At 43.8% G+C, this 72089-nt stretch overlaps 1 long non-coding RNA gene across 1 annotated transcript; it reads right to left on the bottom strand.

The window, feature by feature from the left end:
• Positions 1–54017: 54017 nt before the first annotated feature.
• On the bottom strand, positions 54018–65607 carry LOC123460629. Its single transcript, XR_006637133.1, has 3 exons — positions 65508–65607; positions 54918–55016; positions 54018–54175 (listed from the first exon to the last, which is right to left on the bottom strand). It is a non-coding gene; the product is annotated as an uncharacterized LOC123460629 (long non-coding RNA).
• Positions 65608–72089: the final 6482 nt, after the last annotated feature.

The raw sequence follows: 72089 nt of genomic DNA, 5'->3' as shown, positions 1-72089 counted from the left end.
CCTTACAACGTGCTCCTCCAGACACAAAATGGCCTGGATATCCATGACCTCACAGTGCCTGACACTACCTACACAAGACCATCATAAGAGGAGGAAAAGATCATGACATCAAAATAAAAGAGACTGATTGAGAGGGGGAGGGGATATGATGGAGCATGGGCTTCAAAGGGGAAAGTAGGGGGAGGGAGGCAATTACCATGGGTTATTGTTTACAATTACAGAAGTTGTTAATTTAAAAAAATCAATTATAAAAAAAAAGGATTGCAGGTTGGAGATGGAGATCAGGGGTACTTACCCAAATCCTGCAAGGCCCAGGGTTTGGTTTGGTTCCTAGCACTGGGGGATGAGTAAAACTAGACTGCCAAGTAATGTATTGTACTAGTCAAGGGCTCTCTCTAGGGAAACAGAACCTATAGAATAAATGTATATCATAAAGGATATTGAATAGATTGCCTTACACAATGCAGTTTGCAGGCTAGAGTCTGAAAACCCAACTGCTGCTCAATTCCTGAGGCTGGCTGCCTCAGCGGTCTCTACCTGACTCTGAAGATCTGTAGGATTCCTGGATTGCCGCTGGTCTTCAGTTTGTGAGGAAAGCTGATGAAGTGGGTTCTGAAGTCAGTAAAGGACAGCGGCAGGGGAGGAAAAGGCCACTTTTTCCTGGAACATCTTTTTGTTTTGATTAAAAAAAAATTTAAATTGTATTATTATTATTATTATTTTGGTTTTTTCAAGGTAGGGTTTCACTCTAGCTCAGGCTGACCTGGAATTCACTAGGTAGTCTCAGGGTGGCCTCAAACTCACCGTGATCTTCCTACCTCTACCTCCCCTAGTGCTGGGATTAAAGGAGCGCCACCACACCCAGCTTCTTTTTTTTTTTTTTGACAGAGAGAGAGAGAGAGAGAGAGAGAGAGAGAGAATGGAGTGCCAGGGCCTCCAGCCACTGCAAACGAACTCCAGATGCATGCTCCCCTTTGTGCATCAGGCTAACGTGGGTCCTGGGGAATTGAACATAGATCCTTTGGCTTTGTAGGCAAGCGCCTTAACCACCAAACCATCCCTCCAGCTCTTGTTTTGATTTTTGGTGGTAAGGTTTCACTGTAGCCCAGGCAGACCTGGAATTCATTATGTAGTCTCAGGATGGCCTCAACTCATGGTGATCCTCCAATCTCTGCCTCCAGAGTGCTGGCATTCAAGGTGTGCGCTACCACGCCTGGCTTCTATTTTGAGTTTTTTAAATATCCTAATAATTTTTCTTGTATTTTCTTTCCTTGTTCTGGTCACTTCTGGAGTGTCTGGTTTTAGTAGTATTTATTTTCCTAGTCTGTATCCTAGGAAGTCAGATAATCTAAGTATAAGCATTGTTTGTAAAGTATGAGCAAATAGGTTTTGATTCCAAGGGTCTTTCGGTCACTAATGCCCTAGATTGTTGGATAAGATACCTTCTGTATAAACTGTGGAGACTTAGTCTCTTCTGGTAACACAGTTCAGCAGATAACCTGTTGGTTTGTTAACTTCTTTAAGTCAGAATCTCAGTCTAGCCCAGGATGAGCTGGAATTTACTCTGTAGCCCAAACTGATGTTGAATTCATGGTGATCCTCCATCTTCACCTCCCATGTGCTTGGATTAAAGAAGTGAGCCCCCACACCCATCTCAAAACTTTTCGTCTACTCAAAGTTCTCCTTTGAGCTGAGTGTGATGGCTTCAAGCCTAAGACTGAGGTAGGAGGAGTGCTGTGAGTTCCAGGCCAGTCTCTCTGTAGTCCAGGCTGACCTGGAATTCACTATGTAGTCTCAGGGTAGCCTGGAACTCACAGCAGTCCTCCTACCGCTGCCTCCTAAATCCTGGGATTAAAGGCATGTGCCACCACGCGTGGCAAATTAGTTGTTTTTAAACTATTCTTTTACTTTATTTTATTCAGTTCTTCCTGATTTCTTATTTCAAATCATTATTTCCAGGAAGGCATAGAGAAACCCTAAATATCTTAGAAACATAATAAACATTTTCTTACAGATTATAGCAAGCGTTCCAAATACAATTTTAGTTTTGTTTTCTGGTGGGAAATGTGTCGTTTGTGTTTTGTTTTGCTCTTTAAAGCAGGATCTCATGTAGCTCAGGTTGGCCTGAAACTCACTATGTAGTCTAGGATTCCATTGCTCCTAGCTAAATGGGCTCACTTTTTTGTGTTTTATTTTTTTTTAATTGGTAACTACCATAATTTCAGACAACAAACCATGATAATTCCCTCCCCTCCTCCATTTTCCCCTTCACAGATCCACTCTCCATCATATCTCCTCCCTCTCTCCATTACTGTCTCATTATAAGTATACTGGGACTACAGAAGTCTGCTACAGCTTCTAGCTTGTATGTGTGGATCTGGGGATCTGAACTCAGGTACTCACACTCTCATAGCAAACACTTTATCCACTGAGTCATCTCCTTAGCTCTGCTATTTGCTTTTATTTGTGTTGAGACAGGGTTATGGTTTTTTTTGTTTATTTGTTTTTGTTTTTTAGTTTTTACTTTGATTTATTTGAGAGACAGAGAGAGGGAGAGAGAGAATGGATGCACCAGGGCCTCCAGCCACTGCAAATGAACTCCAGACACATGCATCCCTTGTGTATGTGGCTTATGTGGGTCCTGGGGAATTGAACCGAGGTCCTTTGGCTTCACAGGCAAATGCCTTAACCACTAAGCCATCTTTCCAGCCCCAAGACAGGGTCTTAATGTATAGTCCAAGCTAGCCTCAAATTCAAAATCCTCAAGCCACAGCATTCAAATAGAACCTCCTTCATGGTGGTTTAATTTTTGTTTTATTTATTTGAGAGAGAGAGATAAAGAGGCAGATAGAGAGAAAACATAGTGTACCAGGGCCTTCAGCCACTGCAAATGTACTCCAGACTTGTGGTCATCAGATATTTTCTATAAAGAACCAAATGAGGCCAATTATGGTGGCACATGTCTTTAATCCCAGCACTGGCAGACTTAAGAGGATCACCATGAGTTTGAGGCCACCCTAAGACTACAGAGTACACTACCACACCTGGCCAGAAAGCCTTTTTTTGTTTGTTCGTTTTATTTTATTTTTGAGGTAGGGTCTTGCTTTAGTCAAGCCTGGCCTGGAATTCACTATGCAATTTCAGGGTAGCCTTGAACTCATGGCGATCTTCCTACCTCTGCTGTCCACCACCCCCTCCCCCCGAGTATTGGTATTAAAGGCGTGTGCCACCATGACTAGATCTGGCTCCATTTATTTTTATTTTTATTTTTTATTTGAGAGCAATAGACAGAGAAAGAGGGAGGGGGAGGGGGAAGAATTGGCATGCCAGGGCTTCCAGCCACTGCAAACGAACTCCATATGCATGCACCAACTTGTGCGTCTGGCTTACGTTGGTCCTGGGGAATCAAGCCTTGAACCAGGGTCCTTAGGCTTCACAGGCAAGCGCTTAACCTCTAAGCCATCTCTCCAGCCCTCTGGCTCCATTTTTTAAAGCTTCATACGTGGCTCAGTTGGTAGATGCTTGTCTAACATGTACAAAGCCCTAGGTTTCATCCTTAGCACCACATAAACCTGACATGGTACCTGTCATCTCAACACTTGGAAGGTAGAAGCAGAAGGATCAGGAGTTCAAAGTCATCCTCAGTTACAAGGAAAGTCTAAGGCCAGCTTGGGATTTAAGGACCCTGCCCCTTCTCCCCCCAGTGATTCTTACCTGTTTGTACACATCCTCCTCCCATACTAGGTAGGATATTGTGAAAATAAAGATGTATGACATCTGAGGCACATTATAAAAGACATGACTTTGGTCTTGCACTTTCTTGGATCACTCTGCTTTCCATAGGGGAAACTAGCTGCCATGTTACCAAAACAGATGTCAGGCAAGCCTATGTAGAGTCCATGGGAAACAAGTGAAGCCTCCTGTTCTGCCCTCATGAATGATATTCCTGGAATTAGATCTTCTTTCTTCAGCTAAGGCCCTGGATGAATGCAGCCCCATCAACAGTTTGCCTGGAACCTTATAGTTTGGGCATGAAATACATATCCCCCAAGACTTCTACATTAAAGGCTTGGGCCTCAATGCAGCAGTATTCACAGGCGGACTCTAGAGAGCTGATAGATTATTAGGGTTTGTTGCAGTTACTTTCTTATTGCTGGTACAAAGCACCCAGCTAAAAGCATCTTGTGGGAAGAAAGTTGTTTATTTTGGCTTATAGACTCTAGATGGCAGGGGTAAGGATGGTATGGGCAGAGGGTGAACATACCTCCTGACCAACATCAGCTGGACAGCAGCAGGACAGTGGGCCAAACACTGGCAATGGGAAGTTGGCTATAACACCCATGAGCCCGCCCCCAACAACACACCTCCAATAAGGCTCTAATTCCCAAATTGCCATCAGCTGGGGACCTAGCATTCAGCACATAGGAGTTTATGGGAGATACCAGAATCAAACCACTACCGGGTTCTAACTTCATCAGTGGGTGAGTCCATTAATGAACCCATAGCCTTATAGACTATTGATTAGGTGGTGATTGGAGGAAGTAGTTCAAGGTACATCTTTTTTTTTTTTTTTTTTTTTTTTTTTTGAGACAGAGTTTCACTCCAGCACAGGCTGACCTGGAATTCACTATGTAGTCTTAGGGTGGCCTCAAACTCATGGTGAGCCTCCTACCTCTGCCTCCCGAGTTCTGGGATAAAAGATATGCACCACTACGCCTGGCTCCTTGTTTTTTTATTTTATTTTAATTTTTTAAGCAGGTCCTCATTCAGTTTTCTTTCAGAACACCTTGTTTTCTGAGTCTTAGCATTTAAAATATCTAATTCTATGTTTTGGGGGCTTCTTTTTAAATAATACAACTAATTAACAGAAAAGGCCAATAGGGGGCCTGGGAAGATGACTCGGCTGTTAAGAGCACTTCCTCACAAATCCTGCCAGGCTGGGTTCAATTCCCAAGGCACCCACATAAGCTGGACCCAAAATGTGGCATAAGTGTCTGGTGTTCATTCACAGCAGCAAGACGCTTTGGTGTGTAAACCTTTGCTAACTGCATGCATAAATAAATAAAAACAAGAAAGTTGCTGGAGAGATAGCTTAGCAGTTAAGATGCTTGCCTGCAAAGCCAAAGAACCCAGGTTCGATTCCCCAATACAGTACCTACATAAGCCAGATGAACAAGGTGGCACATGCATCTAGAGGTCATTTGCAGTGGCTCATGGCCCTGGCACATTCTTTCTTTCTCTATACCTCTTTCTCTCTGAAATAAATACATAAATAAAATATTTTTTAAAAATGAGAGGCCTACAGAGTAATTTCTTCTTGGACATACCCATGGTATGGGTATTAAGGCCAGTGGTCTTGGAGTGCTGGCATCAAACAGGAAGGTCCCAGAAGCGGTGTAGCTCTGTGTGGGCTCGACTCTTCAGTCACCTCACCTCTTGTGGAGCTTGTTATCCAGACCACCGCCAGAGCCTGGCTTTCCTTCCCACCCCTCTGTCAGGTCTAGGAACCAGTCTGGGCTCTTATGTAGTGTGGATTTTGGATAATGGTGACCACATTTCAATTCATCCACAATGAGTTCTCCAATGCTCTTGATGAGGTCAATGTCTTCTTTCCTTAATGGCACATGAGCATATCTTTACACCACTTCTTTTCCTTTGTTTGAAACAAGACCTCATTCTATAGTCCAGGCTGGCCTAGAACTCCTTATATAGCTCTGGATAGCCTTGAACCCACAGCAATCCTCTTTCAACCTCCCAAGTGCTAGGATTACAGGATGAGCCACCTAGCCGCCCTATACCCTTATTGGCAATGATGGCAAAAGCTCTTCTCTACTACCCATTGATGATGTTGCTGACTCTTCACAGAGAGCTCTAGAATTTCTCAGGGATCATTAGAGATGTGGTGCTAGAACCAGAGGGGACAGACAAGGCCTCCTGTGGAAGAGTTTTTTGTTTTTTTAAATATTTTTTTATCAACAATTTCACATATGTACATATTTTTTTCCTGAGGAGGGGTCTCACTTTAGTTCAGGCTGACCTGGTACTCAGTCTATAGCCCCAGGCTTGCCTTGAACTCAAAGCAATCCTACCACAGTCTCCCTAGTGCTGGGACTAAAGACCATAATGTCTGGCCATATGTATTTTGATCAAAATCCCCTCCCATTACTTTCTTTTGTCCTCTCTTCCCTTTCACTGATCTCCTTCTTCTTTCTAACCAGTCCCTCTTCCACTTTGAAGTCTTCCACCACTTCTAGAAGAATGTTGATGGGCCAAGTATTGTGCTGGTCTTTGTAGGCGGTGACAGTTGCTTTGACATCACTCCCCCATCCTTCGGCTTCTTGCCCTCTTCCGCAGCGTTCCCTGAGCCTTTGAGTCTGTGATTGAGATGTCTCATTTAGCACTGAGCACTCAACAGTCACTTATTCTCAGCACTAAGAAATTTTGAGTCTCTAATTTCTACCAAAAGTCAGAGCAGGAATTGGAAACATGGCTCAGTGAAGCCTGATGGCTCAGGTTCAGTTCCCTTATACCCACATAGAACCACAGGCACAACGTGGCACATGTGTCTGGAGTTCATTTAATGGCAGGAGGCCCTGGTGTACCCATATTCTCATTTATTGTCCAACCCTTTCAAATAAATAATAAACATATTCTTTAAGCAGGGCATGGTGGCGCATGCCTTTAATCCCAGCACTCAGGAGGCAGAGGTACGAGGATCAGTGTGAGTTTAAGGACAGCCTTAGGCTACATAATAGTGAATTCCAGGTCAGCTTGGACTAGAGTGAAACCTTACCTCAAAAAAAAAAAAAAAAAAAAAAAAAAAAAAAACAAAGAAAAGAAAAGAAAAAGAAAAAGGGAGAAAGAAAGGGTTGGAGAAACGTCTTAGTAGTTAAGGCACTTGCCTGCAAAGCCAAAGACCCAGGTTCAATTCCCCAGGACCCACATAAGCCAGATGCACAACATGGAGCACACATCTGTTAATTTGAAGCAGCTGGAGGCCCTGGCAGGCCCATTCTCTCTCTCTCTTTCTCACTCCGTTTCTCCCTGCCTATTTTTCTCTCTTTCTTAAATAAATAAAGAAAAATAAAATATTTTTTTTAAAAAAACTTAAAACAGGCTGGAACCTGAGTATGGTGGGTCACGCCTGTAATCCTAGCACTCAGGAGGAAGAGGGAGGAGGATCACTGTGAGTATGAGGGCAGCCTGAGACTACAGAGCAAATTCCAGATCAGCATGTGCTAGACTGAGACCCTTCATCGAAAAGAAAATTAAGCTAGGGGTGGGGATGTAGTTCAGTTGGTAAAGTGCTTGTCTAACACGCCAGAATCCCTGGGCTCAACCCCCAGTATCACATAAACTAAGTATGGTGGCCTCAGCTACACAGCAAGTTCAAGGCCAGCCTGGACTACATGAGATCTTCTCTCACAAAAAAAAAAAAAAAAAAATCCCAAGGGCTGGAGAGATAGCTTAGTGGGTAAGGTGCTTGCCTGCAATGCCAAAGGACCTTGGTTTGATTCTCCAGAATCCACGTAAGCCAGATGCACAATGTGGTACGTGCATCTGAAGTTTGTTTGTAGTGGCTAGAAGCCCTGGTGTGCCCATTCTCTCTTTCTCTCTCTTTTTCCCTTTCTTTCGCAAATAAATAAATAAATAATTTTTAAAAATTAAAAAAAAAAAACATCCCAACTAAATAACAAACAAAGCCCTCTAATAATGCCTCTTGTTTTTCACCCAGAACTCACTCTATAGTCCAAGGGTGGCCTCAAATTCACAGCAATCCTTCTACCTCTGCCTCCTGAGTGCTGGAATTAAAGGCATGCACAATAGTATCTCTTTTTGGGCAGGAGAGATGGCTTAGCAGTTAAGGTGCTTAGCTGCAAAGCCAAAGGACCCAGGTTTGATTCTTCAGGACCCACATAAGCCAGATGCACAGGATGGTGCATGTGTCTGGAGTTCATTCACAGCAGCTGGAGGCCCTGGCATGCACATTCTCTCCCTCTTTCTCTCTCTGTTTCTCAAATAAATAAATAAAAATTAAATTTAAAAAAGATACTTTAGCAAGGTGTGGTGGCACACAGCTTTAATTCCAGCACTCAGGAGAAAGAGGTAAGTGGATCACTGTGGGTTCAAGGCCACCCTGTGACTACATAGTGAATTTCGGATCAGCCTGGGCTAGAGAGTGAGGCTCTACCTCGAAACCCCCCGCACCACCGCAAAAAAAAAAAAGTACAGGCTGGAGAGATGGCTCAGCAGTTAAAAGCGCTTCCTTTGCAAAGCCTGCTGGCCCATGTCTGGTTCCCCAGTACCCACAGAGTTCGTTTGCGTTAACAAGAGACCCTGATGTGGCCCTATTCTCTCTCTGCTTGCATTTACATATTTATTAATTTATGAGTGAGAGAGGGAGACAAAGAGGCAGAGAGAGATTGGGTGTGCCTCTAGCCACTGCAAATGAACTCCAGATACATGTGCCACCATGTGCATCTGGCTAACATGAGTCCTGGGTCCTTTGGCTTTGCAGACAAATGCCTTAACTGCTAAGCCATCTCTCCAGCCTTTTTTTTTTTTTTTTTTTAATTGCATCACTATATAGTCCAGACTGGCTTTGAACTTGTGGCAATCTTCCTGCCTCAGCCTGCTGAGACACAATTACAAGTATGCACCACCACATCTGGCTGAGACTTTTTTTGTTGCAGTCCTAAGTAACCAAAAAAGGGTAAATCATAGTTATGCCAGTCATGGACAACACAGCCTTGAAAAGGACCTCCTAAGAAAGCCACAGGAGCCCCACTGTGGCCATGGCGTTTCCATGTAAGATTCTCATCTGGATCCCTGTGCTCTGGTTACGTTACATGTTGATCTTAAGAGCAGCTTGGCTCCAGACTGCAGCTTGCTTACTAAGAGTATTTCATTACACCATCACGAGAGAAAAGCTCATTAACTGATAAGAGGAACTTGAATTCTAACTTTCACAGTAGACTATTCTGTTAGATCCAAATTAACATATTCAATTTCATTTTATAGTCTCAGGCTATCATGGCAATCATTCATTCAGCATATATGGCTTGTGACTTCCCTGGCACTATGCTAGGTGTTAGGGGTAAATAAAGAGGACAGAAACCTCTGCCATTAAAAATTTAAATTCTAGAGCTGGAGAGATGGCTTAGTGGTTAAGGTGTTTGCCTGCAGAGCCAAAGGATCTTGGTTCGACTCTCCAGGACCCACATAAGCCAGATGCACAAGGGGGCACATGCATCTGGAGTTTGTTTGCACTAGTTGGAGGCCCTGGCATGCCCATTCTCTCTCTCCCTCTTTCTCGCTTTCAAGTAAATAAATAAAATATATTTAACTAAATTAAATTCTAGGGCAGGAGAGATGGCTTAGTGATTAAGGCATTTGCCTGTGAAGCCTACAGACCCAGGTTTGATTCTCCAGGTTCCACGTAAGCCAGATGCACATGGTGGTGCATGCATCAAAAAAAAACCTAAACCAATATTTTTCAATTGGGCAAAGGATTTAAACTGACATTTCTCAAAAGAATATTTGTAAGCCAGGCATAGTAGTGCGTGCCTTTAATCCCAGCACTCGGGAGGCAGAGGTAGGAGGATTGCCATGAGTTCAAGGTCATCCTGAGATGACAGAGTTAATTCCAGGTCAGCCTGGACCAGAGTGAGACCCTACCTCAAAAAACCAAAACAAAAAGAATTGTACTTGCTGGAGAGATGGCTCAGCAATTAGGGACTTGCCTGCCAAGCCTAAGGACTTGGGTAGGATTCTCTAGCACCCATGTAAAGCCAGAGGCACAAAGTGGCACATGCACCTGGAATTTGTTTGCAGTGGCTGAAGGCCCTTGTGCACCTACCTGCTCTCTCTCTCTCTCTCTCTCTCCCCCTTACCTCTTTTCTCTTTATCTCTGCTTGCAAATAAATTAAATATTCAAAACAAAAGATTTGTAGTTGTGTAGGCTTTTGTTTTATTCACTTTTAATTTTTTTGTTTGATTGTTTGTTTTGTTTTTTGAAGTAGGGTCTCACTCTGGCCCAGGCTGGCCTGGAATTCACTATGGAGTCTCAGGGTGGCCTTGAACTCTCGGCGATCCTCCTACCTCTACCTCTGGGATTAAACGGTGTGCGCCACCACCCCTGGCTTAACTTTTTTTTTCTTTTTCAAGAGAGGGCCTCGCTCTAGCCCATGCTTACCTGAAATTCACTGTGTAGTCTCAGGGTGGCCTCAAATTTATAGTAATCCTCCTACTTCTGCCTGCTGAGTGCTGGGATTAAAGGCATGTGCCACCATGCCCAACTGTTTTATTTTTTAAATATTTTTATATATATTTGCAAGAAAGACAGAGAGAGAAAGAGCATGGGGGCACCAGGGCCTTTGGTCACTGCAAACAAACTCCAGACACATGTGCCACTTTGTGCACTTGGCTTTCCATGGGTACTGAGGAGTTGAACCAGGGTTGGCAGGCTTTGCAATCAAGTACCTATAATCACTAAACCATCTTTCCAACCATTGTGTAGGGTTTTATAGAACAGGAGGCTCTTATGGATGTGGTGGTAAAAACATTCAAAAGTTGCTTTTTTTCTTTTTCTTTTTTTTGTTTTTCCTTTTTTTTTGAGGTGTGGTCTCACTCTAGCTCAGGCTGAACTGGAATTCACTTTGTAGTCTCAGAGTGGTCTTGAACTAAAGGTGATCCTCCTACATCTCCTCCTGAGTGCTGGGATTAAAGGTGTGTGCCACTACACTTGGCTACATTAAAGTTTTTTTTAATTTTAAATATATTTTTATTTATTTATTTGAGAGAGAGAAAGAGGCAGAGAGAGAGAGAGAGAGAATGGGCACACCAGGGCCTCCAGCCACTGCAAATGAAATCCAGATCCATGTGCCCCCTTGTGCATCTGGCTTATGTGGGTTCTGGAGAATCGAACCGGGATCCTTTAGCTTTGCAGGCAAATGCCTTAACTGTTAAGCCATCTCTCCAACTCGTAATTTTATTTTTTGTATTGACAACTTCCATAATTGTAAACAATATCCCATGATGAGTCCCTCTCTCCTCCCACTTTCCCCTTTGAAACTCCACTCTCTATCATATACCCTCCCCCTCTCAATCAGTGGTTCTTTTACTTTGATGTCATCATCTTTTCCTACTATTATGATGATCTTGTGTAGATAGCGTCAGGCACCATGAGTTCATGGATATCCAGGCCATTTGGTGTCTGGAGGAGCACATTGTAAGGAGTCCTACCCTTCCTTTGACTCTTACATTCTTTCCACCACCTTTTCTGCAATGGACCCTGAGCCTTGGAAGGTGTGATAGAGATATTTCAGTGCTGAACACTCCTCTGTCACTTCTCAGCACTGTGGTGCCTTCTGAGTCATTCCAAGATCACTGCCATCTGAAAAAAGAAGGTTCTATAACCAAAAGTAAGAGTAGCATTAATATATGGGTATGAATATTAAGAGAAGTGCTTACTGGGCAGTTTGATAAGCATAGTATATACATTTAGCCAGACAGCAGCAGACATTATACCCCTAGGGCTCATGACTACCCCTGTTTTAAGTTTTCAGTATCAGGGATGTATTCCCTCCCATGGAGTGGGCCTCCAGTCAAATTAAGAGCAGTTTGTTTCCCCCATAACAGATATGCCACTATTGTACCCATTGGCTCACTTGGCCTGGCTGGCCAAATATAAGGCTTGCAGTGTCCACTGTTGAGTTTCTTTAGTGGTGATTTCTCTCTCTCCTATTGAACTTCATGCAGTGTGGCTTTTTCCAGCTTTCTATCAGCTGGTCTACATGGAGAAGGTTTTCAGCTCAGCTCCAGCAAGATTTCTCAGTGACCTTGCAGCCCAAGTATGTGGAGTCTTCAGCAATAGGGTCTTACCATCTATTCCTGGTTGGAAACCAAGGGACATTCAAAAGTTTTAATGATGGCTACATGATCCTGAGTATATCCTAAATTATTAAAGTGTACACTCTGACTTTCATGGGATATAAGCTATTTTCCAATGGGATTTTTTTTTTTGAAGACAGGGTCTCATAGCTTAGGCTGGCTTTGAACTGGCTATGTAGCCAACAATTACTTTCAACTTTATTTTTTTGAGGTAGGGTCGCTCTCTTGCCCAGGCTGACCTGGAATTCACTATGTAGTCTCAGGCTGGCCTTGAACTCATGGTGATCATCCTACCTCTGCCTTCTGAGTGACTTTGAACTTTTGATACTCCTTCCTTCATGTCCTAGGTGCTAGGATCACAGAGTGCACTACCATACCTAGTTTATGTGATGCTGGGAAATGCAACCAGGGCTTCATGCATGCTAGGCAAGCATTCTACCAAATGACCTACATCCTCAGCCCAAAGGCATATATTGCAAATGAAACAGTGCATAGCCATGATGTGAGGAACAAGGAAACAGCTGAAGAAGATGAGGTAGACATGGTGGTAGACGCCTATAATCCCAGAGTATTGCATGATTGAGACTAGCCTGGTCTACACATTGAGACTATCTCTAAAAGAAAGAAAAAAAAGGAAAGAAGAAAGGAAGGAAGGAAAGAAGAGGAAGAAAGAGAGAGAGAAAAGGGACTGGGAAGGTGGCTCAGCATTTAGGGGTGCTTGCTTTCAAAGCCTACAGGCCTGGCTTCAAGTTCCAAGTATTCATGTAAAGTCAGATGCACAAAGTCATGCATTTATATGGAATTCTATGCAGTGGCAAGCAGGCCTTAGTGTGCCAGTCCTCTGTTTCTCCCTCTCTTTCCCTCATTCTCTCTCTGATTATGAATAAATAAAAATACTTTTAGTGTTGGGCACGGTGATACACACCTTGACTGCCATGAGTTCGAGGCCACCCTGAGAATACAGAGTGAAATCCAGGTCAGCCTGGGCTAGGGTGAGACCCTACCTCGAAACACACACACACATACAACTTTTAGTTTTTTAATATTTGATTTATTTACTAGAGAAGAGGGGATAGAATAGGCACTCCAGGACCTCTAGCCACTGCAAATGAACTCCAGACACATCCAATAGGTACATGTATGACCTTGTACGTCTGGTTTACATCTAGTTTACATGGGTACTGGGGAATCAAATCTGGGTCATTAGGCTTCAAAGGCAAGTGCCTTAATTGCTAAGCTATCTCCCCAGCCCCTGAAGTGGAATTTTCTTCATTATTATTATTATTATTTATTTGAGGGATAGAGAGAGCAAGAAAGAGGCAAATAGAGACACAGAGAGAAAATGGGCTCACCAAGGCTTCTGTCCACTGCCAACAAACTCCAAATGCAAAAACCACCTTGTGCATCTGACTTTGTGGGTTCTGGGAAATCAACCCTATAGCCTTTGGCTTTGCAGGCAAGTGCCTTAACTGCTAAGCCATCCCTCCAGCCCCAAAGTGGATTTTTAATTGTCCTTGCTATTAATAATGAGGGCCAATGTCACACAAGTGCAGGCTGTGAGATTCTTCTGGGTCGCTGAGATGATTTGGAGAGGGCCTGTGGTCTATGTGAGAACAAGTTTATTTCTATGTCTCCCTTGCCCCTATTGAACAGCATTTTACAGCCTTGGGCCAAAACAGGGTGATCTGTCAGGGCTATCACCCTTTATAGGGCCTGGACTCTAACTTTTGTCCCTGAGGAACTATTGAAGGTGCCAAAATTGCGTCTGAGCTTCCCAATTATGTCTTCTGAGTCAGCGAAATGCCTCAGACAAAAGCAGCAGGAGTGCTTGGCGTATCACTTCAATCCCTTAACTACTAAGCTTGATACACCAGATTCCTCACTGTCTTGTTAGCTATCAGAGGCTGTTAGAGGGTGCCTCTTTTTAACTATCCCAGCCAACTTGCTTCGCTGTGTTCTGTGGAGGCTGACTCAAGTTACGTAGCTGAACGTTATCCACAGCTCAAGTCCGTTCCCTGCATTTTATTACTGCAAGAGAAAAATTTCATTAGCTCTAGTCTAGGGCTCACTCCTGGTCTTGTGGGCAGTGGTACAGAGGCAGTCACCATGATTATCTTTGAGAAGGACATATTGCTTTTCTTTCCTTTCTTTCTTTCTTCTTTTTCTTAAAATATTTTTTGTTTGTTTTTATTTATTTGAGAGTGACAGAGAGAGAAAGAGGCAGAGAGAGAGAGAGAGACAGAGAGAGAGAGAGAGAGAGAGAGAGAGAGAGAGAGAGAGAAAGAGAGAATGGGCGCGCCAGGGCCTCCAGCCACTGCAAACGAACTCCAGATGCGTGCGCCCCCTTGTGCATCTGGCTAAAGTGGGTCCTGGGGAATCGGGCCTCGAACCAGGGTCCTTAGGCTTCATAGGTAAGGGCTTAACCGCTAAGCCATGTCTCCAGCCCTCTTTCTTCTTTTTTTCAAGGTAGGGTGTCACTTTAGCCCAGGCTGAACTGGAATTCACTCTGTAGTCTCTGGGTGGCCTGGAACTCATGGCGATCCTCCCTCCCAAGTGCTAGGATTAAAGGTGTATACCACCACACCCAGTTTTCCTGACTTTTTTTTTTTTTTTTTTTTTGGTTTTTCAAGGTAAGGTCTCACTCTGGCTCAGGCTGACCTGGAATTTACTATGTAGTCTCAGAGTGGCCTCAAACTCACGGTGATCCTCCTACCTCTGCCTCCCGAGTGCTGGGATTAAAGGCATGCGCCACCACGGCAGGCTTGACTTTTTTTTTTTTTAGTTGTTTGAGATAGGGTTTCTCCTGCCCAGGCTGACCTGGAATTCACTGTGTTCCCTTAGGGTGGCCTCAAACTCACTGCAGTTCTCCTACCTCTACCTCCCTTGTGCTGGGATTAAAAACTCTTACATTCTTTCCACCACCTCTTCTACAATGATGCCTGAGCCTTGATGGGTATGATAAGAGATGTCTCATTTAATGGTGAATACTCCAGTGTCACTTTTTCTCAGCACTTTGATGAGTTTTGAGACTTCCAGGTGGTCACCTTCATCTGGAAAGAAAAGCTTCTCTAGCCAAAAGTGAGAGAAGCGTTCATGTATGGGTACAAGTGTAAGTATTTAGAGCACAGTTTGGTAGGCTTGATATATCCAGTAAGCTGAATAGCAGGAGCAGTTTCTTCCCTAGGACTTATGAGCTCTCCAGCCATGGGCTTTTCATTAGGTTTTCAGTACCAGGTATGAATTCTCTCACATAGAGCAGGCCTCAAATATGATCAGAAAGCAGTTAGTTTCCCCCTTAACAGACCTGGCACCATAGCATCAGTTGGCACATTTTGCCTGGCTGGCCAGCCAACACATTTTGCAATGGGGGTGCAGGAGTTTGAGGTAGGGTCTTGCTCCAGCCCAGGCTGACCTGGAATTAACTGTGTAGTCTCAGGATGGCTTTGAATTTACAGTGATGTTCCTACCTCTGCCTCTCAAGTGCTGGGATTAAAGGCGCGTGCCACCACGTCCGGCTCTCCAACACGTAACTTTTTTTGTTTGTTTGTTTGTTTTTTGGTTTTTCAAGGTAGGTTCTCACTTTGGCCCAGATCAACACATAGCTTTTTATCTTCATAATTGTGTAGCTTCTACAAAGATCAGACATTATGTCAACATATATCAAGCTTAATAAGGAACCTAAGCAATTGCTAATAAATTCAGAACATTCCTCTGGGACTTCTATCAACCAACTCCAAAAAAATAACTTATGTGGTACCTTAACATTCAGTAGAGCCAAACACTAACCCTAATACTAACAAATAAAAACATGTGTGTGCACAAACCATGTGTGTGCACCAAGGAAGTCACTCAACAACAACTTTCATCAGAATAAGTGAGACATAACATGTCTCTTTTTACTTCTTTTTTTAAATTTTTTATTTATTTTTTATTTATTTTTTAATTTTTTTTTAATTTTTATTAACATTTTCCATGATTATAAAATATATCCCATGGTAATTCCCTCCCTCCCCACCCCCACACTTTCCCATTTGAAATTCCATTCTCCATCATATTACCTCCCCATTACAATCATTGTAATTACATATATACAATATCAACCTATTAAGTATCCTCCTCCCTTCCTTTCTCCACCCTTTATGTCTCCTTTTCAACTTACTGGCCTCTGCTACTAAGTATTTTCATTCTCACACAGAAGCCCAGTCATCTGTAGCTAGGATCCACATATGAGAGAGAACATGTGGCGCTTGGCTTTCTGGGCCTGGGTTACCTGGCTTAGTATAATACTTTCCAGGTCCATCCATTTTTCTGCAAATTTCATAACTTCATTTTTCTTTACTGCTGAGTAGAACTCCATTGTATAAATGTACCACATCTTCATTATCCACTCATCTGTTGAGGGACATCTAGGCTGGTTCCATTTCCCAGCTATTATAAATTGAGCAGCAATAAACATGGTTGAGCACGTACTTCTAAGGAAATGAGATGAGTCCTTTGGATATATGCCTAGGAGTGCTATAGCTGGGTCATATGGTAGATCAATCTCTAGCTGTTTTAGGAACCTCCACACTGTTTTCCACAATGGCTAGACCAGATTGCATTCCCACCAGCAGTGCAGAAGGGTTCCTTTTTTTCCACATCCCCGCCAACATTTATGATCATTTGTTTTCATGATGGTGGCCAATCTGACAGGAGTGAGATGGAATCTCAATGTAGTTTTAATCTGCATTTCCCTGATGACTAGTGACGTAGAACATTTTTTTAGATGCTTATATGCCATTTGTATTTCTTCCTTTGAGAACTCTCTATTTAGCTCCATAGCCCATTTTTTGATTGGCTTGTTTGATTCCTTATTATTTAACTTTTTGAGTTCTTTGTATATCCTAGATATTAATCCTCTATCAGATATATAGCTGGCGAAGATTTTTTCCCATTCTGTAGGTTGCCTCTTTGCTTTTTTCACTGTGTCCTTTGCGGTGCAAAATCTTTGTAATTTCATGAGGTCCCAGTGATTAATCTGTGGTTTTATTGCCTGAGCAATTGGGGTTGTATTCAGAAAGTCTTTGCCAAGACCAATATGTTGAAGGGTTTCCCCTACTTTTTCCTCTAGCAGTTTCAAAGTTTCCGGTCTGATGTTAAGGTCTTTAATCCATTTGGACTTAATTCTTGTGCATGGCGAGAGAGAAGAATCTATTTTCATCCTTCTGCAGATATTTATCCAGTTTTCAAAACACCATTTGCTGAAGAGGCTGTCTCTTCTCCAATGCGTATTTTTGGCATTTTTATCGAATATCAGGTGGCTATAGCTACCTGAACTTAAATCTGGGTCCTCTATTCTGTTCCACTGATCTACATGTCTGTTTTTGTGCCAGTACCATGCTGTTTTTGTTACTATGGCTCTGTAGTATAGGTTAAAATCAGGTATGGTGATACCACCAGCCTCTTTTTTGTTGCTCAGTATTATTTTAGATATTCGAGGTTTTTTGTGATTCCAAATGAATTTTTGGATTGTTTTTTCTATTTCCATGAAGAAAGCCTTTGGAATTTTGATAGGGATTGCATTAAATGTGTAGATTGCTTTAGGTAAGATTGCCATTTTCACGATATTGATTCTTCCAAGCCAGGAACAAGGGATGTTTCTCCACTTTCTAGTGTCTTCTGCAATTTCTCGCTTGAGTGTTTTAAAGTTCTCATTGTATAGATTCTTTACTTCCTTGGTTAGGTTTATTCCAAGGTATTTTATTTTTTTTGATGCAATTGTGAATGGGAGTGATTCTCTGATTTCATCCTCTGTGTGTTTGTTGTTAGCATATATGAAGGCTACTGATTTCTGTGTATTTATTTTGTATCCTGCTACATTGCTGTAGGTTTTGATCAGCTCTAACAGCTTGCTAGTAGAGCCTTTAGGGTCCTTTATGTATAGAATCATGTCATCTGCAAATAATGATAACTTGATTTCTTCCTTTCCAATTTGTATCCCTTTTATGTGTGTCTCTTGCCTTATTGCTATGGCTAAGACTTCCAAAACTATATTAAATAGAAGTGGGGACAGTGGACACCCTTGTCTTGTTCCTGATTTTAGTGGAAAAGCTTCCAGTTTTTCCCCATTTAGTAATATGTTGGCTGTAGGGTTGTCATAAATAGCCTTTATTATATTGAGATATGTTCCTTCTATTCCCAGTCTCTGTAGGACTTTTATCATGAAGGGATGTTGGATTTTGTCAAATGCTTTCTCTGCATCTAATGAGATGATCATGTGATTTTTGTCCTTCAACCCGTTTATGTAATATATTACATTTATAGATTTGAGTATGTTGAACCATCCCTGCATCTCTGGGATAATGCCTACTTGGTCAGGGTGAATGATCTTTTTGATATACTCTTGTATTCTGTTTGCCAATATTTTGTTGAGAATTTTTGCATCTATGTTCATGAGGGAGATTGGTCTGTAATTTTCTTTTTTTGTTCTATCTTTGCCTGGTTTTGGTATCAGGGTGATGCTGGCCTCATAGAAGGAGTTTGGTAGAATTCCTTCTTTTTCTATTTCCTGGAAAAGCTTAAGAAGCAATGGTGTTAGCTCGTCCTTAAAGGTCTGGTAAAATTCAGCCGTGAATCCATCCGGGCCTGGGCTTTTTTTAGTTGGGAGATTATTGATAACTGTTCGGATCTCCATGTTTGTTATAGGTCTATTTAAGTGATTAATCTCATTTTGATTTAATTTAGGTAGGTCATATAGATCAAGGAAATCATCCATTTCTTTCAGATTTTCATACTTTGTGGAGTATATGCTTTTATAGTATGTCCCTATGATTTTTTGAATTTCTCTGGAATCTGTTGTGATGTTACCTTGTTCATCTCTGATTTTATTAATTTGTGTCTCTTCTCTCTTTCTTTTGGTCAGATTTGCTAAGGGTTTATCAATCTTGTTTATCCTTTCAAAGAACCAACTCTTTGTTTCATTAATTCTTTGGATTGTTCTTTTTGTTTCTATTTCATTAATTTCTGCCCTAATCTTTATTATTTCTTCCCGTCTACTGATTTTTGGTTTGCCTTGTTCTTCTTTTTCTAAGGCTTTAAGGCGAAGCATTAGGTCGTTTACTTGCGACCTTTCTAATTTCTTAATATAGGCACTTAAGGCTATAAATTTACCTCTTAGAACTGCCTTCATTGTGTCCCAGAGATTTTGGTATGTTGTGTTCTCATTATCATTTGACTCTATAAATTTTTTGATTTCCTTTTTGATTTCTTCATTGACCCACTCATCATTTAGTAGTGTATTGTTTAGTTTCCATGATTTTGTGTATGCTCTATAGCCTTTCTTGCTACTGATTTGTAGTTTAATTCCATTGTGGTCAGATAGAATGCAAGGAATTATTTCAATTTTCCTGAATTTGTTAAGATTTGCTTTGTGTCCTAATATATGGTCTATTTTAGAGAATGTTCCATGTGCTGCTGAAAAGAATGTATATTCTGCAGCCTTTGGATGAAATGTCCTGTATATATCTGTTAGGTCCATTCCTTCTATGACCTCATTTAATCCAGATGCCTCTCTGTTTATTCTTTCCCTGGATGACCTTGGGTGATTTTGGTCTCAGTCAAGTTGCTGCCTGGGTCGTCGGGCTGCTGTTCTGATTTCTGGAGCTGGGCACTTGCTTTTCCTACGGGGCAAACTGAGCCGCTGCTGCTGCCTCTGCTGCTGCTGTAGCTGCCACTGCTGGAGCCACTACTGCTGCTGAAGCTGCTGCTGCTGTGTCCACTGCCGCTGCTCCCCCTGAAGCTGCTGCTGCGGGATCTGCCGCTGCTGCCACTCCTGGGTCTGCTGCTGCTGCTGGGGCCACTGGTACCGGTGCTGGAGCCGCTGATGTTGCTCCCGAACTCTGCTCCTGCTTGGGTCCCGTTGTCAGCCCAAGTTGGCGCGGCTGGGTCCCGGGCCGCTGCTCTGTTCGTTGGAGCTGGGTTCAGGCGGTGGGGGAGGGGAGGGAGCCGCGGCTGCTCTGGTTGTCTTGCTGTTCCACGTGTTCTTCTACCTCACGGTCTGCTCCTCCGCTGCTCGCTGCCACTCTCCCCTCACGTTTCCCGAGTTGCGGAGAGCGCGGTGTGAGGGGAAGATCCCGCACCTGGCTTTTCCTGCGGCTCGAGCCGAGTCTGGCGGCTTTCTGCTGCGCCGCGGCCGCGGTGGTTGGCCGAGCTGCCGGAGCCGCTTTTCCCGCCTGTGCAGGCTCTGGATGCTCTATAACTCTTCTACTTCTCCGCTGCTGCTTTAATTTCCTATACACCTCACTTTTTAGTAAAAGTGTGTATTTTGCTGAGTTTTTTTGGTCTTTTTCCCCCCTAGGCTGCTTTGGCGTGGTACCTACGCCGCCATCTTAACTGGAAGTCTCCTTTTTTTAAAATTTTTATTAACATTTTCCATGATTATAAAAAAATATCCCATGGTTATTCCCTCCTCCCCAAACACTTTCCCCTTTGAAATTCCATTCTCCATCATATTACCTCCCTATCTCAATCATTGTACTTACATATATACAATATCAACCTATTAAGTACCCTCCTCCCTTCCTTTCTCTTTTTACTTCTTTATTTATTAGGAGAGAGAGAGAGAGAGAGAGAGAGAGAGAGAGAAACAGAAGACTGAGAAGAGAGGGAGAAACAGAATGGGCCCATCAGGGCCTCCAATCACTGCAAACAAACTTCAGATGCCCGTGCCACCTTGTGCACCTGGCTTTACCTGGGTACTGGGGAATTGAACCAGGGCCATTAGGTATTGCAGGCAAGTACCTTAACCACCAAGCCATTTCTCCAACCCCTTATTGGATCTTTTGAAAGATTTTTGGTTTTTATTTTTTCAAGGTAGGGTCTTACTCTTGCCTAGGCTAACCTGGACATGGAATTCACTAGGTAGTCTCAGGCTGGCCTCAAACTCACAGCCATCCTCCTACCTCTGCTCACAAGTGCTGGGATTAAAGACGTGTGCCACCACACCTGGCTAAGATTTTCTTTTCAAGCTGGACACGGTAGTGCACATCTGTAATCCCAGCACTCATGAAGGCTGATAGAGAGAAACTCTATATATGCATACACACATATGTATGTGGGAACATCTGACTATGGATCATATATGAGGTAATGAAATTGTATGTGTATGTTATGGTTATGTAGGTACTGTGCTATATATTTGCCCCTTAAAAACAATATTTTAGCGGGGCATGGTGGCGCACACCTTTAATCCCAGCACTCAGGCAGCAGAGGTAGGAGGATCACCATGAGTTTGAGGCCACCCTGAGACTACATAGTGAAAGTGAATTCCAGGTCAGCCTGGGCTAGAGTGAGACCCTACCTTGAAAAACCAAAACATCCCTCCAGACATAAAATGGCCTCAATATCCATGACCTCATAGTGCCTGACACTACCTACACAAGACCATCATAAGAGGAGGGAAAGATCACGACATCAAAATAAAAGAGAGACTTACTGAGATGGGGAGGGGATATGATGGAGAATGGAATTTCAAAGGTGAAAAGCGGGGGAGGGAGGTATTACCATGGGATATTTTTTATAATCATGGAAAATGTTTTTAAAAATTGAGAAAAAATAAAATAAGATTAAAAAAAGAAAAAACAAAACAAACAAACAACACACACACACACACAAAACAACAGCAACATTTTCACACACTAAGCCCTGAACTTTTGTTATTTGGAAAAAAAGCTCTTAGTATAAGTAGTTAAGGATTTTGAGTGCTGGGGAGATTGCTCAGTAGTTAAAAGTACTTGCAAACTGGAGAAGTGGCTTAACTGTTAAGGCACTTGCCTGCAAAGCCAAAAGACCCAGATTCAATTCCCCAATATCCATGTAAAGCCAGATGCACAAGGTGGCAATGTGTCTGGAGTTTGTTTGCAGTGGCTAGAGGTCCTTGCATACCCATTAAAAAGAGAAGAGAAGAGAAGAGAAGAGAAGAGAAAAGAGAAGAGAAGAGGAGAGAAGAGAAGAGAAGAGGAGAGGAGAGGAGGGGAGGGGAGGGGAGGGGAGGGGAGGGGAGGGGAGGGAAGGAAAAAAAAGAACTTAGTTGGGCATGGTGGCGCATGCCTTTAATCTTAGCACTTGGGAGGCAGAGGTTGGAGGATAGCCTTGAGTTGGAGGCTACCCTGAGACTCCATAGTGAATTCCAGGTCAGCCTGGGCTACAGTGAGACCCTACCTCAAAAAAAAAAAAAAAAAAAAAAAGGATTTAAAGGCACTTGCTTACAAAGCCTGACAGCCAAGAGTTCAATTCCCCATACCTACATAAAACCAGATGTACAAAGTGGCACTTGTGTCTGGAGTTTGTTTGTACTGACAAGGGGCTCTGGCATGCCAATCCTTTCTCTTTCTCTCCTCCCACTCATAAATAAACTTTTTTTTTTTTAACTCTTGAGCTGGGCATGGTGGCACATGACTTTAATCCCAGCACTCAGGATACAGAGGTAGGCGGTCACAGTGAGACCAAGGCCAGCTTGGGACTACAGAGTGTGTTCTAGGTCAGGTCAGCCTGGGCTAGAATGAGACCCTACCTTGAAAAAAAAAAAAGAATTGTGAGATGAAGAGATGATCCATCTTTATCTGTGTGGTACCCAATTCCAGTGACAAGTATCCTTATAAGAGATACAAAAAGGATGTAGTAAACAAGAGGAGAACCAGGCATAGCACATGGCAGAAAGATCAGCACTTGGGATGGGGCATGCAGGAGGGTACAGTGTTCAAGATCATCCTTGGCTACATGGTGAGTTGGTGGCCAACCTGGGATACATGAGATTCTGTCTCAAAAAGCATCCCTAGAGAGAGACCCTACCTCAAAAACAAAACAAAACAACAACAACAAAAAGTGTCCCCAGCAGGGTGTGGTGGTGCACGTCTTTAATCTCAGCACTCGGGAGGCAGAGGTAGGAGGACCACCATGAGTTCGAGGCCACCCTGAGACTACATAGTGAATTCCAGGTCAACCTGGGTCAGAGTGAGACCCTACCTCAGGAAAAAAAAAAAGCATCCCCAGCCCCAGAAAAAAAGAAAGAGCCAGGCATGGTGGCTTACGCCTTTAATTCCAGCATTGTGGAGACCGAGGTAGGAGGATTACTCTGAGTGCAAAGTCAGCCTGAGGCTACATAGTGAATTCCATGTCAGCCTGGGCTAGAGCAAGACCCTACCCTACCTCAAAATAAAAAAATAAAAAAAAAAGGGGGAAAGAAAAGAAAAGATGAAGGGCAAAGTGATCCAAGAAACAGCTAGAACAGCGTGTGTGGGTTAGGCTAACTATACCACTACCCATGAGAATCTGGAAGAGGTAAAGAGCTGATTCTGCCTATAGAGCCTCCGTGAGTGGAAGCTTGCAAACATCTCACCTTTGGACTTCTGGTCTCCAGAACAGTGAGACATTATTTTCTGATGGTTTAGCTTGTTTGTGGTACATTTTTTAATAGCAGCCACAAATATATATACAAATATATAGATAGATAGGCAGATAGATAGATAGATAGATAGATAGATAGATAGATAGATAGATAGTATTTATTCTTTGTTTGTTTTTTTGAGGTATGCTCTCCCTCTGACCTAGCACTTACTCTATAGTCCAGGCTGGTCTCAAATTCACAGTGATTCTTGTACCTCAGTCTCCTGAGTGCAGGGATAAAAGACATGTGCCAACACGCCTGGCTCAGGAAATGTATTTATTCTTAAGCAACACATGTTAAAATATTTAGCATACTTAGTAAAATGTCATGATGGGGGCTGGGAAGGTGGCTCAGCAGTTAAAGATACTTGCTTAAAAAACCTGCCTGCCTGAGGTTCAATTCTCAAGCCAAATATGGAAGCCAATTGCAAAAAGTGGCCCAACGAGCTAAGGAGATGTTTCAATGGATACTTGCAAAGCCTATCAGCCTGGGTTTGACTCCCCAGTACCCATGTAAAGCCAGATACACAAAGTGGTGCATACATCTGGAGTTTACTTGCAATGGCAGGAGGCCCTAGTGCACCCATACTCTCTCTCTTTTGCTTTCTCCCTGTCAAATAAATACACTTTAAAAATATTATTTTTATTTTTATTTATTTATTTGACAGAGAAAGAATGGGTGTGCCAGGGCCTCCAGCCATTGCAAGCGAACTCCAGATGTGTGTGCCCCCTTGTGCATCTGGCTAATGTGGGTCCTGGGAAATTGAACCTGGATCCTTTGACTTTACAGCCAAATACTTTAACTGCTAAGCCATCCCTCCAGCCCATAAATACATTTTTAAAAAAGTGGCTCAACAGCCAGGCAAAATGAGCCAACTGGTGCAATAGTGGCATGCCTATTATGGGGGAAACTAACTGCCCTCTAATTTGAATGGAGGCCTGCTCCATGGGAGGGAATATATCCCATACTGAAAACCTACAACAGGGGTAGTCATGAAACCTAGGGGTGTAACATCTGCTGCTGTCTGTCTAAATGTATATACTATGTTCATCAAACTGCCTAGTCAGCACTTCTCTTAATGTTCATACCCATATATTAATGCTACTCACACTTTTGGTTATAGAACCTTCTCTTTTCAGATGGCAGTGACCTTGGGATGACTCAGAAGACATCATGGTGCTGAGAAGTGACAGAGGAGTGTTCAGCACTGCAATATCTCTATCATACCTTCCAAGGCTCGGGATCCATTGCAAAAGAGGTGGTAGAAAGAATGTAAGAGTCAAAGGAAGGGTAGGACTCCTTACAATATGCTCCCCCCAGACAATAAATGGCCTGGATACCCATGACCTCACAGTGCCTAACACTACCTACATAAGACCATCATAATCAAAGGAAAAGATCATGACATCAAAATAAAAGAGACACTGAGAAGTGGAGGGGATATGATAGAGAGTGGAGTTTCAAAGGGGAAAGTGGGGGGAGGGAGGGAAATACCATGGGATATTGTTTATAATCATGGAAGTTGTCAATAAAAAATAAACTAATAAAAAAAAGTGGCTCAAGGCTGGTGTGGTGGCGCATGCCTTTAATTCCAGTACTTGGGATGCAGTGGTAGAAGAATTACTATGAGTTTCAGTTTGAGGCCACTCTGAGACTACATAGAAAATTCCAGGTCAGCCTGAGTTGTCAGACCCTACCTCAAAAAAAAAAAAAAAAAAAAAAAAAAAAAGGGCTGGAGAGATGGCTTAGCAGTTAAGTGCTTGCCTGTGAAGCCTAAGGACCCCGGTTCGAGGCTCGGTTCCCCAGGTCCCACTTTAGCCAGATGCACAAGGGGGCGCACGCGTCTGGAGTTCGTTTGCAGAGGCTGGAAGCCCTGGCGCGCCCATTCTCTCTCTCTCTCTCCCTCTCTCTGTCTTTCTGTGTCTGTCGCTCTCAAATAAATAAATAAATAATTTAAAAAAACCTTTTAAAAAAAAAAAAGTAATTCAAATGTCTAGTGTTTGCTTGTAGTACAAGAGGTCTTGGTGTGTACCCCACACACTAATAAGTAATTTTCCTCCATACCCTCCCACCACCCTGATTGCCATGATTAATGCCCTAGCCCAAACTGTGGCTCATAAATAATTTTTTTTTTCTGGTTTTTCGAGGTAGGGTTTCACTCTAGCCAAAGCTGACCTGGAATTCACTATGTAATCTCAGGGCAGCCTTGAAATCATGGTGATCCTCCTACTTCTGCCTCCCAAGTGCTGGGATTAAAGGTGTATACCACCACGCCTGGTTCATACATAATTTAAAAAAATTATTTACTTATTTGCAAGCAGAGAGAGAGAGGTAAGAGACATAGACAGAATGGGTGTGTCAGAGCCTCCAGCCACTGCAAACGAACTCCAGAAGCATGTGCCACTTTGTGCATCTGGCTAATGTGGGTCCTGGGTCCATTGGCTTTGCAGGCAAACACCTTCAACGCTAGGCCATCCCTCCAGCCCAATATGTTTTTTTTCGAGGTAGGGTCTCACTCTAACCAAAGCTGACCCAGAACTCACTCTGTAGTCCCAGGTTGGCCTCAAACTCACAGTAATCCTCCTACCTCTGCATCCCAAGTGCTAGGATTAAAGGTGGTGCCACCATGCCCAGTTTATCTCACTTTCTTTTCTTTTCCTTTCTTTTTTATGTTTTTTCAAGGTAGGGTCTCACTCTAGCCCAGGCTGACCTGGAATTCATTATTTCAGGGTGGTCTTGAACTCAATGGTGAACCTTCTACTCTGCCTTGTGAGTGCTGGGATAAAAAGGGTGGGCCACCATGCCCAGCTTCATTTTATTTCTACATGTAGCTGTTAAGGGACATTTGGGTTTTATCCATCCTTTGCTTATTACGAATATTCATGAAAAAAGTTTTTAAAAATATTTTTCTTCCTTTATTTTTTGAAAGAAAGAGAAGCCCGGTGTGGTGGCACATGCCTTTAATCCCAGCACTCGGGAGGCAGAGGTAGGAGGATTGCTGTGAGTTCGAGGCCACCCTGAGACTAAAGAGTGAATTCCAGGTCAGCTTGAGCTAGAGTGAGATCCTACCTCAAAAAACAAAAACAAATAATAATAATAAAAATTTTAAAATTATTTTTATTTTATTTATTTGTAAGAGAGAAAGAGTCAGATAAAGTGAAAGGGTGCCCCAGGGTCTTCATCTACTGCAAATGAACTCAGGACACATGTGCCACCTTTTGCACCTGGCTTACTTGTGTACTGGCAAATCGAACCTGGGTCCTTAGACTTTTCAGGCAAGTGCCTTAACCAATAAGCCATCTCTCCAGCCCTTTTATTTTTATTTATTTGAGAGCTACCAACAGTGAGAGAAAGAGGCAGAGAAAGAAAGAAGCAGAGAGGAGAGAGAGAGAGAGAGAATGGGTGCGACAGGGCCTCCAGCCACTGCAAACAAACTCCAGATGCATGTGCCCCCTTGTACATCTGGCTAACGTGGGTCCTGGGGAATCGAGCCTCAAACCAGGGTCTTTAGGCTTCACAGGCAAGCACTTAACCGCTAACCCATCTCTCCAGCCCTTGTTTGTTTTTGAGACAGGTTCTCACTATGTCCCAGCATACTATTATCCTACCTCGGCCTCCTGAGTGCTGGGAATACAGGCACACACCATAAGCATAAGCTTTTATGTGGACAAAGTTTTTTGGGATAATTAACACAGAAGTAGCCATTTATGTACTAATTAGGTATTGATGACCATAGCAATGTGATAGGCATCATGTGTTTGATTTTTGTTGTTGTTATTGTTGGTTTTGGCTGCCTAGCCCCTGAAATAATAGTACCTATGATCTCTTATGTGGAACTGCCCAAGGAAATGTCCAAGGAAGTTAACTCTACCCTGGGTAGACTTACTGAAGTTAAACTCAGCACATGCCATCCTCTGGGGCATTGATAAGCTCTGGGATGAGTCCCCCCAGTGGGTGGAGCCCTTGAGAGGTGGAGTCTTGCTGGGCTCTGTCACTGAGGGGATGACCTTGAGTGTTCTTAGTCCAGCCCTACTGGGTATTCACTCACTAGCTCACCCTTACTACTCCTTTCCTGCTGCTGTAAAGATGTGACCCAGGCTTCAAGCTCAGGCCTTCATGCTGTCCCCATATGATGAAACTTCCTCTTGAAACTGTAAGCTGAAAAAACACTTTCCTCTCATATTGTCTCAGCAACAAGAAGGTAATTGCTACAGAAAATTGGTGCCAAGAAGTTGAGCTATTACTGCTAGAAACCTGACCGTATGGCTTCTAGCCTTCTGGGCCTCGTTTGCAGGACTATGGAAGGAACTGTGGAATGCAAAGGCTCAGCTTATGAGGTTTCAGAGGAAAGAAAAGTCCTTTGTTGGAACTGTGCTAGAGGGTGTTCATGTGATATTCTGGCTGCATTCTTCCCATGCTCTGAGAAATTGAGCAAAGTTTAATTTAAAAGTAATGAACTGGTGTGTTTTTAAAAAAAGATCTGTGATGAACAAATGATCTTAATTCATGATAATGAGGTATGAAAGGCTTCTGGGAATGATGCTTCCTTGTGGTTCTGAAGAGCTTCTTAGAGCTATTCTCTTCCTGCTAGAAGTGAAAAAAATCACCACCTCCAAGAATCATCTATAGCTATGCTGACTGGATGAAGTAACAAACTTAGAAAAGTCAGGCCGGGTGTGGTGGCACATGCATTTAATCACAGTACTTGGGAGGCAGAGGTAGGAGAATCACTAAAAATTTGAGGCCAGCCTGGAACTACAGAGTGAGTTTCAGGTTAGCTTAGGATAGAGCAAAACCCCACCTTGGAAAAAGAAAAAAATGGAAAAGCCAAATATTTTACAAGAAATGGAAAGAAACCAAGTTTTGTTAATATCACTGAGAACAAAGTTGTGTGTGAATTTTCAGTTGATGGCCCAATTCCTTTATTTGTTTGAGATGAGTTTTCTGTTGCTTGCAATCAAAATTTTACATCATGATACTAGCAGAAAGTAACATTTCACAGCACTTACAATACAAGTCTGAATACATGAGTTCAATGGCAGATACGCTGCATTTTGCCCGAGGGAGTTATGAAAGGCTCTGTGTGGAAAATGACATTTGAATTACAACCTTCCACTTAGAAAGTATTGATGAACTACATGAGCCAAACAAAAATGAGCTGATTTTGCTGGGCACGGTGGCACACGCCTTTAAGCCCAGCACTCGGGAGGCAGAGGTAGGAGGATCACCACGAGTTCAAGGCCACCCTAAGACTACATAGTGAATTCCAGGTCAGCCTGGGCTAGAGTGAAACCCTACCTAAAAAAAAAATAAAATGATTTCTTTTACGACATACTTTCTGAAAGTCTTTACTATATTAATGTGAATTATAACCAATTAAAGAGGAGGTAATATATAACCCAGAATATCTAGTAATAATTCAAACAATCCAGTTGGGTTGGGCATGATGGCACATGCCTTTAATCCCTGCACATGGGAGGCAGAGGTAGGAGGATCACTGTGAGTTTGAGGCCAGCCTGAGACTATACAGTAAATTCCAGGTCAGGCTTGGCTAGAGAGAGAGACCCTACAAAACAAAACAAACTAGCTTGATACATGGCATAGTGGTTAAGGGTTAAGGTGCTTGCCTACAAAGCAAAAGGATCCAGGTTCGATTCCCCATGACCCACGTAAGCCAGATGCACAAGGTGGTGCATACATCTGAAGTTTGTTTGCAGCAGTTGGAGGCCCTAGTGTGCCCAAAATTCTCTTTCTCAAATAAAAAATAAAATTAAAAAATATCCAGAGCCAGGTGTGGTGGCGCATGCCTTTAATCCCAGCAATTGGGAGGTAGAGGTAGGAGGACTGCTGTGAGTTCGAGGCCACCCTGAGACTCCATAGTGAATCCCAGGTCAGCCTGGGCTAGAGTGAGACCCTATCTCAAAAAAACTCAAAAAAAAAAAAAAAATCCAGGGTCTGGAGAAATGGCTTAGTGGTTAAGGCACTTGCCTGCAAAGCCCAGGACCCATGTAAGCCAGATGCACAAGGGTGGGGGCACTCATCTGGAGTTCATTTGCAGCAGCTGGAGGTCCTGGAGTGCCCATTCTTTCTTTTTCTTTCTTTTTTTTTTTTTTTTGGTTTTTCGAAGTAGGGTCTCACTCTGGTCCAGGCTGACCTGGAATTAACTCTGTCATCTCAGGGTGGCCTTGAACTCATGGCAATCCTCCTACCTCTGCCTCCCGAGTGCTGGGATTAAAGGCGTGAGCCACCACGTCCAGCTCCATTCTTTCTTTCTCTGTCTCCCTATTTCTCTTTCAAATGAATAAAGAAAAATAATTTTAAAAAAATAATTCAGCTGGCACAGGAAACAGTGATTTTATACACATACATACATACATATATATACATGTATGTATGTATGTGTGTGTGTGTATATATATATATATATATATATATTTTTTTTTTTTTTTTTAATGGATATCTAAAAGACAAGAACAAGGGCTAGACAGATGGCTTAGCGGTTAAGGTACTTGCCTACAAAGTCAAAGGACTGAGGTTCAATTCCCCAGTATCCATGTAAGCCAGATGCACAAGGTAGTGCATCCATCTGAAGTTCATTTGCACTAGCTAGAGGCCCTGGTATGCCCATTCTCTCTTGTTCTCCCTCCCTCTTTCTCTGTCTCTCAAATAGATAAATAAAAATATTTAAAAACAAAAAAAATTGGGCTGGAGAGATGGCTTAGCGGTTAAGCGCTTGCCTGTGAAGCCTAAGGACCCCGGTTCGAGGCTCGGTTCCCCAGGTCCCACGTTAGCCAGATGCACAAGGGGGCGCACGCGTCTGGAGTTCGTTTGCAGAGGCTGGAAGCCCTGGCGCGCCCATTCTCTCTCTCTCCCTCTATCTGTCTTTCTCTCTGTGTCTGTTGCTCTCAAATAAATAAATAAAAATTTAAAAAAATTATTTTTTAAAAAGAGAGAAGAACAAGGGGTTGGAGAGATGGCTCAGTGGTTAAGGTGCTTGCCTGTAAAAGCCTAACAACCTGAGTTTGATACCTCAGTACCCATATAAAATCAGATGTACAAGGTGGCGCATGTGTCTATTTGAAGTGGCTAGAGGGTCTGGCGTGCTGGTGCATGTCTTTAATCCCAGCACTTGGAAGGCAGTGGTAGGAGGATCACTGTGACTACCTAGTAAATTCCACATCAGCCCAGGCTAGGGTGAGACCCTACCTTGAAAAACGAAAAAAAAGAGAGAGAGAGAGAGAGAGAGGAGGAGAAGGGGAAGCAGGGGAGAAAAGGAAAATAGAAGGGGGGAGGGAAGGAAAGGAGTGGGTAGAATGTCTGTCTTTCTTAGCATGCATGAGGCTGTGTTTGATCCTTAGCACTATATAAAACCAAGTGTGGTGGTACATGACTGTAATCCCGGCATCCTAGTAAGGCAGGAGGGCCAGAAGTTCAAGGTTATCCTCAGCTACATAGTAAGTTCAAGACTGTAATGAGTTACATAAGACCCTGTTTGAAAGAGGTAGGGAGGAAGGGGGGAAAAAAGGAGGAAGGAAGGAAGAAAGGTGCAGATAGAAAGTGGGTGCTGGGACGAATGTCTACTACTCTGGGTGTCAAAATATCATATCCATCTCTCTTTCTCCCTCCCTCCCTCCTTTTTCTTTAATATATACATATATATATATATATATATATATATTTAAATTTTTTGGTTTTTGGAGTTAGGGTGTCACCCTGGCCCAGGCTGACCTGGAATTAACTATGTAGTCTCAGGGTGGTCTTGAACTCACGGCAGTACAATTACCTCTGCCTCCCGAGTGCTGGGATTAAAGGCGTGCACCACCACACCCAGCTCAAAAAAATATGTATTTTTATGGGCTGGTGGGCCAGAGAGATGGCTTAACGGTTAAGGTGCTTGCCTGCAAAGACTAAGGACTCATGTTCAACTCTTCAGACACCACGGAAGCCAGATGCACAAGCTTATGTAAATGTGCAAGGCCACACATGCGCACAAGGTGGTGCACATGTCTAGAGTTCAATTACAGTGGCTGAGGCCCTGACATGCCAATTCTCACTCACTCATTCACTCACTCTCACTCTCTTGTATAAAAAAATAAAAAAGGGGCTGGAGAGATGGCTTAGCAGTAAACGCTTGCCTGTGAAGCCTAAGGACCCCGGTTCGAGGCTCGGTTCCCCAGGTCCCACATTAGCCAGATGCACAAGGGGGCGCACGCGTCGCGTCTGGAGTTTGTTTGCAGAGGCTGGAAGCCCTGGCAAGCCCATTCTCTCTCTCTCCCTCTATCTGTCCTTCTCTCTGTGTCTGTCACTCTCAAATAAATTAAAAAATAAATAAATAAATAAATAAAAATTAAAAAGGCCAGTTGTTGGGCTTGCCTCATAAAAAAAGAAAGATGGAGCTGGTGAGATGGTTTTGAGAGTAAGGTGCTTGCCTTTGAGGCCTAAGGACCCATGTTTGTTTCCGCAGTGCTCACATAAGCCAAATGCACAAGGTGGCACATGCATCTGGAGTTCGTTTGCAATGGTTGGAGGCCCTGGCGTGCCTATTCTCTCTTTATCTGCTTCTTCCTCTCTGTCAAATAAATAAATAAATAAGCCGGATGTGGTGGCACACGCCTTTAATCCCAGCACTTGGGAAGCAGACGTAGGTGTCATGAGTTCAAGGCCACCCTGAGAGTACATAGTGAATTCCAGGTCAGCCTGGGCTAGAGAAAGACCCTACCTCAACAAAACAAATAAACAAATATATTTAAAAGAAGAATATCATATCCAGCCCATACAACCATGATACTAGCTTTGTGATACAATGCAGTTCTTTTTCTCTAAGATTCTGTTTGCTCATGTGACATATAAGGGGAATGAACAAATTGTCTATAGAGCCAGGTGTGTGGTACATGCCTATAAACCCCAGCATGTGGGAGGCAGAAGCAGGTAGGTTAGTCAGCCTCAGCTACACAAGGAGTTCAAGGCCAGACCCAGCTACACGAAACTTTGAAACAAACAAAACTGCCTCTGACAGTGTATCCCTGGCTTTCTATGAATCCCTAGAAGGCTCCCAGATGGATGAAACTAACACAAGCTAAAACAGAAATTTGGAAGAAGCTTAACAAGAATTTCACAGAGAAGCTGGGCGTGCCACATGGTTTTAATCCCAGCACTTGGGAGACAGAGGTAGGAGGATCATGAGTTTGAGGCCAGCCTGCGATTACTGAGTGAGTTCCAGGTCAGCCTGGGCTAGAGGGAGACCTCACCTTGAAAAAAAAATTTTTTTTCACAGAGAGGATCAAATAGAGAAACAGCCAGGACAAAAGAAGGCCAAGAAGTTGAAGATTCAAGAGCAGATGACCAGGGCTGGAGAGATTGCTTAGAGTTTAAACACTTGCCTGTGAAGCCTAAGGATCCATGTTTGAAGCTCAATTTCCCAGGATCCACATAATCCAGATGCACAAGGTGGCACATGTATCTGGAGTTCGTTTGCAGTGGCTAGAGGCACTGATGCTCCCATTCTCTCTCTCAAATAAATAAATAAAACAAAAACCATCTCTAGGCACCTCTCTCAAGGCAATAAGAGAAAATCCATCACTAACCTCTTATTCAATTGATGCTCTCAGGGTGAGCCATATGAATTATGGTTAACATTCAATTATTACAAAATAAATATTTCAACTTATTATTTTACAATATCTCATTTGGATACAGGCAGTCTCCACACTGTAATTAGTAATTAGCTTATTTAAATTGAAAACAATGGACTTGATTTCATATTTTTTTTTACAAAGCTGATCTTCCCCAGTTAATTAGTAAAACTATTCCTATCACATGGACCCTACAATCCACTATTGTGGTTAGATTAATTCTGTAAAGGGTAGGGGCATATGATGTAGGCACTAGGATTTGGCATAGCAGTAGTGATTGCCTGGCGTGCACAAGGCCCTGGGTTCAATCTTCAGTAACACCCATGCACACGTGAATATAGGAGGTGGGCTGGAAGTGCAAGTGACAAGAACACTATCATACTCAGGGCCCAGGGTTTGACCCTCAGCTCTGAAAAAGGAAACAATAAAATAATATAACTCTGAGCCGGGCATGGTGGCACACATCTTTAATCCCAGAACTCTGAAAGCAGAGGTAGGAGGAATCACTTTGAGTTTGAGGCCACCCTGAGAATACAGAGTGAATTCCAGGTCAGCTTGGGCTAGAGTGAGACCCTACCTCGAAAAACAAACAAACAAGATATACATACATACATACATACATCTGGGCTGGAGAGATTGCTTAGCAGTTAAGGGGCTTGCCTACAAAGCTTAAGGACCCATGTTGGACTCTCCAGGTTCCACATAAGCCATACACACAAGGTGACACAAGCATGCAAGGTCACACATAGGCACAAGATGATGTGTGTATCTGGAGTGGCTGGAGGCCCTGGTGCTCCAATTTTCTCTCTGTCATAAAAAAATTACAAAGGGCCAGGCATGGTGGTGCACACCTTTAATCCCAGCTCTTGGAAGATAGAGGTAGGAGGATCACCATGAGTTCAAGGCCACCCTGAGACTACATAGTGAATTCCAGGCCAGTCTGAACTAGAATAAGAACCTGCCCCGGTCAGGGAGGTGGGGGAGACATGGGGCTGGACAGATGGCTCAGCAAAGTCTGCTGGCCTGGATTCAATTACAAGGTACCCATGTAAAGACAGAAGAAAAAAAATGACACCAGTCTGGCATTTGTTTTGGTTATGAGACCTTAGTGTGTCCACACAAACACATACATGTGTAAATAAATAAATACAAGGCTTTCTAAACTGGTTAATAAATATATAAATTTAAGTTAAAAATTAGTTATCAGTCCAGGGATGGGGAGATGGCTCAGTAGTTAAAGGTACTTGCCTGCAAAGCCTGACAGCTTGGGTTCAATTCCCCAGTCCCCACGTAATGCTAGATGCACAAAATGCCACATGCAACTGGAACTTGTTTGCAGTGGCAAGAGGTGGTTTACATATGCTGTCTCTCTTTATTTTCTAATGTAAATAAGTAAATAATATATTTTTAAAGATTAGAAATATATTAAAAATAAGGCTAACGACTGGAGAGATGGCTTAGTGGGTTAAGGCACATGCCTGCGAAGCTTAAGGATGCAGGTGTGATTCTCCAGGTTCCATGTAAGCCAGATGCATATAGTGGCACATGCATCTGGAGTTCTTTTGCAGTTGCTAGAGGCCCTAATGTGCCCATTCTCACTCCCTGTCTATGATAAATAAATAGATAAAAATAAATCTTAGCCAGGCATGATGGTGCATGCCTTTAATCCCAGTACTTGGGAAGCAGAGGTAGGAGGATTGATGTGAATTCAAGGCTACCCTGAGACTCCATAGAGAATTCCAGGTCAGACTGGGCCATAGTGAGACACTACCTTGAAAAACCAAAAAAAAAAAAAAAAAAAGTGTAAACAGCAAACAGCAATGCATCAGTCTGTAGAAGTGGGAAACAAGCAATGCTGTATGTAAGCAGCCAACCATGTGCAGGAAGAAGTTGATGGAAAGGACAAGGCTGAACCTACAGGAGGAAAGGGGATACCCAACAATGTGGCTCACATACTTTTTTGTTTGTTTGTTTGTTTTTTGAGGTACTCGGTAGCCCAGGCTGACCTGGAATTTACTATGTAGTCTCAGGGTGGCTTCAAACTCACAGCAATCCTCCTACCTCTGCCTCCCAGGTGCTGCCATTAAAAGTGAGTGCCATGGAATACCTTCCAGTGAGTTGTTGGCCAGGGAGGTCCCTGATGGCCCCAAAACATTTCAGGCCATTGCTAAGACCCTAGGCTTCCCACCAGGAATAGATGGTAAGACCCTATTGCTGAAGACTCCACATACTTGGGCTGCAAAGCCACTGAGAAATTCTGCTAGAAATGAGCTGATAACCTCTTCCATGTAGACCAGCTGACAGAAAGCTGGAAGAAGCCATTGTGCATGCAGTTCAATGGGAGAAAGAGAAGTCACCAGTGAAGATACTCATCAGTGGACACTGCAAGCCTTATATTTGGCCAGCCAGGCCAAATGAACCAACGGGTGCAATAGTGGCATGTCTGTCATGGTGGAAACCAACTGCCCTCTAATTGGACTACAGGTCTGCTCCATGGGAGGGAATACATCCCTGATACTGAAAACTTAAAACAGGGGTAGTCATGAGTCCTAGGGGTGTAACAACTGCTGCTGTCTGGCTAAATGAATATATTATGCTTATCAAACTGCCCAGTAAGCACTTCTCTTAATGTTCATACCCTTATATTAATGCTACTCTCACTTTTGGTAGAGAATCTTCTCTTTTCAGATGGCAGTGACCTTGGGATGACTCAGAAGGCATTATGGTGCTGGGAAGAAGTGACAGGAGTGCTCAGCATTGCAATATCTCTATCACACCTTCCAAGGCTCACAGTCTATTGCGGAATAGCTGGGAGAAAGAATGTAAGAGCCAAGGGAAGGGTGGACTCCTTACAACGTGCTCCCTCCAGACACAAAATGGCCTGGATATCCATGACCTCACAGTGCCTGACACTACCTACACAAGACCATCATAATAGGAGGAAAATATCATGACATCAAAATAAAAGAGATACTGATTGAGATGGGGAGGGGATATAATGGAGAATGGAGTTTTGAAGGGGGAAGTGGGGGGAGGGAAGGTATGACCATGGTATATTTTTTTATAATCATGGGAGTTGTTAATAAATTTTTGAAGAAAAAAAAAAAAGCGAGTGCCACCACGCCTGGCTCAGCTCACATACTTCTGACGCTTGCCTCATCAGGAAGGGACCAAAAGAAGCATTCAGCAGCAGTTCTCTGGCTTTCTGGTAGAAGGAACTGGCTCTAAGGAACTAAAACCCTAAAAATGAGAAGTAAAGCAACCTCTGTCATCCAAACCAAAACAACAAAGGAGTCGTTTGGCACTGGAGAAAGAGAACTGATGTCCGGAGACTTGGGGGTTAGCCCTAAGTCTTGTGTGCTCGTAATCATCTTCATCTCTAACATGTGAAGTTGTGCATGCATAAGGTCTTTTGTTTATTCTTTCTTTAAAAAAAACCAAAAAACTAGCCAGACATGGTGGCACACACTTTTAATCCCAGCACTTGGGAGGCAGAGGTAGGAGGATTGATGTGAGTTCAAGGCCACCCTGAGATGACATAGTGAATTCCAGGTCAGCCTAAGCTAGAATGAGACCCTACCTCAAAACAACAAAAAATAATATATATATATATATATATATATATATATATATATATATATACATATATAATATATATACACACACACACACACACACACACATACACACACACACACACACACACATATATATATAATAATTTATGTATATATAGTCTCTAGCCACTGCAAATGAACTCCATGTTCCATATGCATCTGGCTTATGTGGAACCTGGAGAACTGAATCTGGGTTTTTGGGCCTTAACTGCTAACCAACTCTCTAGCCCTTTGTTTTGTTTTGCTTTTTTCTTTTCTTTCTTTCGTTTTTTTAAAAAGTATATATTTATTTATTTATTTGACAGAGAAAGAGGGAGGGAGAGAGAGAGAGAGAGAGAGAGAGAGAGAGAGAGAGAGAGAGAGAGAGAGAATGAGCATGCTAGGGCCTCCAGCCACTGCACATAAATTCCAGATGCATGCACCACCTTGTGCATCTGGCTTATGTGGGTCCTGGGGAATCAAACCTGGGTCCTTTGGCTTTGCAGGCAAATGCCTTAACTGTTAAGCTATCCCTCCAACCCTTCCTTCCTTCTTTCTTTTTTAAGGCCTGAGTGACCACACCTAGCTAAAGACCATTTATTTATTTATTTATTGGTTTTTCAAGGTAGGGTTTCACTCTAACCCAGGCTGATCTGGAATTTACTACGGAATCTCAGAGTGGCCTTGAACTCACAGCAATTCTCTTATCTTGGCTTCCTGAATGCTGGGATTAAAGGCGTGCACCACCACATCTGGCTATTTTATTTATTTATTTATGTATTTTTATTTATTTATTTATTTATTTTGAGGTAGGGTCTCCCTCTAGCCTAGGCAGACCTGGAATTCATTATGTAGTCTCGGGGTGACCTCAAACTCTCAGCGATCCTCATACCTCTGCCTACCAAGTGCTGGAATTAAAGGTGTGTGCCTCCAAGACCGGCTGTGTAAGGTCTTAAGGGATACAGAGACAGACAGATAGGGAGAGATGGAGAGTAAAAGTTGGCTTTATGTGTTTAGAGTAGAGTAAATAAAGGATCTAAAAAATAATACAGGGGCTGGGCAGTAGCTCAGGGGTTAAAGGCACTTGCTTGTAAAGTCTGCCAACTGGGGTTCAGTTTTTCAGCCACCCATATAAACTATCTGGTTTGTTCCATTTGCGGTGGCAATGGACCCTGGCTCACACACACACACACGAATTCCCAGCACTCTGATGCAGAGATAGGAGGATTGCCGTGAGTTACAGGCTACCCTTAGACTACACAGTGAGTTCTAGGCCACCCTGGCCTACAGTGAGACCCTACCTCAAACAAAATATATATATTTTTATTTATTTATAAGCAAAGAGAGAGAGAAAAAAATGGGTGCCCAGGCCTCCAGCCACTCAAACTCTAGATGCATGCACTACTATGTGCATCTGGCTTTACATGGGTGCTAGGGAATCAAACCCAGGTCGTTAGGCTGTGCAAGCAAGCACCTTAAATGCTTAGCCATCTTTTAAGCCCTTCTTTATTTACTTTTGATGCATGTATACGGTGAGTCACATAGCTACCAAAACACACATATAGGGGTCCCAGGACAGCTTTTGGGTGTTGGCCCACACTTTCCTCCTCATTTGAGGCAGGGTGTCTCCTTGTCATTGTTCACAGCTGTGTTCATCAGGCTAATTCTAACTCTCTGCCAGCATCCTGAAAATTTTCCTGTCCTTCTTGAATTAGGATTACAGATGTCTGCCATTGCTTCCAGCTTTTCTCAAAAGTGAAGTCCAGCTGGGCATGATGGCCCAAGCATTTAATCCCGCAGTTGGGAGGCAGAGGTAGGAGGATCACTGTGAGTTTGAGTCCAGCCTGAGACTAGAGTTAAGTTCCAGATCAGCCTGGGCTAGAGAGAGACCTTAGCTCAAAAAAATAAACTGGTGTGGTGGTGTACGCCTTTAATCCCAGCATTTGGGAGGCAGAGGTAGGAGGATCACTGTGAGTTTGAGGCTACCCTGAGACTACATAGTGATTTCCAGGTCAGCCTGAGCTAGAGTGAGACCCTACCTCAAGAAAATAAATAGATAAATAAATAATAAATAAATAAATATGAGATCAGGGAATCCAAATTCAGGTACTTGGCTTAAGTGCCCACTGAGTGCTGCATCCACCTTTCCAGCCTTATTGTTTTATTTAGATGGGTGGCTGTTAAAAATAAAAATTATTTTTTCAAGTTTAAAAATACGTTTAGCAATGATATGACGCTATTATCTAATTCACGGTGCACATTAAGCTTTGTCGATTTTCCTAAAAACATTATTGAGGCTCTTCATCTTCCAAGTCCAGAACCACAGGTTGCCTTTAGTTGTCATGACTCTAATCTTGACAGGCTCCTCAGCCTTTTCTTTTTGTTTCCTGACCTTGACATGTACAGGTCAGTTACTTTATAAAATGGCCCTCAATTTGGGTTTATCTGACATCTGCTCATGATTAGATTCAGTGTGTGCATTTCTCATAGGATTACCATGGAAGTAGTGCTGTGTCTTCACTGCCTCTTATTAGGGGGTTTGTAAAGTCACCTTGTCCTAGTCTGGGTGATATTAGGTTTGATGATTTGGTTAAAGTGGTGCTAATGAGGTTCCTTCCCTTTGTAACCAGCAAGTAACTTGTGGAGAGACATATTGTCATACTAATATCCACTTCATTAAACTTTCATCCACAAGTTTGAGCACTTGAGTTTCTTCATCATTCTATCTAATTTATAAGAAAACCTTCCCCCTTTCCTACACTTATGTACCTATTTATTTATATCAGTATGAATTAATAGATTCTTGTTTCTTAAATTTTATTTGCAAGCAGATGGACAGAGACAGAGAGATGATGGACGCGCCAGGGCCTCCGGCCACTGCAAACAAACTCCAGATGCAAAAGCTACCTTGTGCATCTGACTTTAAGTGGGTACTGGGGAATTGAATCCAGGGTGATGGGTGTTGCAAGTGCCTTAGCCACTGAACCATCGCTACATAGCAAGTTTGGGTTCAGTTTAGGCTACTTGAGACCCTGTCTCAACTAAAAGTATACACCTTAGCTGGGTTTGTTGGTGCACACCTGTAATCACAGCACTTGGGAGACTCAGGCAGGAGGATTTGCACAAGTTTGAAGTTATCCTGAGCTACACAAAGGGACTCTATCCAAAAGAAAATTTAAAAAAGAAGGGAGGCCGGGTGTGGTGGTGCATGCCTTTAATCCCAGCACTCGGGAAGCAGAGTTTAGGAGGATCGTTTGAGGCCACCCTGAGAATACAGAGTGAATTCCAGGTCAGCCTGAGCTAGAGTAAGACCCTACCTCAAAAAGAGAGAGAGAGAGAGAGAGAAGGGAGAAGAGGCATCTATTTTTTCAGGACCCCTCCCTTCCTTTCCATTCTTTCTTTTCTCTCTCTCTTTTTTTTTTTTTTTTTCCAAGTTAGGGTTTCACTCTAGCCCAGGGTGGCTTCAAACTCACAGCAGTCCTCCTACCTCTGTCTCCCAAGTGCTGGGATTAAAGACATGTACCACCATGCCAAGCTTTCTTTCTTTCTATTTACTTATTTACTTTTTTTATTTTTAAAAAATATTTTAGGGCTGGAGAGATGGCTTAGCAGTTAAGGCGCTTGCCTGCAAAGCCATAATACATCGGTTCAATTCCCAGGACCCACATAAACCAGATAAACAAAGGGGCACATGCGTCTAGAGTTTGCAGCGGCTGGAGGCCCTGATGCACCCATTCTCTCTCCTTCTCTCTGCCTCTTTCTCTCTCTCTGTCTCTCAAATAAATAAATCAAAATAAAGTTTAAAAAATATAGTTTAAAGCTGGGCATGGTGGCACACACCTTTAATCCCAGCAGTCAGGAAGCAGAGGTAGGAGAATCACTGTGCACTTGAGAGGCCCCCCTGAGACTACATAGTGAATTCCAGGTCAGCCTGGGTTACAGTTGGATCTTACCTCAAAAACCAAAAAAAAAAAAATAAATTACATACACATGTGTATGTATATGTGTGTGTGTTTGTGTGTGTATTTGAGGGGGGAGAGAGAGAAAATGGGCACACCAGGGCCTCCACCCATTGCAAAAGAACTCCAGATGTATGTGCTATCTTGTGCATCTGGTTTATGTGGGTACTGGGGAATTGAACCTGGGTCCTTGGGCTTCAAGGCAAGTGCCTCAACTGCTAAGCCATCTCTCCAGAACTTTTTTGTTTTGTTTTGTTTGAAGTAGGTTCTTGCTCTAGCCCAGGCTGACCTGGAACTTATTTGTAGTCTCATAGAGATAAAAAGAGGAGAGACAGAGAAGAGAGAATGGGCGCACTAGGTCTCTAGTTGCTACAAATGAACTCCAGACACATTCACCACTTTGTGCATCTGGCTTTACATAGGTACTGGGAAATGGAACCCCGGGGTCATTACGTTTTGCAGGCAAGCACCTTAACATCTGAGCCATCTCTCCAGCTCTCCTTTCACTTTCAACAAAACTTTGCTTAAAGCTGGGCATGGAGTATGCCTTCAATCTTATCACTCTGAGGCAACGGTAGGTAGATTAAACTATAGTTTGAGGCCACACTGAGAACATAGTGAATTCAATACCAGGTCAGCTTGGGCTAGAGTAAGACCCTACCTCAAAAAAAAAAAAAAAAAAAAGACAAACAGAATTCTAGTTTAGCTGGGCAGCTGGGCATAGCTGATATGTCACTGCATCCTAGCACTCAGGAGGCTGAGGCAGAAGGATCTTCAGTTGGAGGCCAGTTGGGACTATAAAGTGGGACCTTGTCTCAGGATAGGAAGGAAGTGGGGAATGAGGAAACAAAGAAGGAAGAGAGATGAATGATAGCCTGTGGAGATACAGCTCACAGGCGGAGAACTTGCCTAGCACACAAAGGCCTGCATTCAACCCCAGCACCTAAGCAACCTGGATTCCATTATGCTATATAAAATTTATTACTCATGTCGTTTCTAGTCTTTTTTTTTCCCCTCCTTCCTTTTTCTTTTTACCTTTTAGGGTCTCACTCTCTAGCCCAGGGTGGCCTAAAGCTCACTATACAAGCTGGCCTTGAACTTGTTTCAATCTTCCTGCCTCAGCCTCTTGAATGCCAGGCCAAAATGGCAAGCATGAGACTGTTTAGTCTTTTGATGTTATTGTTTGTTTTTATGAGGTAGGTTCTCACTGGAGCCCAGGCTGACCTGGAATTCACGATGTAGTCACAGGGTGGCCTTGAACTCACAGAGATCCTCCTACCTCTGCCTCCCAGGTCCTGGGATTAAAGGCGTGTGTCACCACACCACACCTGGCAAGACTGCTTAGTCTTGTAATATGATTTTCTTTTATTAATCAGATGGGGCCACTGTCCTCTCCATTCACTGATAGAGCAGCTTGACCCTCATGTCTCTGGGACATGGTTGTAAGATATTAGTACCAATTTAGTTTCTTATAGGAGTTTTGGAAATTATCCCTAGACTTAAGAAGTGATGTATTTTCGTATGTAACTTTTTTATTTTACTTAAAAAAAGACTATGTCCTTGGCATTATTCCAATTTAGGCTCTGAGTTTAAATGTTAAAGAATAGAATTGAGCTGAAAACCTAGTTTCATTATCCAATAGCTCTAGCCCTATGAGAGGCATTGGTTTGCAGACCAAAATGCACAGTAATGCTAGGTTATAAGAAACTTTTATAAGCCTGTAAATCACATTAGAGGGGCAGTGGTGGCACACACCTTTAATCCCAGCACTTGGGAGGCAGAGGTAGGATTGTTGTGAGTGGGAGGCCGCCCTGAGACTACATAATGAATTCCAGGTCAGCCTGGGCTAGAGTGAGACCCTACCTCAAAAAAAAAGAGTAAAAAGTTTAAAATTCAGGATTACTATGGGTTAAGATGTAATTCAGAGAATAAAACAGTTTCAGTGTCTTTCCCTGTTTATAAAGTTTTAGCTGTGTGCTGATAATAGAATTATATACTGAATGACATCAGATTCTGCTGAACTGTCCACACAATAAAATCTTGTATAAAAAAAAAAAAAAAAGACAGGTTAAGGTGCTTACCTGCAAATCCTACGGATCCAGGTTCACTTCCATGGCACCCACATAAAGCCAGATGCACAAAGTAACACATGCCTGGAGTTCCTTTGCAATAGCTAGAGGTCCTGACACACCCATTCTCTCATCTATCTGCTCTGTGTTAAATAAATTTTTTGTTGTTGTTTTTTGAAAAAGGATAAAAGCCAGATGTGGTGACACACACCTTTAATCCCAGCACTTGGGAGGAAGCGGTAGGAGGATCGTCAAGAGTTTGAAGCCACACTGAGACTACATAGTGAATTCTGGGTCAACCTGGGTTAGAGCAAGACCCTACCTCAAAAAAAAAAAAAAGAACCAGAAAAAGAAAAGGAGGGCATTAAAAGGGAACTAGGAAGATGACTCAGCCATTAAAGGCTTGTAGTGCCTGCCAGCCTGAGCTTAATTCCCAAACTACCCGCATAAATCACTCATGTTAGCCAACTGCAAAAAAAGGGCACAAATGTCAGGTGTTCATTTGCCATGGCAAGAGGTCATAGCATGCCCCTACCCTCAATGAACACATGCAAATAAATTAAAAAATTTATATATATGTACATATATATTTGATTCCCCAGAACTCACATAAATCATGACACAAAAAGTGATACCTACCTGGTATTCCTTTGTAGTGGCAAGAGACCTTGATGTGTTCACACAAACAATGTGCAAATAAGTAAAAGAAAAAAATGCAAGGCTTTCTAAATTGATGAATAAGTAGCCAGGTGTAGTGGCACATGTCTTTGATCCCAGCACTCAGGAGACAGAGGCAGGAGGACCGCTGTGAGTTCAAGGCTACCCTGAGACTATCTAGTGAATTCCAGGTCAGCTTGAGCTAGATAAGACTCTACCTCCAAAAATAAATACATAGATTTTAAGTTAGAAGTTAAAGTTACCAGTCCAGAGCTGAGGTATTTTTTGTAGTCTGCCAGCCTGGCTCAATCCCAGTACCCACATAAAGCCAGATGCATGTAAAGTGGTGGCTAGAGTCCCTAACACACACGTACTATCTCTAAAATTAAAAAAAATAAAAATAAATTTAAAAAAAAAGACTCAGCCAGGCATCTTTCTTTTTTTTTTTTTGAGGTAGGGTCTCACTCTAGCTCAGGCTGACCTGGAATTCACTATGTAGTCTCAGGTTGACCTTGAGTTCACAGTGATCTTTCTATCTCTGCCTCTTGAATACTGGGATTAAAGGCATGCGCCACCATGCCCGACTAAAAAAACAACTTTTTATTGAAAACGTCTATGAGTATAGACAATATACCATAATCATAATCTCCCTTATGACCCCCACTTCCCTCTCCCAAGTCCCTCTTCCACTTAACCCCCTTCTTTTTAATAAAAATGCATTTATTTATTTATTTTTATTATTTTGGTTTTTCGAGGTAGGGTCTCACTCTGGCCCAGGCTTACCTGGAATTCACTCTGTACTCTCAGGGTGGCCTCGAACTCACAGCAATCCTTCTACCTCTGCCTCCCAAGTGCTGGGATTAAAGGTGTGCACCACCACACCAGCTTTAAAAATTTTTTTTAATTAACAACTTCCATAATTGTAGATAATCACCCACAGTAATTCCTTTCCTCCCCCCACTTTCCCCTTTGAAACTCTACTCTCCATCATATACCCTCCCCCTCTCAATCAGTCGCTCTTTTATTTTGATGTCATGATCTTTTCCTCCTATTATGACGGTCTTTTGTAGGTAGCATCAAGCACTGTGAGGTCATGGATATCCAGGCCATTTTATGTCTGGAGGAGCATGTTGTAAGGAGTCCTACCCTTCCTTTGGCTCTCACACTCTTGCTGCCACCTCTTCCACAATGGACCCTGAGCCTTGTAAGGTGTGATGGAGATATTTCAGTGCTGAGCACTCCTCTGTCACTTCTTCTCAGCACCATGGTGCCTTCTGAGTCATCCCAGGGTCATTGCCATCTGAAAAGAAAAGGTTCTCTAACCAAAAGTGAGAGTATCATTATTATGTAGGTATGAACATTAAGAGAAGTGCTTACTGCGCAGTTTGGTGAGCATAGAATATACATTTAGCCAGATACCAGCAGACATTACACCCCTAGGGCTCATGACTATCCCTATTGTAGGTTTTCAGTATCAGGGGTGTATTCCCTCCCATGGAGCAGGCCTCCAGTCAAATTAGAGGGTGGTTGGTTTTCCCCATAACAGACATGCCACTATTGCATCGGTTGGCTTACTTGGCCTGGCTGGCCAAATATAAGGCTTGCAGTATCCACTGTTGAGTATCTTCACTGGTGATTTCTCTCTCTCCCATTGAACTACATGCAGAATGGCTTCTTCCAGCTTTCTGTCAGCTGGTCTACATGGAGGTGATTTTCAGCTAAGCTCCAGCAGGATTTCTCAGTGGCCTTGCAGCCCAAGTATGTGGAGTCTTCAGCAACAGGGTCTTACCATCTATTTCTGGTGGGAAGCCAAGGGCCTGGGCAATGGCCTATAATGTTTGGGGGTTAACCCCCTTATTTACAATTAGACTCCTTTTTATTTTGATGTCACTGTTATGCAGATCTTATGTAGGTAGCATCAGCCACCACGAGGTCATGAATATCAAGCTATTTTGTGTCAGGAAGATAGCATTGTAAGCAACTCTCCCCTTCCTCGGGTTCATACATTCTTTCCACCACCTCTTCTGAAATGGGCCCTGAGCCCTGGAGGATGTGTTAGGGATGTCTCACTTAATACTGAACACTCCACTGTCTTCTTAGCATTATGTTGAGTTTTGAGTCACCTAAGGGGTCACATGGCACATGACTTTAATCCCAGCACCTGGGAAACAGAGGTAAGAAGATCACGAGTTCAAGGCCAGCCTGGGACTACAGAGTGAGTTCTAGGTTAGCCTGGACTAGAGTGAGCCCCTGCTTTGAAAACACAGACCAAAAAATTAAGGCTAGGGTACTAGCCCAGTGGTAGAACACTTACCTAGCATTAGATTTTCCCCTCCCCTCCCTGCCCTCCTCCTGTACTAAGATTTGAAACCCAAGCACTGAGATTGCTTTGAGGCAGGGCCTCACTAAGTTGCTTGCTTTAAATTTACCTATGTAGCTCAGACTAGCCTTGAACTCGAGATGCTTCTACCTCAAGCCTCTGGAGAGCTGGGATTATTTATAGGCATGAGTCACTGCATCTGGCTCACTTACTCCCACCCCCAGGTCGGGTCTTGCTATAGCCCAGGCTAACCTGGAATTCACTCTGTAGTCTCAGGGTAGCCTCGAACTCAGGCCGCTCCTTCTTCCTGCCTCCGGAGTGCTGGGTTTAAAAGCATGTGCCACCACTCCTAGTTTCACCTTTATTTTGAGGCAAGGTCTCTCCTTGGCCTGGTGCTCACCAATTAAGCTATGCTGGCTGGCCAGTAAGATCCAGGAGTCTGCCTGTCTCCACCTCTGCAGCACTGGGTTGTGGGTGTGGGGAGTAGAACTCAGGTCCTCATTCTTGTGAGATGAGTACTTTACCGACTGAGCCATCTCCCCAAACCCCTTGACTCCTTCTTAAAATAGCCTTGGTGCACCCAGCACTTGGGAGGCAGAGGTAGGAGGGTCACTGTGAGTTTGAGACCACCCTGAGACGACTTACTTCTAGGCCAGCCTGGGCTAGAGTGAGACCCTAAAAAAAAACTAAAAAAAAAAAAATGTAGTCCTGGTTATAGAGAGATAGATCATTAGTTAAATGGACTTCCCATGCCAATGATGAGGGACTGAGGGGGCCTGAGAACCCCAGTATTCAACTGTTCAAAATTCATACAAAACTAGGCATGCCACTCGTCTGTAAGCCCAGTCCTGTGGATAGTGGAGAATGCTCGGAGAATCACTGGAGCTCATGAACAACAAGCTCTAGCATCAGTAAGAGACTGTCACAAGGAAAAAACAGACATGCTCTCCTCTGGCTGCCAAGGTGAGCACTCGGGACACTGCATCAGCACGTACACATGGCATGCACATACCACATCATACACAATAGTGTGCAAGCACACACACACAGCTCCACTTAGCCTGGCATGGTGGCCCATCCCTTTCAACATCAGCACCTGAGAAGTACAGACAGTAGGATGAAGAGTTCAAGACTGCCTGGTGTGGTGACCACGCCTTGAATCCCAGCACTCAGGAGGCAGAGGTAGGAGGATTGCTGTTGAGTTCAGGCCCAGCCTAAGACTACATAGTGAATTCCAGGTCAGCCTGGGCTAGAGTGAAACTGTACCTCAAAAAAAAAGGGGGGGCTGAAGAGACAGCTTAGCAGTTAAAGTGCTTACCTGCAAAGCCAAAGGACCCCAGTTCGATTACCTAGGACCCATGTAAGCCAGATGCACAAGGGGGCACATGCACCTAGAGTTCGTTTGCTGGAGGCCCTAGAGTGCCCATTCTCTCTATCTCTTTTCCTCCCTCTCTCACTCACAAATAAATAAACAAGTAAATATTAAAAAAAAAAACTTTCCTGCTGGGCATGGTGGCGCATGCCTTTCATCCTAGCACTCTGGGAGGCAGAGGTAGGAGGATTGCTGTGAGTTCAAAGCCACCCTGAGACTGCACAGTGAAATCCAGGTTAGCCTGAGCTAGAGTGAGACCATACCTTGAAAAACAAATAAAAGGAGATTTCAAGACCACCCTCCCTTACATGGTAGTTCAGAGGCCTACTGAGCTACGTGGTGAAACAAAACAAAAACAATAAAAACAATACTGGCCTAGTGGTATCCTGCTTGAGGTCCTGGATTTGATCTCCAACACCATAAAAACAGTCTTGCTCAGGTTTTAAAATATTTATTTAAGCTGGGCATGGTGGCACACGCCTTTAATCCCAGCATTCAGGAGGCAGGCATAGGAGGATCACTGTGAGTTCTAGGCCAACCTGAAACTACATAGTGAATTCCAGGTCAGCCTGGGCTAGAGTGAGCTTTGAAAAACCAAAAAGCAAACGAACAAAAAATAAAATATTTATTTTTGAGAGAGAGAGAGAGAATTCAAATGACTACAGATGGCATGTGACACTGCGCATCTGGCTTTAGGTGGGTACTGAGGAATCGAACCCAGGCTATCAAGCTTTGTAAGCAAACACCTTTAACCACTTAGTCATCTCTCAAGCCCCTTGTCCAATTGTATATCTCACAAAATACATAGGATGATGCTTTACAGACAGAAAACTTGCATGAACTGAATAATGTTCCAAAAATACTAGCATGCAACATTCTCAGGGCTTTACAAAAATTGCCTTGTAATAAATCCAGATTAGTGCTTCAGACTATCTTTATGCTTAAAAGACATTAGCCCAATAAATAATTTAGGAATACTTACAGTACAGAAAAATCATGATAAAGCTGTCACTTAAAATTAAACTGAATAAAAAAAACAGTTCCATAATTACAATGTTTGGAATGAGACCCTCTGAACATTTAAATCTGAAATAATGAATCTCTAAATATTCATAAAATGACACAAGCTTTATGTCTGCTTAAATTTCTGGTTATAAGTTTTATGTCTGTGTTGCACAACAGGTTTTTTAGTGGCAATGTTTCAAGATTCTCTTGGCATCCATCAACTCTCACAAGCTTCTCATAGATTTAACTGTAATCAGAGCTTGAAGCACAAGAAAAACTGACATTGGGGAGCATGGAATGTTCAAGATGTCAATGGTATTTAGAGAAAGGAAAAGTTACCTTTTAAGATAAAACGAAGCCAGATGTGGTGACACACTCCAGCACTCGGAAAGCTGAGTTCAAGGCCAATCTAAGCTATATAGTGAGAAGGTGCCCCCCAAAGAAGAATGATGCTATTTATGTTGGTTTTTTGTTTGTTTAATGTTTTTGGTTTTCCCAGGTAGGATCTTACTCTAACCCAGGCTGACCTGGAATTCACTACGTAGTCTCAGGTTTACTTCAAACTCAGTGATCCTCCTACCTCAGCCTCCCCTAAACTGGGATTAATGGCGTGGGCCACCACTCCTGATGGAAAACATTTTTTTAAATATATTCCCAAAACTAAAAGAAATGGTCTCGAGTCGGAGAAAGGAGTAACAATTACAAAAATCTAAAAAAAACCATCACACATCTTGTTTTAAAATGACTTTCCAAGTTGGAAACGTAGCTCAGTTGGTAGAGCGCTTGACTAGCATGTAAGAGGCCCTGGGTTCATTACCGCATTTTGGACATACAGAAGACTGTATATATATCAAAAATTAAAAACAGCCGGGCGTGGTGACCCACTCCTTTGACCCAGCACTTGAGGGGCAGATAGGCGGAACGCCTTGAGTTCGAGGCCAGCCTGAGCCTACACAGTGAATTTCAAGTCGGACTGGGCTAGAGCGAGACCCTACCTCGAAAAATACCAAAATAGCCTATAATTTATTAATAATAATTATCCCTGAACAAATAACTTGTATCACCACCAAAAGTTTATTTTCCAGCTATAATCTCCCCCTGGCCGTTCTTCTACCGTATAGTTGACCTGCGTTACCCAGTTTGCTACCTGGGCTGCTGCGGAAGGGAAGGCCTGGAGGACGGATCAGCCCACGAGCGGCTGCTACCGAAGTTGCTTAAATGCTAGTGTCCGTCGCCGTGCTTCATTTTGGGAACAACTCAAGGAAGCTTTGGGGAGTCCGGACCTTGCCCGCCCCATCTGCAGAACGGGGCGGGCGAGCGCGGGGCAGCGGGGGGCAGGGCTCGGGGTCGGGAGCGGGCGGCGGCGGCGCGCGCGCGCGGCGGGGCACTTTGCAGGAAGTGCTCCTGGCTTGGGAGCGGGGACGCAGGGCGGAGGCGGGAACGCGACCGCCCAGCTCGGGCGGCGGAGTTTGTACCGAAGGAGGCGGGGCGAAACTGGGGTGAAGGGGTTAGTCAGCGGATGGGCCGGACGGGCCACCTCCTCCGCCGAAAAGAAAAAATAAATAAATAAATAAATGAAAAGGCGAGCGCTGGGTGCGGGGGAGGGGCGCGGGTGGGGGAGGGGCGCGAGGCGCGCTCCCACCGCACGCATGCGCGCGCCCCTCTCCTCCGGCCCGCGCGCCTGGCACCGACGGTGCGCACGTCCGAGTCGCTCCCATCGGGCCCGCTCCCCCGGCCTCCCTCCCCACCCCCCAGAAGCCGGGAGCGGGCACCTCGAGGGCGCGGGCGGACACCTGTTCCTTCCGTCGGGATGGGCAGCCTGGGAGGGACGCCGTCCGTTGGCCTGGGCGCTCCCCTCCCCCGCGGGGCGTGTCGCAGCGAGTCCGCTCCGGGTTTTCCCGCCCACTTTCACTCCAAGAGCGCTTCGACCGCGCGGCCGAGCCCTCCGCCGGAACTCGTTCCGCGCCCTCCCCTCCTCCAACGCCGCCGCCGCCTCCGGGAATGCAAAGTGCACTCCTCGGCCCTCTGCGCTCCGCGCTCCCTGGGACCCCGGCCTCCACTCCCTTTCCCTCCGAGAGTTCTAAACTCGGCCGAGACCTCGGCGACGAGGACGTCCCTCGGAGAAGGTGGCGCGGAAGGGACTACTTGACGTGTCCGTGCGCCCGGTGGTGCGGCCCCCGCGCTCCGAGCTCTTCCTGGAAACTCCCGCCTTGGGGCGCCAGGAGAGCCGGCGGGGGAGGGGTGCGGAGGGCAGGCGCGCGCCCCCCAGGCCGGCCCGGCGCGTCCCGTCCCTTCCCGGGGGAGGGCACCGCGTCTCCGCCCGGCTCTCCGCCGAGGGACGGGGCGGGGCGCGGAAACCGGGCTGGGGTGTGGGGGGGGGGGCTTCCCGCCCCACCCCCCGCCTCCAGAACAACGGATTCCCGCTGCTGCCCCCTGCCGCCCGCAGCGCTCGGCACCCCGCGCCCAGGCCCCGCGCGGCCGCCGTAGGGGCGTCGGGGGCGCTGGGGCCGTGGGAACCGCTCCCGGGACGTGCGAGCACGGGTCGGTTTCCTGTCAGTAAACTTGCAGTTACTTTAGAGAACAACTTGCTCGCAGCCAGGCAGAGTTGGCCACGTTGGTTTGTGGGTTATTATTTTTTTTTTTTAACCTGGTGCATCTCCCTTGTACTTGAAAACCACGCAGAATGGTCTTGAGGGCAGCGAAGAGTAATAATACTACCTTTGGACTGCTGAGACCCCCCCAAGGAAATCAAAGAAAATACTGTTCTTTTTTTGTGCGGGGGGCGGGATTTTAAAGGGCCACCGGCAGCGGGAACTCGAGGTTTTCACGTGATCTCCGTCCCCCCCTCCCCCCGCGCGCACGGGTCCACCCAGATGTAAGTCGTGAGCGTAGACTGCGGCCGAGCATTTATATGCTGGTGTTTCAAAAGAGGCGTTTGCTTCTGAATCCAACTCGGGGGCAGGAAGAAAAATTCGAAGAAGCCTAAAAAAGTTCAATTAGCCACATTTCAACATTTCCCAGATTTTGCAATAGTACATTGAGAGAATTTGCCAACATACTGCTAATTTACAAATTTCTCAAGATTAAGGGTGTCCGAGTAAATTGTTGCCAGACCCCATAAACAGGCACTAAACAGTCCTGGGTTAATTCCATCTCATTCTTTCCCTCGCTGACTGACTTAATTCTCTGCTGGATAAAGTCCTCATCTTGGGTGTCACTTAACTGGCCTTTTTCTGGGGCTGAACAGTCACACAACTCCCATACATCAGTCCAGCCGAGGAATTGCGTAACCCATCTATTTCATTCATTAGTCGAACTCTTCTAAAATACAAGCCATCTACGTCAGCCAGGGCTAGGGTGAAACCTTACATAGGAAAAAAAAAAAACATATATATGAGCCAATCAAAGTCTTTTCACCTCCTTAAGGACTGAAAAATGAAGATGAAAATAAACATCAGAATTGTGAAAACATTTAAGAAATAAAAAACAGATTTAGGCTAAGAAACCACATTTGTTGTTTACGTGAGCTCCTAGAGGGGATTAAGTATAGTGGGCCTGAATGCAGCCAAACCAGCTTAATCGCTTTCTTTGTTCTGGCTCTTCCCACTTATTTAATGTGTTCTAATGTGACTTGACACAACCTGAGCTAATTTCTTCTATGTTAGTGGAATCTACACGTGAGCCATACACTAAACCAAACATAAATTTCTGTAGAGCCCTTGACATTTTGTAGAATTCTGTACTAAAAACAATTTATGACCAAGATTAAGAAATGGAGTTTTAGAGGGAGAGAAGAGGTTATGTTTTTCTTTTCTTTTCTTTTTTTTTTTTTTAAATCTAGATACTTTAAAAGCACATAAGTTTGGCAATTTAGACCACAAGTTTTTTGGTAAGACCTGCTAGAGGCTTCATTTAGTTATTTTTGTCTGAAAGTTCTAACCCCCCACCCCCAACACACACACCTCGTAGGAGGGAAAAGATTCTCTCTCGAGCTCATTTCTGCTAGATTCTAATTCTTCAAACCCTACTCTTCCTCATAAATAACAGTTCTACCCTGCTTCTCACAGCCCCAGGTTGAGGGGCATTCATTCACAAATGCCTCAAACCTCCTCCCGAATGTCTACTTCCTTATAAAGCCAAAACCTCCACACCAGTGCTCAATGAATCCAGCCTGGCAGAGAGGCCAGCAGAACAAACCCAAGTGCCTAGAGGAAATAACCTCATTTTTGTCGTACCTTTAAATGGCTTTACATGCAGTTAGAATAACAGCTGTTCTTTACTATGTGTAGGCCAGGTCTTGTTCTAACCCTTTTGTATGAATTAACTCCTCGCAATAAGCCTAAGAAGTAGAAACAATTGTTGCCACCATTAAATATATATATATATATATATATATATATTTTTTATATTTTATTTTATATATATATTTTTAAATATATATTTATTGAGAGAATGGGCACGCAAGAGCTATTTGCCCCTGCAAACAAACTCCAGATTCATACAGCATATTGTGCATCTGGTGTTACGTGGATACTGGGGAATCAAACCCAGGCCTGCAGGCTTTGCAAGCAAGTGCCTCTAACCACACTCAGACATCTCCCCAGCCCCCACACACACACTTTTTTTTCCCAGGCAGGGTTTCATTCTAGCCCAGGCTGACCTGGAATTCACTGTGTAGTCTCAGAGTGGCCTCAAATAGCAATCCTCCTACCTCTGCCTCCTGAATACTGGATTAAAGGCATGTGCCACCATGCTTGGTCTTTTTTTTTTTTTTTTTTTTTTTAGTTATTAAATGATTATATTTATTTAGGAAAGTATAAAACCAAGGAAAGGAATATGGATATACCCACAAGGTCTGAGAGCCCATTGTGGTGGGTCTGGAAGAAATGTGAAAGAGAATTAGGAAAGAAAAAAAGTACAGTACAAAGAGCTCCTGCTCTGTGGAGGGCAGGAGGATATAGAGAGCTCGTGTGGGGGTAAGGGTCAGGGGTTTCTCCCCTCCTCACAGCCCAGCCAGGCCAAGATGTGAGAAAACTCACCAGAAGTTGAAGGTTCCAGAGTGATAAAAGGGCAAGAGTTTTTTGTTTGTTTGTTTGTTTTGTTTTTGAGATAAGGTTTTACCCTAACCTAGGCTGACCTGGAACTCACTCAGTAGCCCCAGGCTGGCATCAAACTTGGTGATCCTCCTACCTCAGCCTCCTGCATGCTGGGACCAAAGGTGTATGCCACTTTACCCCACTCTACCTGCCACTATATTACAGATGAAGCAATTGTAAATTGAATCTAGTAACTGGCCAGGATTGCCTAGTCTGAAAGCAACAGGTTTCAGATTGAACCTAGCCTGTTTTCAGTTGCTTTCTGCTCTCCCAGGTCGATTGACAGCTTAACTGTCCATAGAATGATGAGTCACCGTTAGTTCATCGGTTTTTTCATGGAGGATGTCGTGGATACGAACAATTCCTTGGCCAGACGTTTTCCTCTGGAAATCTGGAAAGTGAAATTCGAAATCTGCTTAGGGAAAGCATTCCCAAATCAGATTACTGTTTTGGAAGCCAGCCTCAGACAACTATCAGCATGTGCATTAGAAGTATTCACCAGGGTATACACTGATGTGTTCACTTTCAGATAACAGTGTTTCAGAACATACCTACTGCACATTATAAAGAAGCAAGATGGTTGGAAAGCAGCTTGGACTCCCTGATGTTAGATAAGGTAGAAGCTAGAGGGTGAAAGTGGGAAGACAAGAGAGAAAGATAAGTGCAACAGTGTGTACTTCAGATCAGTACCACCCTGAGGAAGCAGGATCCGATCATGAAGAGAGGCGTGTGGGCACGTTTTGACAGAGCCAGAAGAGGAGTATAAACATGAAAACTAAGTACATGGCAAGAGAAGGTGGTGGGGAGTCAGTCAGGTTGGGTTATTCCCCCCCCCCCCCGATAGAGCTTTTATTTTTTATTTTTTATTTTTTTAATTTTTTATTTATTTATTTGAGAGCGACAGACACAGAGAGAAAGACAGGTAGAGGGAGAGAGAGAGAATGGGCGCGCCAGGGCTTCCAGCCTCTGCAAACGAACTCCAGACGCGTGCGCCCCCTTGTGCATCTGGCTAACGTGGGACCTGGGGAACCGAGCCTCGAACCGGGGTCCTTAGGCTTCACAGGCAAGCGCTTAACCGCTAAGCCATCTCTCCAGCCCCCGATAGAGCTTTTAGATGGAGAACAGTTTCAGGCTGGATTGCTAGGACTGCAGTATCTGGAGTAAAGAAAAGACTCCACGTCACTCTGGGTTAGATCACATCTAAGCAACACATTCTTTTTTCCTTTTTTTTTTTTTTTTGAGGTAAAATCTTGCTCTGCTGCAGACCAGGCTGACCTGAAATTCACTCTGTACTCTCAGGGTGGCCTCAAACTCCTGGAGATCCTCTGCCTCCTGAGTGCTGGGATTAAAGGCATGTGCTACCACGCCTGGCTGACAACACATTTTTTTCTTAAGCAGTTATTCATTTGTGCGTGTGGACATAAGTGCATGTACAGGTGTACCACTTTACAGTCTGCTTGACATAGTGCTAGGGAATTGAATTTGCGTTGGCAGTCTTTGCAAGCAAGTGCCTTTAACTGCTGAGCTGTGAAATTCACAGTCCCACACCATGTTCTCCTTAAAAGGGATATCATAATGTGGACAATTAGTGAAAGTGTTGCAAGGACATGAAACCCTGGCTTAACAAAGAAAAAGTAAGTTCATGAGTGATTGAAAAGGAACTAGACTTGTTGTGGAAGGCGCTAAGGTTCTAGAACTGATGGGTAGGAACTTCAGAAATAGATATTTAAGCTCCAAATATGAAAGAAATCATGTAAATATGAACAAGGCTGCCTTAAATTGAAACAAGGTCTGTATCACTGCAGGTGTTGGGGATGCACATTGTCTACTTGATGTCTAAGGTGTCTTGCTCTGCCATTCCCTTGGATACTGTGAAAGAGAAAACAGGATTACTTACCTCATTAGCTTGTTGGAGAGCACTTAGCATAGTGGTTGTATGCTCTTAAAAGTTGACTGATACTGGTTTGAGGGATGGTTTAGCGGCTAAGGCCTTTGCCTGCAAAGCCAAAGGACCCAGGTTCAACTCCCCAGGTCCCACGTTAGCCAGATGCACAAGGGGGTGCATGCATCTGGAGTTTGTTTGCAGTGGTTAGTAGCCCTGATGTGCCCATTCTCATCCCCCCCTCTCCCTCTTTCTCTATCAAATAAATAAAAAGTATTTGTTTTAAAAAGTTGGCTGATATGATGACATTCTTGAAGTTCTGTCCCTCAGTTTTTCTTGTTATTTGTTTCTTTGCTTTTTCCAGGTAAGGTTTCACTCTAGCCCAGGCTGGCCTCAAACTCAGTCATCACCTCCTTCAGCCACCTGAGTGCTGGGATTAAAGGCTTGTGCTACCATGACTACCTTTTCATTTATTTAAGAAAGTCTTGGAAGCTGGGCATGGTGGTGCACAACTTTAATTCCAGCACTAGGGAGCCAGAGATAGGAGGATTGCTGTGAGTTTGAGGCCAGCCTGAGACTACATAGTGAATTCCAGGCCAGCCTAGGCTAGACTGAAACCCTACTTCAAAAAACCAAAGAAAAAAAGTAAAAGAGCCAGGTGTGGTGGTATATGTCTTTAATCCCAGCACTCGGGAGGCAGAAGTAGGAGGATCACCATGAGTTTGAGGTCTCCCTGAGACTACATAGTGAATTCCAGGTCAGCCTGGATTAGAGTAAAACCCTACCTCGAAAAAAAAAAAAAAAAAAAGAGAGAGAAAAAGAAAGAAATGTCTTGGGCTGGAGATATGGTCTAGTGGTTAAGGCACTTGCCTGTGAATCCTAAGGACCCATGTTCAACTCTCCAGGTCCCACATAAGCCAGACACACAAGGTGATGCAAGCACAAGGTTGCTCATGTGCATAAGAGAGCACACATCTGGAATTTTGACTGTTGCAGCTAGAGACCCTGGTGTGCAAGTTCTCTCTCTGTCTCTTGCTCTCATAAAAAAGAAGAAGGAGGAGGAGGAAGAAGAGGAGGAGGAAGACAGGAAAAAATTTACAAAGTTGGGCTTGGTGGCCCATGCCTGTTATCCCAGCACTTGGGAGGCAGAGGTATATGGATCACTGTGAGTTGGAGGCTACCCTGAGACTACATAGCAAATTCCAGGTCAGTCTGGGCTAGAGTGAAACCCTACCTTGACAAAACAAAAAGAAAAAAAAATTTTTGCCAAGAGTGGTAGCATATGCCTTTAATCTAACCACTCTCTAGATGCAGAGGTAGGAGGTCACTTTGAGTTTGAGATCAGCCAGGGCTACAGTGAGTTCTAGGTCAGTCTGGGCTAGAGTAAGACCCTACCTCAAAAAAAGGGGGGGGGGTGTCTTGGGCTGGAGAAATGGCTTAGCAGTTAAGGTGCTTGCCTGCAAAGCCAAAGGACCCAGGTTCCATTCCCCAGGACCCATGTAAGCCAGATGCACAAGGTGTTGCATGTGTCTGGAGTTCATTTGCAATGGTTGGAAGCCCTGGCATGCCTGTTCTTTCTATCTCTCTCTCCCTCCCTCTCTCAAATAAATAAATAAAATAAGCCAAAGTCTTGGGGACCAGGGAAATGGCTCAGTGGTTAAAGGTGCTATAAGGACATGGTGATATTGTACTATGAAGAGCAATGACCACTGGCTACCCTCTCTGTACCCACCCATTTTCCTGGTCTCAAAAGAGTCTAAATTTAGAACTACTATATCTTACATAGAAAGCTGAAATGGAGTTGCAAGTGTCCTTGCTCCAAATGCAAGGTAAATCATTTCACTTCTCTCTCCTTTGGTTCTGTTTTTCTCTTCATGCTTTAATCATTTTGACACTAGGCTGTACAAAAGTAATTTAAAATTAACATGTCTGACACTTGGTAGCTGGCAGAACCTAATTCTGAACCCTGCCCCCTCTCCAGGGCAGCCAAAAGTCGTCTTTCATTGGCTACTGGTCCTGCAGCAGCTGAAGAGGAGTCCAGGAAAACACATCCAACAATTAATTTGCTAATTTAGTTTTCTGTTTAATTTGAAACCAGAAAATCTTCAATCACCCAGGAGCCTGGCTTCCTGGCTCAAGCACTGGCTTCTGAAACTTCTTCAAGGAAACAAAAGAGAAAGAAATGAAATTTACCTGGTTAGATACCTACCGAACTCCAAAGTTCTGAACCCAAAACAGCTTTGTCTACAATCACAATTCACAAGTCATTTACCAGGAGGATTGGGAGCAGTTACATAAAATATTCAATGTAAAGCAGGGTCTGGTGCTCACGGCTTTAAATCACAGCACTCAAGTTCAAGGCTGGCCTGTGTTACAGGTGAGTTCCACATCAGCCTGGTCTAGAATGAGATCCTGCTCTAAACAAAACTTAAAACAGCCTGGTGTGGTGGCGCATGCCTTTAATCCCAGCACTCAGGAGGCAGAGGTAGGAGGATCGCCTTAGGTTCAAGGCCACCCTGAGACTACAGAGTGAATTCCAGGTTAGCCTGGGCTAGAGTGAGATCCTACCTCCAAAAACATCCAAACTCCCAACGCACCCCCAACACACATCGTTAAAAACAAACAAACAAACGACAACAACAAACACCACTTTACTGAGTTCTGGGGAAATCCTAGGCCAACATGCATGCAGGATTTAGCAGCACAAAGGAGAGCCCCTCTATTGAAACAAGGTGGAGGGAGAAGACCAACACCGGGACCGTGTCTTTCGACCATTGCTCCACGACACATGTGATGTGCACCCACACACACATAAACAAAGGGAGACTTTAAGACAAAAAAAGGGCCGGGCGTGGTGGCGCATGCCTTTAATCCCAGCACTCGGGAGGCAGAGGTAGGAGGATTGCCATGAGTTCAAGGCCACCCTGAGATGACAGAGTTAATTCCAGGTCAGCCTGGACCAGAGTGAGACTCTACCTTGAAAAAAGAAAAAAGAAAAAAAAAGAAAGACAAAAAAAGGAAGAAAGGAAGGCAGCAAAGGAGGGAGGGAGGAAAGAAAGAAAACTGACTTCAGTTTTAGATAACCCAGATAAGCTTCTAGTATCGAAAGCAAATATTACTCTAAATTGTAAAGCAGCTCTCAGCTTCCCTGGGAACTTTTCTGCTAATTTATTAATATGTACATATATTTGCTTTTTTTGAGGCAGGGTCTCACTCTAGCTCAGGCTGACCTGGAATTCACTGTGTAGTCTCAGGGTGGCCTTGAACTCAGTGATCCTCCTACCTCTGCCTCCCAAATGCTGGGACTAAAGGGGTGCACCACCAAGCCCAGCAAATATATATTTTAAATATTTTGGTTATTTATTTGAGAGAGATCAAGGCAGATAGACAAAGAGAAAGAGAAAGAATGGGTGCACCAGGGTCTCCAGCCACTGCAAACAATCTTCAGACACACATGCCACTTTGTGCATCTGGTTTTATGTCGATCCTGGGAAATTTAATCTGGGCCAGCAGACTATGCAAGCAAGTGCCTTTACCTGCGGAGCCATCTACCCAGCCCCCAATATCTATTCTTTCTCTTTTTTTTATTTTTTGTTTGTTTGTTTGTTTGTTTTATTTGAGAGTGACAGAGAGAAAAAGAGGCAGAGAGAGAGAGAGAATGGGCGCGCTAGGGCCTCCAGCCACTGCAAACGAACTCCAGACGCGTGCGCCCCCTTGTGCATCTGGCTAACGTGGGTCCTGGGGAATTGAGCCTCAAACCGGGGTCCTTAGGCTTCATAGGTAAGGGCTTAACCCCTAAGCCATGTCTCCAGCCCTCTTTTTGGTTTTTGAGATAGCACAGGCTGACCTGAAATTCACTCTGGCATTCTCAGGATGGCCTTGAACTCATGGCAGTCCTCCCACCTCTGCCTCCCAAGTGTCGGGATTAAAAGTGTCCTGGCTTTTTTTGTTTTTTTAATATTTTTATTTTGGCTGGAGAGATGACTTAGCAGTTAAATCACCTGCCTGTGAAGCCTAAAGACCCAGGTTCAATTCTTTAATACCCATGTAAACCAGATGCACAAGGTGGTGCATGCATCTGGAGTTCATTTGCAGTGGCTGGAGGCCCTGGCGCACCTGTTCTCTGTATCTGCCTCTTTCTCTCTCTCAAAAAAAGAAAATAAAAAGAAAACATACATACATATATAGATATATATAATTTATTTGTGAGCGAGAAAGAGGCAGAGAGAGAGAAAGCATGGGTGTACCAAGGCCTCCAAGCACTGCAAGCAAATTCAGGTGCTTGTGCCACCTTGTGAATCTGGCTTTACATGGGTACTGGGGAATCCAACCTGGGTCCTTAGGCTTCACAAGCAAGCACCTTAACCACTAAGCCATCTTGCCAGCCCTCTGAATCCCCCCCACCCAATTTCCCCACTGATTTTCCTCCACATACTCCAGTTTCCTTTATTTTTTATTTATTTATTAAGTTTTTTCGAGGTAGGGTCTCACTCTAGCTCAGGCTGACCTGGAATTCACTATGGAGTCTCAGGCAGTTTCCTTTATTAAACCATTCGAGAGGCTTGGGAAATGGTCCAGCAGCCAAAGCCCTTGCCACAGAACTCTGAGTGCCTGAGTTCCGAACCCCAGACCCCACATGTGGATACTGCGGTGGGCTTCCGTAGTCCCAGTGCACCTACAGGGAGAAGGAAGACAGAGGGAGGAGCGTTTCTCAGCAGCTCTTGAGGGAGCTATGAAACAACAGTGAAAGAACCAAAGGAGGGCTGGAGAGATGGCTTAGCGGTTAAGCGCTTGCCTGTGAAGCCTAAGGACCCTGGTTCGAGGCTTGATTCTCCAGGTCCCACATTAGCCAGATGCACAAGGGGGCGCACGCGTCTGGATTTCGTTTGCAGTGGCTGGAGGCCCTGGTGTGCCCATTCTCTCTCTCTCTCTCTCCCTATCTGACTCTCTATCACTCTCAAATAAATAAATAAAAAATGAACAAAAAAAAAAAACATTAAAAAAAAAGAAAGACCCAAAGGAGGGAGAAGGTGTGGACCCACCCAAAAATTGTCCTCTGACCTGCACGTGTGTGCCATAGCATGTGCACAGCTGCACTCACATACATGCACACATACATACACATGCACACCAAATAAATAAATACAATTTTAAATCCCATCTGATAGTTGAGCCTGCCATAGAGGTACACACCTTTAATTATAGCACCGAGGAGGCAGAGGTAGGATTGCTGTGAGTTCAAAGCCAGCCTCAGACTATAGAGTGAGTGCCAGGTCAGCCTGGATTAGAGTGAAACCCTACCTCAAAAAACAAACAAACAAAAATTCCATCTGAACCTCAATGGCCAAGATATTATTTTTTCTCCATATAATTTTCCCCACAATCAATTTTCCCCTTTCTGTCTTTGCATGGCAGTAACATACCAAAACTCTTACTTGCTCTTGTGAAAACCATTTGGTTATTTCATATCTCAGTTCTGTGTTTCCAAATAAACTGCAAAGTACCTCAAGTCAAGGTCCACACCACACACTCCCTGGGTAGTTACTCATGGGGGCTCCTGTGGCTATTCAAGACAATCACCTGGTGCTTGTGAAACAGATTCGCAGGCCAGGTGTGATGGTACACACTTGTAATCAGAGCCCTGGAGAGGTGGAGGCAGGAAGATTGTGAATTCTATACCAGCCTGGACTGTATAGCAAGACCCAGTCTCGAAAAACAAAATAGGGCTTGAGAGATGGCTTAGCAGTTAAGATACGTACCTGCAAAGTCTAACAACCTGAGTTCAATTCCCCACTACCCATGTAAAGCCAGATGCACAAGGTGATGCATGCATCTGGAGTGTGTTTGCAGTGGTTAGAGGCCCCGGAGTGCCCATTTTTTCTGTCTGTGTTTCTTCTCTCTCTCTCTCTTTTCAATATTATTTATTTTCAGAAAAAGAGAGAGAAGGTGAATGGGCACGCCAGGGCCTCTAGCCACTGTAAACAACCTCCAGATGCATGTGCCCCTTAGGCACCTGGCTTATGTGGGTCCTGGGGAATCAAACCTGGGTCCTTTAGCTTGGCAGACAAATGCCTTAACCACTAAGCCATTTCTCCAGCCCTCTTTCTCTCTCTTTTTAAATATTTTATTTATTTTTCTGAGAGAGAGAAAGAGGCAAAGAGATAGAGAGAGAGTGTGTGTGTGCCAGGCAGGGCCTCTAGCCCTGGAACTTGAACTCTGGACATGCGCCCCCTTGTGCATCTGGTTTACCTGGGTTTTGGAGAATCAAGCTGGGATCCTTTGGCTTTGCAGGCAAACACCTTAACCTCTAAGCCATCTCTCCAGCCCCTGTCTCTTCTCTTGATCTCTCTCTTTTTCTCTGCTTGCAAATAAGTAAATCAATTATATATGCATAATTTTTACATATAAATATTATCTCTGTATATATATGCATATATGTATAGAGAGAGAGAAAGAGAGAAAGAGATAGCTGGTCAGATTATGTTCCCTTACCCCCACCAGGCCCAACTGCTAAATTAGTAAAATGAGCCTCCCATAAGCTTCTCACCCCATATCAAGTGTTCAGTATTGAAAAATTAAGTTGTGATTTCCTCCTGGAGTACTGGTGCTTCAAAGAGAATCCTCTGGAAATGAAAGGAGAGGTTATCTTAATGACTCCCAACCTGACTGGACAGGCCAATTACTTGGGTTTGGGAGAAACAGTATCTTAGACACTGAGACCTCACTCTCTCTATACTCCACCACCCCAGCCAAATGAGTGACCAAGACACTCCCACTGTTCTCAGAGATGGGAGAACTGGGCTCCTTCACCTTATTTATTTCTTCACTTATTCATTAACTTACAAAACTGAGGTAGGAAGATTGTTACGAGTCCCAGACCAGCTTGGGCTGCAAAATAAGTGTAAGGAAAGTGTAAGAGAAAAATAAAAGAGAACACCAAACTTGATCTCAACAGACAGACTGTTTATTTAGAGAAAACAGTGAGGGGCAGCAGCCTTCCCACAGGAGGGAGGCTGAAGCACTGAGCCAGGCTGGGGTACTAGTTTATAAGATCCTAAGAAAAACAGACTGTACCAGGTACAGTTGTAAGAAAACTGTAGCTGTTTGTGTCCTTCTTCTGAATAGGCTTCTTCAGCCAGGATTGTCTAAGGAAGGGTACTCAGATGATCTCTGGTCCTTCAAGGCCAGCTAGGCTAAGGGAAGTACATCAATCAGGGAAGGGTACCAAACTTACTGAAGCCAAATGCCTCTTTTGTCTTCTTTATTATCCATTAGCTTTAGGGATGATTATTAACTCTTTAGTTCCCTTTAGTTTTCAGGGAAGGCTTTTAACCCTTCAGTGAGACCTTTTCTCAAAAATAAATAGGGCTGGAGGGATGGCTTAGCAGTTAAGGCATTGGCCTGCAAAACCAAAGGACTCTGGTTCAATTCCTTAGGACCCATGTTAGCTAGATGCACAAGGGGGTATATGCATCTGGAGTTCGTTTGCAGTGGCGGGAGGCCCTGGCGCACCCATTCTCTCTCTCTCTCTCTCTCTCTTTCTCTCTCCCTCTAAATAAATAAATAAATAAAAATAAAATATTTAAGGCCGGGCATAGTGGTGCACGCCATTAATCCCAGCACTTGGAAGGCAGAGGTAGGAGGATCGCCATGAGTTCGAGGGCACCATGAGACTACATAGTGAATTCCAGGTCAGCATGGGCTAGAGTGAGACTATACCTTGAAAAAACAATAAATAAATAAATAAAATAGTTAAATAAGATATTTTAAAATAAATTAATATTCTGCATGCAGTTCAGTGGGAGAAAGAGAAATCACCAGTGGAGATACTCGATGGTGGACACTGCAAGCCTTATAATTGGCCAGCCAGGCCAAATGAGCCAATGGGTGCAATAGTGGCATGTCTGTCATGGTGGAAACCAACTGCCCTCCAATTGGACTGGAGACCCGCTCCATGGGAGGGAATACAACCCTTATACTGAAAACTTAAAACAGGGGTAGTCATGAGCCCTAGGGGTGTAATGTCTGCTGCTGTCTGGCTAAATGTATATACTATGCTTATCAAACTGCCCAGTAAGCACTTGTCTTAATGTTCAAACCCTTATATTAATGCTACTCTCACTTTTGGTAGAGAATCTTCTCTTTTCAGAAGGCAGTGACCTTGGGATGACTCAGAAGGCATCATGGTGCTGGAAAGAAGTGACAGGAGTGCTCAGTACTGCAATATCTCTATCACACCTTCCAAGGCTCAGGGTCTATTGTGGAAGAGGTGGCAGAAAGAATGTAAGAGCCAGGGCTGGAGAGATGGCTTAGCGGTTAAGCGCTTGCCTGTGAAGCCTAAGGACCCCGGTTCGAGGCTCGGTTCCCCAGGTCCCATGTTAGCCAGATGCACAAGGGGGCGTACGTGTCTGGAGTTCGTTTGCAGTGGCTGGAAGCCCTGGCTCGCCCATTCTCTCTCTCTCCCTCTATCTGCCTTTCTCTCTGTCTGTCACTCTCAAATAAATAAATAAAAAATGAACAAAAAAAAAAATTAAAAAAAAAAAAAAGAATGTAAGAGCCAAAGGAAGGGTAGGACTCCTTACAATATGCTCCCCCCAGACAATAAATGGCCTGGATATCTATGACCTCACAGTACCTGCCACTACCTACAAAAGACATAAGAGGAGGAAAAAATCATGACATCAAAGTAAAAGAGAAACTGATTGAGAAGGGATATGATGGAGAGTGGAGTTTCAAAGGAAAAAGTGGGGGGAGGGAGGGCATTACCATGGGATTTTTTTCTTCTTTTTTTTTAACTTTATTTTTATTTTTTTTAGTTTTATTTTTTTATTTCAAAATTTTATTAACATCTTCGATGATTATAAAAAATAAGATATTTTTTTATAATCATGGAAGGTGTTAATAAAATTTTTGAAAAAAATTAATTAAATTTTAAAAATAAAAAATAAATTAAGAGCTAGGAAGCTGGACAGATTGCATAATGATTAAGGTGCTTGCCTACAAAGTCTAATGACTCAAGCTCAGTTCCCCAACACTCACATAAAAGCAAATACACAAAGTGGCACATGCATCTGGAGTTACTTTACAGCAGCTGGGCATGGTGGCGCACGCCTTTAATCCCAGAACTTGGGAGGCAGAGGTAGGAGGATCGTTGTGAGTCTGAGGCCAGCCTGAGACTACATAGTGAATTCCAGGTCAGCCTGGGCTACAGCCAGACCCTACCTCAAGAAACAAACAAAAATATTATTTGCACAAGGAGAGAGAGATTAGGCATGCCAGGGCCTCTAGCTACTACAGAGAAACTCCAGATACATGCACCACTTTGTGCATCTGGTTTTACATGGGTATGAGGTAACTGAACCCAGGTCTCAGGCTTTGCAAGCAAGCACCTTGGGCCACTGAACCATTTCTCTAGCCCCAACAGAAGTCAATTTCTGAAGAAAGTGAGGAAGCAAGTAAGCTATACCTTTATCTGGGAGCACTTTCCAGATCCTGGGCTAAGACATAGCCTATTTATTTATTTATTTGAGAGAAAGAGGCAGAGAGAAAAAGAGAGAGAGAGAATGGGTATGCCAGGGCTTCCAGCCACGGCTAATGAACTCCAAATGCATGTTCACCTTTCTGCATCTGGCTTACATGGGTCTTAGAGAGTTGAACCGGGATCCTTTGGCTTTGCAGGCAAATGTCTTAACTGCTAAGCCATCTCTACAGCCTAACATAGCTTTTTTTTTTTTTTAATGAAAAACACTACATCTATTGTAAATCTATTCATAAATAGAATGACTGTTCTAACTTTAGGACTATTACTAAATGCACAGAAATTTCCCATTTGACTGTTACTTCATCCTTGAAATCATAAAACCTTTTAAATCTTAGTTGAAAATTTCTTACCACAAGTAAACTTTTGCTGAAGTGGGTGGTCCATGCTTACAATTGCAGCACTCAGGAGGCAGAGGCAGGAAGGTCAGAAGTTGTAGGTCATCCTTGGTTACACAGTGAGTTCAAGGGGCTGGGGAGATGGCTCAGTGGTTAAAGGCACTTGCATAGTGAATTTGAGGTTTGCCTGAGCTACATGAAATATTGTCTCCAAAAAAAAAAAAAAAAAAAAAGTAGCCAGGCATGGTGGTGCACGCCTTTAATCCCAGCACTCAGGAGGAAGAGGTAGGAGGATTGCCATAAATTCAAGTCCACCCAGAGACTACAGAATGAATTCCAGGTCAGCAGGTCAGCCTGAGCTAGAGTGACTAAAAGAAAGTTTTCCCTACGAGTTCAAGGCCGGTTTAAGACTACAGAGTGAATTCCAGGTTAGTATAGGCTAAACTGAGACCCTACCTTGAAAAACAAACAAACAAACAAAAAAAGTTTCTCAGCACTAAATTATGAAATATAGAAGATTGCCATTAAGCTCAGTGTACACATGAGGAAACTAATTCCCAGAGAGATTAAGTGTCTTGCCTTAGGTCACCCAGCTAGCTAAAAAGCGCTGGAGCCACGTGCTAAAACTCAGGCCTTTTGACTCCAAACCCCATATTTCTTCTCCCTCTCTCATAGTTGCTATTTCAGTTCCCAAATTAGGAAAACAGCTACCCCACAGTATTTACTTACAGAATTTAAGCAACCTCTCCATGCCCTGTGAAACCACATCTGTCATATAAAAGAGAGAAATATCAACAGTGTGTTGGAAAAGCTGGTTGTGAAGTTAAACTTAAAACCCGAAGGCCAGGCAGCTGGCACCAGTCCCTGGGCATAGGTCGCAAAGCCTGGAAGTCTGGTCCTGGTGGAAACCCCATCCCGTTTGACACCGGGCTCCCGTACAAGGAATGCTTTCCACCTTGGGCGGAGCGGATGCTGAGAAGCAGCACCGTGTCACTGCTAAAATGTATCAATGCCCTAATTCAAGAAAAAGAGATATTTCCAAAATCACTCTAGTCAAGTCCCTTGTCCCTTATTCCTCACATTTCTGTAAAAGTGCATTATCTGCTTCTTTCTCCTACTTTTGTTTTCCCTCTTTTTTTTTTTTTTTTTTTTGGTTTAGCTCAGACTGACCTGGAATGCACTATGTAGTCTCAGGGTGGCCTTGAACTCACCATGGTCCTCCTACCTCTGTCTCCTGAGTGCTGGGATTAAAGGCATGAACTACCATGCCCGACATTGTTTCCCCTCTTGCTCTGACCTCTTTCATTTCATTTTATTTATTTATTTATGAAAAAGAGACAGAGAGAGAGAGAGAGAGAATGGGCATGCCAGAGCCTCTAGCCATATGAACTTCAGACACATGGGCCCCCTTGTGCATCTGGCTTACGTGGGTCCTGGGGAATCAAACCCAGGTCCTTGGGCTTCACAGGCACATGCTGTAACTGCTTAGCCATTTCCCCAGTCCTGCTCTGACCTCTATACCAAACTTTTTTTTTTGAGGTAGGGTCTTGCTCTAGCCCAGGCTGACTGGAATCCACTATGTAGTTTCAGGATGGCCTTGAATTCAAGGCAATCCTCCTACCTCTGCCTCCCAATTGCTGGGATTAAAGGTGTGTGCCACCACGCTCGGCTCCAAACTTTTTTTTTTAATGTCACATTATTTATTTATTTAACAGAGAAAGAAGGAGAGAGAGAGAGAGAATGGGCACACCAGGGCCTTCAGCCACTGCAAACGAACTCCAGACATGTGTGCCCCTTGTGAATCTGGCTAACATGGGTCCTGGGGAATCGAACGTGGGTCCTTTGGCTTTGCAGGCAAATGCTTTAACCGCCACGCCATTCCTCCAGCTTTTTGTTTGTTTGTTTGTTTGTCTTTTTGTGTTTCACTCTAACCCAGGCTGACCTAGAATTCACTCTGTATTCTCAGGATGGCCTCAAACTCATGGTTATCCTACTACCTCTGCCTCCAAGTGCTGGGATTAAAGGTCTGTACCACCACACCTGGCTCAAAATATTTATTTTTTATTTGAGAGAGAGAGGCAGACACAGAGAGAGAGTGAGTGTGCCAGGGCCTCCAGCCACTGCAGACAAACTCCAGACACATGCACCACCTTGTGTAGGGGGCTGGAGGGTCAGTTTAGCGGTTGAGGCACATGCCTACGAAGCCTAAGGACCCAGATTGGATTCTCCAGGTCCCACGTAAGCCAGTGCACATGGTGGTGCATGGGTCTGGAGTTCGTTTGCAGTGGCTAGAGGCCCTAGAGCACCCATTCTTATACTCTGTCTCTCCCCCACTCCTTTCTCTGTCTCTAATAAATTAAGAAATAAAAATAAATCTTTTTTTAAAAGGGGAGAGGGAGGGAATTACCATGGGATATTGTTTATAATTATGGAAGTTGTCATTAAAATATATTTTAAAAAAAAGAAGAAATAGCTGGGCGCGGTGGCTCACGCCTTTAATCCCAGCTGGGGCGGGGGAGAGGCAGAGGTGGGAGGATCTTCATGAATTTGAGGCCACCCTGAGACTACATAATGAATTCCAGGTCAGCCTGGGCCAGAGTAAGACCCTACCTCAAAGAACAAAAATAAATAAATAAAATTAAAAAAAGAAGAAAGCCAGACATGGTTGTACACACCTTTAATCCCAGCACTCAGGAGGCAGAAGTAGGAGAGTCACTGTGAGTTCAAGGCCAGCCTGGGACTACAGAGTGAGTTCCAGGTCAGCCTGGGCCAGAATGAGATCCTACCTAGAAAAAAAAAAGAAAAAGAGGAAAAGAAAAAAAGAAAGAGAGGGGAAGAGCAAAGAAAATGTGGTGTAATTCTAGATAGAAGAATTTCAAGGGATGGAGAGATGGCTCAGTGGTTCAGGACACCTGCTGTGGTTAAGACCTGGCAGCCTGGGTTTGATTTTCCAGTACCCATGTAAAGACAGATGCATAGAGTGGTGCGTGTATCTGGAGTTCAGTTGCGGTGGCAGGAGGTGTGCCCATTTCTCTCTCTCGATCTCTCCCTTCTTATTGCTTCCAAATAAATAATAAATAATTTTTTTTGTTGTTGTTGTTTTGGTTTTTTCAAGGTAGGGTCTCGCTCTAGCCCGGGCTGACCTGGAATTCACTATGTAGTCTCAGGCTGGCCTCGAACTCATGGTGATCCTCCTTCCCCTGCCTCCCAAAATACTGGGATTAAAGGTGTGTGCCACCATACCAGGCCTCAATTTTTTTTTTTTATAAAATATTTTTATTTAGCTGGGCATGGTGGCGCACGCCTTTAATCCCAGCATTCTAGAGGCAGAGGTAGGAGGATTGCTATGAGTTCAAGGCCACCCTGAGACTACATAGTGAATTCCAGGTCAGCTCAGGCTAGAGCGAGGCCCTACCTTGAAAAACAAAAACAACAGCAAATAATTTTTTGTAGCTACTCTGTCCACAAGAATGGGAAGTAGACCTTCTAGTCATTGAGTCAGGCCAGCATGTAGAAGTCACTTTCTTTCTAGTACAGTGTGGGAAGGAGCAGGGAGGAGGTGGCTCTACAATGAGGACACCTAACACACATCAGCCAGATGAAAAGGGAAACGTCACCTGTCAGTCCATGGTGACGAGATAAAATGGCACTCTACCTCTTTGGTTTTCCTCCCAGGACCCCAGAAACATAGTCTTATCACAAGAAAAACATTAGTCACATTCACATAGTAAGACACCTACCTCTCCCCCCACCAAAAAAAGAGATTTAGCCTGCCATTTCAGAGCTTCCTTACCTAATGCAACTTATTAATACTGACACAAAATGAAAAAGAAATCATAATTACCCTGTAGCTATTACAGATATTTAACTTCTTATTAAAAACACATCTTCCTCAGGGTCTGGAGAGATGGCTTAGAGGTTAAGGCACTTGTTTGCAAACCCAAAGAACCCAGGATCAGTTCCCCCATTACCCACATAAAACCAGATGCACAAGGAGGTGCATGTGTCTGGAGTTCGTTTGCAGTGGCTAGAGGCTCTTGTGTGTCCATTCTCTATCTGTGTCTATCTGCCTCTCTCCCCCTCTCAAACAAATAAATAAAAATATCCTCCCTAGCTGGACATGGTGATGCATACGTGTACGTAGTACTGGCACTTGGGAGACTGAGGCAGAAGGATCCCTATAAGTTTAAGGCTAGCCTTGACCACAGTGTAAGATCTTGTCTAAAAATAATAATAAAATAAATCAGTAAACACAGCTGGGCGTGGTGGCGCACACCTTTCATCCCAGCATTGGGGAGGCAGAGGTAGGAGTATCGCCATGAGTTCGAGGCCTCCCTGAGACTACATAGTGAATTCCAGGTTAGCTTGGGCCAGAGTGAGACCCTACCTCAAAAAATGAAAAACAACAACAAAAAGAAAGAAAGAAAGAAAGAAAGAAAGAAAGAAAGAAAGAAAGAAAGAAAGAAAGAAAGAAAGAAAGAAAGAACCAGTGGGCAGAAGAGCTATGGAGCTGGACACCTGGCTTCCACTCCAGCCACTACAGGTGAGCACACGGGGCACTGCATGAGCGCACACAAGTGTGTATAACACACACACACACACACACACACACACACCCAGAAAAGAAAAGAAAAAAAAAACACATCTAGCCATGGGCTGGAGAGATGGCTTAGCGGTTAAGTGCTTGCCTGTGAAGCCTAAGGACCCCGGTTCGAGGCTCGATTCCCCTGGTCCCACGTTAGCCAGATGCACAAGGGGGCGCACGCGTCTGGAGTTCGTTTGCAGAGGCTGGAAGCCCTGGCGTGCCCATTCTCTCTCTCTCCTTCTATCTGTCTTTCTCTCTGTGTCTGTCGCTCTCAAATAAATAAATAAAAATTACAAAAACAACAACAACAACAACAAAAAAAAACATCTAGCCAAACTGATATTTGCTGCCACCGGACATCGTGGTGTTTTTCATTATCCCCTACAACACGTTACATGTTGTTGGTGAGCCTGGTTTCCTCCCTTGGAATGTCTTTCCAACTCCCTTTGCCTGTACAAGTCCTTAGGATGGATAAGAATGGAGATTCTTAAGTGATCCGAGGCTCAGGCTCTAGTCTTTTATCGCCTGTCTCTAAAGGCAAGTTCAGTCCTGAGACGTGAACACAAAACCCCAGAACACATCAGAGCTGGCACTGCACACCCACATTCAGCCCGGCACAATGCGCACAAAAGCAACATCAACGCAGAGAAGTGTTTCCACTTAGTGAAACAGAAAGCAGAAGTGTGCAAAACAGTGAGATGATTTTTTAAAAGGTTAAGAAAAAAAAAAAATGCCAGAGAATATCAAAAAGGGCCTTATATGGGACCTTATTGCTGAAGACTCCAATACTTGGGCTGCGAGGCCACTGAGAAATCCTGCTGGAATTGAGCTGATAACCTCCTCTGTGTAGACCAGCTGACAGAAAGCTGGAAGAAGCTATGGTACATGTAGTTCAATGGGAGAAAGAGATACCACCAGTGAAGATACTCAACAGTGGACACTGCAAGCCTTATATTTGGCCAGCCAGGCCAAATGGCCCAATGGGTACAATAGTGGCATGTCTGTCATGGTGGAAGCCAACTGCTCTCAAATTGGACTGGAGGCCTGCTCTATGGGAGGGAATATATCCCTGATACTGGAAACCTACAACAGGGGTAGTCATGAGCCCTAGGGGTGTAACGTCTGCCGCTGTCTGGCAAAATGTATATACTGTGCTCATCAAACTGCCCAGTAAGTACTTCTCTTAATGTTCATATCCATATATTAATGTTACTCTCACTTTTGGTAGAGAATCTTCTCTTTTCAGATGGCAGTGACCTTGGGATGACTCAGAAGGCATCATGGTGCTGGAAAGAAGTGACAGGAAAGCTGGGCATGGTGGCGCACGCCTTTAATCCCAGCACTCGGGAGGCAGAGGTAGGAGGATTGCCATGAGTTCGAAGCCACCCTGAGACTACATAGTGAATTCCAGGTCAGCCTGAGCCAGAGTGAGACCCTACCTCGAAAAACCAAAAAAAAAAAAAAAAAAGTGACAGGAGTGCTCACCACTGCAATATCTCTATCACACCTTCCAAGGCTCAGGGTCCATTGCAGAAGAGGTGGCGGAAAGAATGTAAGAGCTAAAGGAAGGGTAGGACTCCTTACAAATGTGCTCCCCCCAGGCACAAAATGTCCTGGATATCCATGACCTCACGGTGCCTGACTCTACCTACACAAGACCATCATAATAGGAGGAAAAGATGATGACATCAAAATAAAAGAGAGACTGACTGAGAGGGGAATGGGATATGATGGAGAATGGAGTTTCAAAGGGGAAAGTGGGAGGAGAGAGGGTATTACCATGGGATATTTCTATAATCATGGAAGTTGTTAATAAAAATTTGAAGAAAAAAAAGAGCCTTACATGGCACTCAACATTTCAATAGATAATTATTCAGAATTTACAATGAGAAAATAGATCCTTCTATCTCTCCATACACAAGAATTAAGTTCAAATGGATTAAAGACCTTAACATCAGACCAGAAACTCTAAAAATACTAGAGGAAAAAGTAGGGGAAACCCTTCAACATATTGGTCTTGGCAAAGACTTTCTGAATACAACCTCAATTGCTCAGGCAATAAAATCACATATTAATCACTGGGACGTCATGAAATTACAAAGAGTTTGCACTGCAAAGGACACTGTGAATAAAGCAAAGAGGCAACCTACAGAATCAGAAAAAAATCTTCACCAGCTATATATCTGATAGAGGATTAATATCTAGGATATACAAAGAACTTAAAAAGTTAACTAATAAGGAATCAAACAAGCCAATCAAAAAATGGGCTATGGAACTAAATAGAGCATTCTCAAAAGAAGAAATACGAATGGCATATAAGTATCTAAAAAATGTTCTATGTCACTAGTCATCAGGGAAATGCAGATTAAAACTACATCGAGATTCCATCTCACTCCTGTCAGATTGGCCACCATCATGAAAACAAATGATCATAAATGTTGGTGGGGATGTGGAAACAGAGGAACCCTTCTACACTGTTTGTGGGAATGCAATCTGGTCCAGCCATTGTGGAAATCAGTGTGGAGGTTCCTAAAACAGCTAAAGATTGATCTACCATATGACCCAGCTATAGCACTCCTAGGCATATATCCTAAGGACTCATCTCATTTCCTTAGAAGTACATGCTCAACCATGTTTATTGCTGCTCAATTTATAATAGCTGGGAAATGGAACCAGCCTAGATGTCCCTCAACTGATGATAATGAAGATATGGCACATTTATACAA

This window comes from Jaculus jaculus, chromosome 5, assembly GCF_020740685.1.
Source record: "Jaculus jaculus isolate mJacJac1 chromosome 5, mJacJac1.mat.Y.cur, whole genome shotgun sequence".
NCBI classification, from domain to species: Eukaryota; Metazoa; Chordata; class Mammalia; order Rodentia; family Dipodidae; genus Jaculus; species Jaculus jaculus.
Note: the sequence above shows the minus strand (reverse complement) of the source record. Positions and strands in the feature narration are given on the sequence as shown.